Genomic DNA, 72,089 nt, shown 5'->3' with positions numbered 1-72,089 from the left:
TTGTGTAGCATTTATAATAAAAATGATGAGCGCAGCATTGCTCTAATTATAGGATATCAAGGATATCAAGTATCTTGTTTAACTCATTCCAGTGAATTCCAGTCAGTCCAAGCTGATTAAAGCACATAGTACACATAATGCATATGCATTCACTGGCCACCAGTACCAGGTCAACCTTCTGTCATAATTCTCACAGCAGCAAACTGTTGGAAACATTTCCAGAATGTTTTGTTTCACACTGACATCATAGAATCATGCAGATGCTGCATATTTGTTGGCTAAACGTTTGTGATGAGATGTGTAGCCTCCACCACATGTTGGATTGAGGTCTGGTTACTGTGGAGCCCATCAACAAGTCATTCTTATCTATTGGTAGAGATCTATCGCTCACGAGATATATATTTTAGTGTTCAAACCATTCTCTGTAAACTCTAGAGATAGTTGTGTGGGAAAATCCCAGTCGTTTTTAAAAACATCAGCAACAACCATTCTGACTCTTTCTTCTAGCAAGTCAACTTGACCATGTCTGCATGCCTAAATGCAGTGAATTGGTTGCATGTGATTAGCTGATTACATATTTGGATTAAACAAGTACACCTAATATAGCAGCAGTATGGTAGTAAATAAGGGGAATTAACTTATTGTACTGCCTGTGAACTTATTCCAACAGTATAAATGTCAGATGTTTGTTTTAAAAAAGTGTTTAAAAAATGTTTCCTCCATGGCTTACATCCTAAAATGTTTCAATTTCTGTCATGTCAAAACATTACGTGTTAGGAATACGAGCCAAAAGGAAGCTTTCCGCTCATCACCATCATCCTTCAAGCTTTTGTGCATTTCTGAGTGTCTCCAGTGTTTGTCAGAAATGGCTAAGGCTGTACTCCTATTCATGAGGCGTTTCTCCCATGTCTCAACAACAAAGCAGAGCATAAAAAAGGGAAAATAAACCACAGGAGCTGCCAAAGCGGAGAGTGAAAGGTGGTGAGAAGTGTCTTGGCAAGCTCAAGCTCCAGCTCAAGAATTTGTTTAGTCGTTCTAAACTGAGGGTCTCTTGGACATGGCGAGAAAAAAGAAAAAGTTGCATATACAATTTTTCATTTATGTTTGTCTTTGGTTTCTGTTTCCTCCTCCTCCTCCTCTATCGCCCTCCCACACCCTATGTGCTGTGGTCCATTAGGCTGTCTGTCCACAGCCAGAAGTGACTTTGACATTTGCTGAAACACCCAGTGGAGTGTTCAGGCTTGAAAGGATATCCAATGCTTTGACCCAAAACCACTCGTTTCTTTTTCTTCTCCCTTTCCTTTCCATCAAAAACTCCTTTGTGACATTGTACACTGGCATGTTGGCACTCAGACCAAAGCCTGAATATATTTAAACTTCCACCAATAAAAGACACCCCTCCCACCGTTATCCTTGCTCCCGCACATACACGTGTAGCCAGGACACACTTGCAAACATTTTCATGGACACACATCATACTGAGATGCGAAACACACAGATACACAAAATACACACAAAAACTGGCTCAGTGTGAAGCCACAATAACTGCAGTGCTTCACTTTCAGTGATACTTCAATAATTTATGAGCCCAAAGACAGGATAGCTAAGGGGAATCCTCTAGCGGTGAATTCTTATTGGTAACATGAAAACAATCGTGGCACCTATCCTCTATGAAAGACACCAAATAATGATTCAAAGTAAGACAAAATAGACTCTTGTTCACACCAGTTTGTCCCAAAAATGTGGCAGTAGTCCAAAAAATTACATTAAGTAAAAAAGCAACAAAGGAGATTTTGTCAAACTCATCAAGTTTGTCTATGTAACAAAGCCACTTTCATTTGAGAAATGATGGCTGATTAATTCAAGTAAGAAAGTGTTAAAATTACATTTTAAAAACAAAGCAGGTCCTTCAAATTTAACTAGGCTAACTGCCAAAGAGGGAAGAAATAAATAAACAGAAAATTGCTGACGCACTTCTAAGAACCAGCCGGTGGTAAGAGTTAATTCTCCACTCAAGCAAAATCCAGCAGAGCAGCCTGAACCAAAGAAATGACCAAGTATGATGCCCCCACACACATATAAGTGTCCAGAGTTCCTGTCAAAGCAAACATGTGGCATACAAATGTACATATGAGGAGGAGCCCCCTTGAGACCATTCTTTACCCTCTATGAGACAAGCTGAGCCCTCTCTATCCATCCATTATAAATGGACTCCAACGTCAGCCGTATGCCTCATCCCTCTCTCTGGGCAGTCAGCGTGAAATATTCACCTGTTCCACTCCTTGAGGAGAATGGGCGATTAATGGAAACAGAGGAGCTGAAGGAGCTCCTCTGTCTCCAGCTCCCATGAATAAAGGGGCTGAAACGCTGACGCCAACTTGCATCAGCAAAGGTGCCCCTTTCTCACCAATCCACACACCCCTGGCTGTGAGAGAGAACCTTTTGAAGGTTGTGTCTTCCAGACAGCTCTCAGCACAAAATAAATAAATAAATAAATAATAATAATAATAATAATAATAATAATAATAATAATAATGCTCACAAATTACCTTTCATCATAGTCAAATACTATCTATCAAATACCTGGAGCAATGTCAATATGTCAACAGCTTGTAATCATAAGATTTTGACCTCTGCAATTTAAGACATCGTTATTGTTGATGTTAGTGTTACTAGTAATTTGGCAAGGAGGGCAGCCAAATTGCTAGTAACAAAAATAACCCAGATGTTATTATCATAATTACAATTATAATTTTTTTAATAAATTGTTTTTAGTAACCATAAATTTCCATATTTGGAACAGAGGGTGGAGCTAAGCTGTCTCCATAAGCAGACACATGTGTGCATTCATTAGTGACATATTACACTCAACCCCTGAAATTCCTAGGGCACCCCAATTGTGAAAATCTGTGAATTTCGGATATGATCAAAAAATGCCTAGAAATGCCTTTAATAGTTTTAACACTAAATATGAATTTGGACAGTATCTTAGGCCTTTAAGAAGAACAAAACATGAGAACATTTAGCGAAACTCTCGAGATAGCTACACACAGTAAACTGTTAAGATGCGTGAATGCTGGACTGCATCTGCTGGAGAAGCAATAAGGAGTTACTTTAACTTAAATGTAATAAAAATCCAAAAAGAAAATTTAAAATGACTAACTATCTAACTCAGGAGCCAAAATATTTAAGGTACTTAATTAGGTCAGCACAACAAAGCATCTGTCCATAAGAGTCTAATCCTAAGAGTAGCTGTGTGTGTATGTGTGCTGTGACACTTGGGCTCTTGTTTTCTTGTTTGCCTCATTAACTGTGCTTCCACTTCTTCCAAGAAATGTGTGGGTGGAACTGACCTGGTTAGACATGAAGCACACCTGAACAAGCTGGGCTCTGGAGACTATGAAACACCTCTGCAAAATAATTTCTTGGTCTTTCCTCAACTGGCTGATTGACAGTCCTGCTTGTTTCTGGACTTTTTGTTTGCTTGTTTCTTTCACTGTCTTTTGGAAGTGGGGGGCGGAGTGCACTTTGTTTTGTTTTAGGGGTTTTTTTGCACTTAACATTCATGCATTCACTCAGACACTTGTTCATTCATTGTCATGGTCCTGGGTCGGTGACCCAGCGCTTTTAGTTTGTTATCATTTTCTAGATGATGATTGTTTAAGTTCTGTGTTATTTTCGATCTGCCTCTGAGTCTGCGTCTGTATCTGTCTGTCTATGGTGTCTCCCCATCTGTTTGTGAATCTGTCTGTTTAGTTCAATGTCTTGTCTGGTTCCATGTATCTGAGTTTCCTGTTTTATTGTGAAGGTCCGTGTCGTATGTGAGTGTGATCAGTTTACGTTTCCCCTGTCCCGTCAGCCCAGATTCCTCCCAGCTGTGTTGCCCTCCTGTCTCTCATCCCCTGATTACTGGTGTGTGTATTTAAGCCCTGTGTGTTCTCCTGCCTGTTGCCGGTTCGTCTGTGTAACTCCGCGTCAGTCTGTGTTCCTCGGTGTCCTGCTCGTCTCTCTGCCTCTCTTCCCTTTTTTGTTTCATCTCAGGTTTGTCATTTAGCTTTCCCAGTTCAGGTCTTTAGTTTTGTCTTCCCTCTTGCCTGTTTTGCCTTCTCACCACTGTGTAAATAAACTCACCGGCATCTCATCCACTGCCTGCATCTTGGGTCCTTCTTCTAACTCCACACGGCTCGCCTCGGCAGCCGTGACATTCATTTTGAAATTGTATGAATTCAGCTTGTCCAGTACACATAACTGTGCATATAATCTGGTTTCTTGGCCTTTATTAGGCCTAAGGAGACAATGGCACTGGTATATGTTTACGTAATTCAGTTCAGTTTTATTTATATAGCAACAGTCACTTCAAGGTACCTTATATTGTCAGGTAAAGACCCTACACTTGGCAAGAGTGAGAAGGAAAAACTTCATTTTGAAAGGAAGAAACCTCTGCCAGAGCAAGGCCCAGGGAGGGGATGCCATGACTTGGTGGGGGTGAGGGAAACAGGACAAAAAAGCCACACACATTGTGGAGGAGATGCAGAGATAAATAATAACGAATGACTAAATAAAAAGTGGTGTCTAAATTCACAGGGAGTAAAAAGGGATGCGGTTACCGAGCCGTACTGGAGAGACTCCCTTTTATTTATGTAAACTCTTATATCCTTCAAAAAGCACCTATGTTTTGCAGCCCTCTCTGTAGAGTACTCAGGATTTTTCAGAACTCAATAGAATAAAATTTTATTATTTTGCACCTTGGTCATAGAATAACCTTCAGAGCACACTAAAGATGTATGCTTGTGTCTTCCTTTGAGAGTTCAGAGCTCTCTGAGAGACTTCTGTAAGTAAAGAGTGCAACTGTTATCCATAAGCCAGACCTTGTATTCATATAATGTTGACTATGACTTGTTTTGCTTTGTTTTATGAGTTTTGATCTGATATTTATTGTCAAGATGTGACTTTATAATATTGTGCCTTCTTTTCTTGAAAAACAAATGTTCATTTAAGGGTACCCCATAAAAAAAGGTTAAATAAGTAAAATGTTTGGTTTATATTCATAAAATACTTCCCATCATTGAAGACTATGTGTGGCCTCCTTTGTTTGTCACCTACACCTACCTCTATCTAGCTACCAACAGATGTATTGAATCAGCTGAAAGCTCTCTGCATTATTATTGTTATAAAAACTTTACCTACTTCAATTATCCCCTGTAAAGTGTGCTGCTGTGCACTGAACATCTGCTGCACAGTGTGGAAAGTGTGATACTCATACTTTTATTGGTTTGGTTCTCTAATGATTTAAGTGTTTTCACTCATTACATTGCACAATGCTTTAAATTAAAGTGCACATTTATTTTATTTTTTAATATTTTAATACACATACAGAGTGTCACATCATAGTGCTCGTTAGTCAGCTGAAGACATCTGCTTAACAAAAAAGATGTATTTGTCTCATTGCCAAATTACAAGAGAGCAAGTAACATATTGAGTAATATTAGAGAAGGACACTCAAAAAAAATAACTCTTTGAATGAACATAAAAAAAATCATGGAAAGAAATTCCATGTAATTAAATTGCTTTATTTTAGCATTATGCAATTCTGTTATTCCAACTTAATATACTTGAGTTGGACTAACTTGATTAATTAATGATGAATCAACTGTTTTACTACAGTTGAGCCCAACTTAATTTAATTGATTTGATCCAACCCATGCAAATTACGTTAGTGCAACAAAACATGCTTATTCGTAATAGAAATCCATTTATTAATCCATTAATTTTAAGTTAATTTAAAGAGTTGTTTTTTTGGAGTGTTCAACGAAGTCTAGAGTCTAGTTAACATAAAATGTTAATGGATTTATAATAACTTGCACTCCATCCATCCTCTTATCTTTACCAGGGTTGCAGTGAGGCTGGGACCTATCCCAGATGTGATAGGGTGGGAGTCAGAATACTGGACAGGTCACCAGTTTATCACAGAGAGACAGACAACCATTTGCCCTCATGTTCACAGATATTTTAGAAACACCAATTACTGCATGACTTTAACTGTGGCAGGAAACGAGAGTACCCAGAGTGTAAGAGCCAATTAAAGGTTAATTTTATTGGTACTGGTAAAATGATTAGAGGAGAAATATATATGTTTGATGTTAAGAATATAATTCTAGTTGATTTTAAAATACTGTTTGTTAAATGTATAGAATAGAGAAGTGCAACATTCTAAAGCGCTTTTTAGTATTTTGAGCTTCCGGCGCACTGTAGTTACGTAGTTGAGGAGTTGGATAAGCTGGAAGCGACACAGTTTTTTGACCGAGTCTTGCCATGTAAACTAAAAGTGTCAATAAACATATTGTTTGCAAGAAGGATACTTGGACTTGCTCGCGTTTCAATGCATGTTGCCGGACTGACTCCTAACGGCGGTACAGAAGAGTGAAATAGGGACGGAGTGCCGCCGCTACACAGAGAGAACCCACTGCAAACTTGGCCACATTGCAGATTTGAACCCAAGACCTTCTTGCTACGAGGCAACAGTGCTAACTGTGCCACCGAGCTGTCAATCTAGACTTCAAAAAAATAGGGAAACTATGATTACAAGGCTTTATATAGAATTTTAAAAACCACAATAAATAGCTGAGGCATATACGTAGTGTGTGCATGGTTGTCTGTCTCTTCTAACCTTTCCTGTGGTTTGAAATCTTGTGTGATCTTGTGAATTTCGTGAATCCAGGCAACTAACCACTCTTACTAGATTGTATCATATCATCTCAACAAGAATAAATTAAGTTGCTGGATTTCATGCAGATCCTACATGATTTAATTACATTCACCACAGAAACATGAAATTATTTTGTTCACATTACAAGTTTGAATTTTGTAAATTTAACAACCACCCAATTTCATTTTTTCGAGTGCAGGTGGATAGACTCCCACAGGGAACCAAATGTTCTTGTGCCCTTTGCTCCATGCAAATTATCAGATTCATGCATATCAATCAATCTATCATATATATATATATATATATATATATATATATATATATACATATATACATATATATATATTAGGGGTGCAACGATATTCGTATCGATATTGAACCGTTCGATACAGTGCTTTCGGTTCGGTACGCATATGTATCGAACAATACAATTTTTTTCAATTTTTTTTTTTTTTTTTTTTTTTTGTGGCACGTTTGGATCTATAGCCATCAGAATTGTTGTCTTGAGGCCAAGAAAGATGCCAAGAGGATTTATTTTAAGTGGATCATCATATTGGTCCATTTGATTGACCTTTATTATAATTATGAATTTATTTTATTTTCAGTTGCAAACGGGACAGACATGACTGTGGGATAGGACAGGGGGAAAGAATGAAAGAAAGAGGGGGAGAGAAAGAAAGAAAACCAAAGGGGAGAAAAAAAAAAGAACAATACAAAATTTGTAATTTATTTTATCAACTTTCCTTCTGACGATGCTGTCTGTGTTGAGCGCTCAGTGAATCTGCATTTGACATAAGTCAAAAAACTGAGCTTCACCGACATGTGGAGGATCGGCTGCACGGCGCTCGGACGGAAGGGAGCAACCTAATGGAAAGTAAGAGGCACTGCTTAAGGATGCTGGCAACGAACCGGATAATTCTTTGGATTATTCTGTAGAAGAAGGTAACAAACTCTCTTAGTACTTCGTGCAGTAAGAAGAAAAAGACGTTTTTTGGAGGCTTGTTAAGTCTGGTGGAAAACGAAAGTGAAACTTAACTGCGTGCTATCGTCAAACCCGATCTCTTTTTTCTTTCTTTGTCTGTGGGACTGCATGTTGTAAAACAAGATTTGATGCGGTCTATGCGGAGTTTTTGGCATGTTATGAAGATGGTTTACACTATGTCTATTAAAGATTCTAAGCAGAAGACAAATAGTGCATGCTAATTGAGCCAATAAACCCCCTGCAACTTATAAGATGGCGGAGGAAAGAGAGGTGGGAAGAACATGCAAGTTAACAGAGAAAGCTTTGGAAGAAAAATTACACAGATGGATTGCCTTAAGAAGACGAACATTAGGAACAATCACAGGCAAAATAAAGGAGATAAAGATAATGATGAGTGATGCTCAGAACCTTCAAAATGTGAAAGAAATAATGGAAAGTGACTTTGCATTGGCTCTGAATGAGTTTCACAGTCACAATAACCAGGTTATGAGCCTTTTGTCTGAAGAAGAAAAATTATTTGACCAGGACAATTGGTTTGAGCCCAAAATGGCATCTATAAGAGAGTTTATGCAAACAACAAAGAAATGGATCGCAGAGCATATGATTCCAAATGAAGCTGAGCAGCAGGAGCACATTACAGATGACTTGGAAGAAGCTGTTAACCCAGATGACAGCGCATCACAGGTTGGAGCTAGAAAGGATGCAGTTCATAGCTCGCGTGGGTCTCAAGTCAGCCGAGCATCTACAACATCTAGAGTTTCCTCCACTCGTGCTAAACAGGAGGCAGAACGCGCAGCCTTGCTGGAACGAGCCGCAGCATTGAAGAAAAGGCAAGAACTTGAGTTGGAGTTGGCCAGGATTAGGCAACATCTTGAGCTGGAAACAGCAAGAGTCAAAGCGGAAAAGGAAGAGTTAGAGTTGGAGACTGCACTAGTGGAAAGTCAAGCAAAATTAAAGGTGCTCAAAGAATATGAAAGATCTGAAGATGGTCTGAGCAGTTATGTGTCAATACAAAGATCGCAAGGTCGAGAAGTTAAAAAGGAAAGAGTTGGCATAATGCTCCCACAACAAGCTGATGTGAGTAGTCACGCTAATTCACAAGTGCAAAACTCACAGGTACCACAACTGTCTCATCCAGTCTCCACTCATGGGCTTAATGCTCACGTTGACAGAAGTGATGATCTATTGTCAGTCATGCAGAAACAGAATGTAATCACTGAGTTACTTGTGAAACAGCAGCAGTTGGCTCAGTTGCCATCAAAGGACATTCCGGTTTTTAAAGGTGATGCACTACAGTATAAGGCCTTCATAAGAGCCTTCGAACATGCAGTAGAGCAAAAGACTGATAACGAGCAAGATAAGCTGTATTTTTTGGAACAGTTCACTGCTGGCGAACCACAGGAGCTAATTCGCAGTTGTGTACACATGACTCCTAGCAAAGGTTACCGTGAGGCCAGACGGTTGCTACATAAGCACTATGGAGATGAGCTAAGGATCGCAAGCGCATTCATTGAGAAAGCACTCAAATGGCCGCAAGTGAAAAATGACGATGCAAAGGCATTAAATGCCTATGCTATGTTCCTGACTGGCTGTCGCAACACCATGGAGGATGTTGAATTTTTGGAAGAGATGGATAATCCAACCAATCTACGCACAGTGATATCCAAGCTGCCCTACAAAACCAGAGAACGTTGGCGCGTAGAAGCATTTGAACTCCAAGAAAAGAGGGGCAAAAGAGCAAGATTTGCAGATTTGGTGAACTTTATAGACCGCCAGGCTAAAATAGCTATGGATCCACTCTTTGGTAATATCCCAGACAACCGTGCAGCGACAAGTGGAAAGACTGACCAAAAGGAAAAATATCCAGCAAAGAAGGAGTTTCGAGGAAGCAGTTTTGCCACCAACATTTCCGCCGAGAACAAAAGACTGCAAAAAACAAACGTTAAAACTGAAAATTCAATCAAGACAGCAAGTGCCTTTGAGAAGCCATGTTTGTATTGTCAGCAGCCTCACACTCTTGCTTCTTGTGGAAAGATTAAGAATCAACCACACAAAGAACGTGTGGATTTCTTGAAGTCAAAGGGACTCTGTTTTGGATGTTTGGTTTCTGGGCATCTCAGCAAGTTCTGCAAGCGCAGAATGGAATGTAAAGAGTGTTCACTAAAGCACCCAGACATTCTGCACATGGGGAAAAAAGAAAGTTCTGTGGAAACAGAAAGGGAGGATGTTACTGATGGTAATGAGGCACCTTGTGCTCAAGTTCCTGTCAGTCAAGAGACTTGTGGGCTTACAGGGGCCGGAGAAGAGGAGTGTGTGCTCTCTATAGTACCAGTCAGGATCAAATCTAAAATGAGTGATAAATATATAGAGACATATGCCTTTATGGACCCGGGAAGCACGGCAACATTCTGCACGGAAGATCTACAAAGGAAACTGAATGTTAAAGGAAAGCCTACACGGATACTTCTAAGTACCATGAGTCAAGAAAAACCAGGAGAACAGAAACTCATGAACAGTTTTGTTATATCAGACCTGGAAGTGTGTGGGTTGGAAGATTCCAAGTTCGTTGACTTACCCAAGGTGTTCACTCACACTAGTATACCTGTGAGTAGTGGAAACATACCCAAGCAGTCAGACATCCAGAAGTGGCCTTATCTACATGAAGTGAGGCTACCAGAGATAGAGGCTAATGTAGACCTGCTTATAGGAGCCAACTGTGCAAAAGCAATGGAGCCATGGCGTGTCATTAATGGACAAAATGGAGGTCCTTATGCAGTGAAGACCACCATTGGTTGGGTTGTGAATGGACCCATAAGAAAAGAACTAAATGACTCAGAAAACAAAGAACCGCATTTCTCAGTGAGCCGAATCTCCTTAGTGGAAGTTGAGAAGCTACTGGTCCAACAGTATAACATCGATTTTTCAGAACGTAATTATGATGACAAAGAGGAAATGTCACAAGAAGACAAACAGTTTCTACGAGCGGTAGAAAAGACAACGACCTTCGAAAATGGACACTATAACATTGGATTGCCACTTAAGAATGAGAATCTTCAAATGCCAAACAACCATTGTGTTGCGGAGCAGCGGATAGCATGTTTGTTCAGAAAGTTTAAGAAGAATCCTCAGTTTTTTGAAGATTATAAGTGCTTCATGGAAAACATCATCACCGAGGGCTATGCAGTTCCAGTGCCAGACCACCAGTTGAGCCGTGACGACAACAGAGTGTTCTATATACCACACCATGGGGTGTATCACCCGAAGAAGAGAAAGTTACGGGTCGTGTTCGACTGTACGGCTTCATACCAGGATATGTCTCTAAACAAGGAGTTACTGCAGGGACCGGATCTGACTAACACACTGGTGGGTGTTCTTTTAAGATTCCGTGAAGAGCCAGTAGCGCTGATGGCAGACATTGAATCAATGTTTTACCAAGTCAACGTACCAGAAAGAGATGCTGATCTTCTTCGTTTTCTCTGGTGGCCAGATGGCAAGCTGGATGAGCCCATGAAGGAATATAGGATGATGGTGCACCTCTTTGGAGCTACTTCCTCACCAAGTGTCGCCTCATATGCGCTAAGAAGAACGGCAGAAGATCACAAGGAAGAAGCATCGCCAGAAGCTGTTCAGACAGTCCTGTGCAACTTCTACGTAGATGACTGTCTTAAAAGTGTAGCTACAGAAGAGGCTGCAGTGAAATTAGTCAGTGATCTTTGTGCTCTGTGTACCAGTGGAGGGTTTACATTAACAAAATGGACAAGTAACAGTAGGAAAGTGTTGATGTCAATTCCTGAAGAACACAGAGCCAACGAGGTGAAAGATCTGGATCTTAGGCATGACACTTTGCCAGTTGAGAGAACTCTAGGTGTACAGTGGAACACAGAAACAGATAACTTCACTTACACTATAAGGTTGCAAGACAAGCCAATGACACGAAGAGGCATTTTGTCAGTCATTAATTCAATTTATGACCCTCTTGGCTTTCTAGCACCAGTCATCTTGCCTGCAAAGCTTTTGTTGAAAGATCTCTGTAAAGAGCAGCATGGTTGGGACAAAGAGATCAATGAAAAGCATGCAAAAATTTGGAAAAAATGGAAAGAAGACATTGTACTCCTCTCCAACGTCCATGTGAGTAGATGCCTAAAGCCTACAGGTTTCGGATGCACTGTTGTTGCGCAGTTGCACCATTTTTCCGATGCTTCAGATTACGCATATGGAACTGTCTCTTACCTGTTGATGGAAAATAGACAAGGCAAGAGACATTGTGCCTTTCTCATTGGGAAATCCAGAGTTTCTCCGCTCAAGCAAGTCACAATTCCTAGGCTTGAGCTGACTGCAGCAGTGATTTCAGTGAGGATGGACAGATTACTGCGACAAGAACTTCAAGTTCCTCTGCAACAATCAGTCTTTTGGACGGACAGCACAACTGTGCTTAGATACATTGATAGCGAAACATCTCGCTTCAAAACATTTGTTGCAAATAGAGTTTCACTGATTCGAGAAGCAACCAAGCCATCGCAATGGAAGTATGTGACATCGGCAGAAAATCCTGCAGATCAAGCAAGCAGAGGCTTAAAGGCAAAAGATCTGTTGGAAGGAGGTTCATGGATTCACGGGCCGAACTATCTTCTAGATGAAAACGAATGGCCAGAACAGCCAGTGAGAAAGAAGGAAAACCTTCAAAATGATCCAGAAGTCAAGACTTCAGCAACGGTTAATATACTGACAGTTGAGGAAGGCATGGAACCAATGAAACGTGTGATAGACTACTATTCAGACTGGAATAAACTGAAAAGAGCAGTAGCCTGGATAATGAAGCTAAGGAAGGTGCTGTGGATGTTAAAAGAAGAAAGAAAACAGTACTCAAAAATAGTACAGAAAAATGAAAATGATTCTGAAAAGCAAAAGTTAAAGTTGCAAGTGCACATGAGGACATTTAAATCTGCAATGGGAAAGAAAGCGCTTGCTTTGGAGGATCTTGAGGCTGCCGAATCACTAATCGTTCGTTTCAGCCAGAAACAGCATCATGGAGAGGAGATCAAAATCCTACAGGAGGGAGGACAGCTCAGTTGTAGCAGCCAGCTGTTCAAATTAGACCCAGTTCTTCGGGATGGGATGCTGAGAGTTGGCGGCAGACTCAATAAATCAGGCTTGCCAGAAAATGCTAAACAACCAGCAATTCTTTCTAAACACAGCAAAATCTCTGAAATCATTTTGAGAGACATCCATCAACGAACTGGTCACTGCGGTCGCAATTATGTGCTGGCGCAATTGCGATGCAGATATTGGATTCCTCAAGCCAATTCGGCAATTAGAAAGATAATCAACAAATGTCAAACTTGCCGTAGGATTTCTGGAAGGGTTGGTGAGCAGAAGATGGCAGACTTACCTGAAGACCGTCTTCTACCAGACAAACCTCCGTTTACAAACACTGGTGTCGACTACTTTGGCCCATTTGATGTCAAGCGGGGCCGGGGTACTGTCAAAAGATATGGTGTCATGTTTACCTGCCTCATTCTCAGAGCTGTGCATATTGAAGTTGCAGACAGTCTTGACACAGACTCCTGTATCAACGCGATTCGACGTTTCATCTGCAGAAGAGGTCAAGTTACCATCATGAGGTCAGATAATGGCACAAACTTTGTGGCAGCGGAAAGGGAGTTGAGGGAAGCCATTCAAAGACTGGATAACGACAAAATAGAAAGAGTCCTACAACCAAAAGGTATAAAGTGGATTTTTAACAGCCCGGCTGCTTCACATCAAGGTGGAGTTTGGGAGAGACAAATTCGAACAGTGCGTCGAATTCTCAAGAGAGCCTTGAAGGAACAAGTGCCAAATGAAGATTGTCTTCATACAATAATGTGTGAGATTGAAAGCATCATTAATGGCAGACCTCTCACAAGCGTCTCAGATGACATAAATGACGTTGAAGCTTTAACGCCGAGCCATCTGTTGCTGCTTAAGTCACAGCCCCTCATGCCTCCAGGTGTCTTCAACAAAAATGATGCATACACCAGAAAAAGATGGAGACAGGTTCAATATCTAGCAGATTTGTTTTGGACCAGATGGACTCGTGAATATCTTCCACTTCTGCAAGAGCGCCAGAAGTGGCTGAAACTAAGGAGAAACTTCGTGGTCGGAGATCTTGTGCTGCTGGTGGACAGTTCTTCTCCACGCAACTCCTGGCTCATGGGGAGAGTGGTTGAGACGTTGCCAGACTCAAGTGGAACAGTCCGAAGATTGAAAGTAAAAACTAAAAGCAACATCCTGGAAAGACCTGTTAACAAGTTGTGTCTTCTGGAGGAGGCTTCATCTGAGCGATGAAGAGAAGGAATGTTTGTTCATGGACATTACGATTAGGTTGGCTCTTAATGATTGATGTGTAAGTTAGTAATTGTTTAGTTCTCTCGCCTAACCAATTAGGGGCCGGATGATGTAAGAGCCAATTAAAGGTTAATTTTATTGGTACTGGTAAAATGATTAGAGGAGAAATATATATGTTTGATGTTAAGAATATAATTCTAGTTGATTTTAAAATACTGTTTGTTAAATGTATAGAATAGAGAAGTGCAACATTCTAAAGCGCTTTTTAGTATTTTGAGCTTCCGGCGCACTGTAGTTACGTAGTTGAGGAGTTGGATAAGCTGGAAGCGACACAGTTTTTTGACCGAGTCTTGCCATGTAAACTAAAAGTGTCAATAAACATATTGTTTGCAAGAAGGATACTTGGACTTGCTCGCGTTTCAATGCATGTTGCCGGACTGACTCCTAACGGCGGTACAGAAGAGTGAAATAGGGACGGAGTGCCGCCGCTACACAGAGAGAACCCACTGCAAACTTGGCCACATTGCAGATTTGAACCCAAGACCTTCTTGCTACGAGGCAACAGTGCTAACTGTGCCACCGAGCTGTCAATCTAGACTTCAAAAAAATAGGGAAACTATGATTACAAGGCTTTATATAGAATTTTAAAAACCACAATAAATAGCTGAGGCATATACGTAGTGTGTGCATGGTTGTCTGTCTCTTCTAACCTTTCCTGTGGTTTGAAATCTTGTGTGATCTTGTGAATTTCGTGAATCCAGGCAACTAACCACTCTTACTAGATTGTATCATATCATCTCAACAAGAATAAATTAAGTTGCTGGATTTCATGCAGATCCTACATGATTTAATTACATTCACCACAGAAACATGAAATTATTTTGTTCACATTACAAGTTTGAATTTTGTAAATTTAACAACCACCCAATTTCATTTTTTCGAGTGCAGGTGGATAGACTCCCACAGGGAACCAAATGTTCTTATGCCCTTTGCTCCATGCAAATTATCAGATTCATGCATATTAGGGGTGCAACGATATTCGTATCGATATTGAACCGTTCGATACAGTGCTTTCGGTTCGGTACGCATATGTATCGAACAATACAATTTTTTTCAATTTTTTTTTTTTTTTTTTTTTTTTTTTTTTTTTTGTGGCCCGTTTGGATCTATAGCCATCAGAATTGTTGTCTTGAGGCCAAGAAAGATGCCAAGAGGATTTATTTTAAGTGGATCATCATATTGGTCCATTTGATTGACCTTTATTATAATTATGAATTTATTTTATTTTCAGTTGCAAACGGGACAGACATGACTGTGGGATAGGACAGGGGGAAAGAATGAAAGAAAGAGGGGGAGAGAAAGAAAGAAAACCAAAGGGGAGAAAAAAAAAAGAACAATACAAAATTTGTAATTTATTTTATCAACTTTCCTTCTGACGATGCTGTCTGTGTTGAGCGCTCAGTGAATCTGCATTTGACTACTCCGCCTAGGCTCGAGAGTGCAGCCTAGGCGGAGTAGTCGAACGCAGATTCACTGAGCACTCAACACAGACAGCATGGTCAGAAGGAAGAGCGCAGGGCAAGCTAGCGAGACAGAAGTGGACCTCCCCACCCTCATTCAGATCTGGCGTTTGGAATTATTTTGGTTTTCATGTGACGTATGACCCTGAAGGTAAGCGAGTCATGGACTAAAGTAAAACAGTATGTTGGATGTGCCATGCAATGCTCAATTACATGGGTGGGAGCTAGTGTGTTAGCGCAGTTAGCTCGTTAACGTGTTGGCCGTCTAGCCCCTCTGTATAGGGTAGCTCGTTAACGGAGATTTGCCGTGTTGTGGCATTAAGGTTATTTCAACGAGATTAACCTGAAAGCACTAGTGGGAACACAACGAATATGACTGCACATTTACACCGACATCATCCTAGTGCAAAGACAAAAACAACAAGCATGCATGCTACAAACTTTAGCCGAGTCATTTAGACAGCTGTTAGCACAGGATTCTCCTTATGGAGACCTGATATGTTTAATATGCTGCTGAGAATATAGCCCAGAAGAAGCGGATAGTATAGCTTTTATTTTGGAAAGAGACATTTCTCTGTAATAAACTCTCTTTTCCAAAGATGAGTGATTCCTCAATCAGATACAGGGCTCGCAATATCGCTAGCCCGACGTCCCGGGGCTATCTCTGCCCTGCCTGTCGGGCTATTGTAGGAAGGAAAAATATATGTCAATGCTTTTGCATTCTTTCAGAAATGTAGCTGAGTAATTATGTCATTGGGTGAGCCACTGTCAATATGTGACATATTGAAATCGTGTTTGAATTTGCGCTTGTTTTTTTGCTTTCACTTTGCAATCGCGCGAACTGTGTATAGAGAGCGACAGCACTGATCTGTGAGTGATGATAATTTGTGCACCAATTCCTCTGACATCGTCTTATTAATTGTTAGCTTACTATGCAAACATGACAAGTGTAATCTCCCGCAGCTTAAACATGTGAGAGGTTGATCGCGGCTAGAGGATCTGAGGGCAGACCACAGAGACCTCCCTGAACAGGGTCCAGTAACCATCACAGTGGCAGATATCCAAGAAAGGGTCTCCAGTATGAAGAGTTGGACAGCACCAGGGCCCGACATGGTTCACGCCTACTGGCTGAAGAAGCTGAGCGTCTGGCAGCACAAATGAACGAGCTGCTAGTTAACGAGAGACACCCGGAATGGCTAACTGAAGGCCGGACGGTCCTGATCCCCAAGGACCCCAAGAAGGGACCGGTCCCCTCCAACTACCGACCAATAACCTGCCTCAGTACTACATGGAAGCTCCTGTCAGGCATCATATCGGCTAAGATGAACAGGCACATGGGTCAATACATGAGCGGGACACAGAAAGGAATTGGCAAGAATACCAGAGGCGCAAAACACCAGCTACTGGTAGACAGAACAATCAGCCGAGACTGCAAGACCAGACTGACCAACCTGTGCACTGCCTGGATTGATTACAAGAAGGCCTATGACTCAATGCCCCACAGCTGGATACTGGAATGCCTAGAATTGTACAAGATCAATGGGACCCTAAGAGCCTTCATCAGGAACTCAATGGGGATGTGGCGTACAACACTAGAGGCCAACTCCAAGCCCATAGCACAAGTCACCATCAAGTGCGGGATCTACCAAGGAGATGCTCTGTCCCCACTGCTGTTCTGCATAGGCCTGAACCCCCTCAGTGAGATCATTAACAAGACTGGCTACGGATACCGACTACGGAACTGAGCAGTTGTCAGCCACCTCCTGTACATGGATGACATCAAGCTGTATGCCAAGAGTGAACGAGACATCGATTCACTGATCCACACTACCAGGCTATACAGCAATGACACTGGAATGTCGTTCGGACTGGAGAAGTGTAGTCGGATGGTATCAAAGAGAGGGAAGGTAGTCAGAACTGAGGGGATTGAACTACCAGAAGGCAACATTGCAGACATAGAGGACAGTTACAAGTACCTGGGGATCCCGCAGGCAAATGGGAACCATGAAGAGGCCGCTAGAAAGGCTGCAACCACCAAGTACCTGCAGAGGGTCAGGCAAGTCCTGAGGAGTCAGCTGAATGGTAAGAACAAGATCCGAGCCATCAACACGTACGCCCTGCCCGTGATCAGGTACCCTGCTGGGGTAATAGGCTGGCCAAAGGAGGAGATAGAAGCCACTGACATAAAGACAAGAAAGCTCCTTACCATGCATGGAGGGTTTCACCCCAAGTCCAGCACCCTGAGGCTGTACGCTAAGCGGAAGGAAGGGGGCCGGGGACTGGTGAGTGTCAGCACCACAGTCCAGGATGAGACAAGGAACATCCAAGAATACATTGGGAAGATGGCCCCAACTGACCGAGTGCTCAGTAAATACCTCAGGCAGCAGAAACCCAAGAAAGAGGAGGGAGACGAGGAACCATCATGGAAGGACAGGCCCCTGCACGGTATGTACCACCGGCAGATAGAGGAGGTGGCTGATATCCAGAAATCCTACCAGTGGCTGGACAAAGCTGGACTGAAAGACAGCACAGAGGCACTAATCATGGCAGCACAAGAACAAGCTCTGAGCACAAGATCCATAGAGTCTGGGGTCTACCACACCAGGCAAGACCCCAGGTGCAGGCTGTGTAAAGATGCCCCAGAGACAATCCAGCACATAACAGCAGGGTGCAAGATGCTAGCAGGCAAGGCATACATGGAACGCCATAACCAAGTGGCCGGCATAGTGTACAGGAACATCTGTGCCGAGTATAACCTGGAAGTCCCGAGGTCAAAATGGGAGATGCCCCCAAGGGTGGTGGAGAATGACCGAGCTAAGATCCTGTGGGACTTCCAGATACAGACGGACAAAATGGTGGTGGCTAACCAACCGGACATAGTGGTGGTAGACAAACAGAAGAAGACGGCCGTAGTGATCGATGTAGCGGTTCCGAATGACAGCAATATCAGGAAGAAGGAACACGAGAAGCTGGAGAAATACCAAGGGCTCAGAGAAGAGCTCGAGAGGATGTGGAGGGTGAAGGTAATGGTGGTCCCCGTGGTAATCGGAGCACTAGGTGCGGTGACTCCCAAGCTAGGCGAGTGGCTCCAGCAGATCCCGGGAATAACATCGGAGATCTCTGTCCAGAAGAGCGCAGTCCTGGGAACAGCTAAGATACTGCGCAGGACCCTCAAGCTCCCAGGCCTCTGGTAGAGGACCCGAGCTTGAAGGATAAACCGCCCGCAGGGGCGTGCTGGGTGTTTTTTATGTATATAGGGTGGGCCATTTATATGGATACACCGTAATAAAATGGGAATGGTTGGAGATATTAAAGTCGTGTTTGTGGCACATTAGTATATGTGAGGGGGCAAACTCCTCATGATGGGTGGTGACCATGGAGGCCATTTAGAAGTCGGCCATCTTGGATACAACTTTTGGTTTTTCAATAGGAAGAGGGCCATGTGACACATCAAACCTATTTGTAATGTCACAAGAAAAACAATGGTGTGCTTGGTTTCAAAATAACTTTATTCTTTATATCCAAGATGGCCGACTTCTAAATGGCCACCATGGTCACCACCCATCTTGAGAAGGTTGCCCCCTCACATATACTCACTCACTTTTTTTTTTTTTTTTTTTTTACCTGTCCCCGTTTGGCTCTTTTGCCATTAGAATTATTGTCTAAAGGCGAAGAAAGATGCCCAACGGATTTACTTTACCAAATGGACCATCCCAGCCTTGCCGTAATGGTCTATCTGATTCACCTTTTATTGTTTATTTTATTTTTTATTTTCACTTGTTAGATACGGGACAGACTTGAATGAGGAAAAGAAAAGGGAGAAAGAAAGAGGGGGAAAAACAGCAGAGAAGAGGGACGGGGATAAAGGGCAAAAAACAAAAACCAACAAAATAAGCAGACAAAAAAAAATACATATATCAATCACCTGGATCACCTGTTGAGAAAGAAAGCAGAAGAAAACGAGAGCAATAGAATAAACAACATCACTGTCATGGATCGCTGTGTGGCAAGCAGGAGGAGGACCCAAATGCAAAACTCACAGACACGGGGATGAACTCGAGAAACACAGCTTTAATGCTGGCACGGCAGAACACAGGAAATACAAAACTAAACTGGGAAAAGTAAACTAACACTCGCAGGTAGACACAGGAAGATCCACACAACCCTTCATTCTAATTTGTGTTGTACAGTTATTTCATTTTTAACCTTAATTTATATTTTATTCCTTCCTAGTTAAATTTACCCTTTTTAATTTTTCATATTTATTTCCTATCTTATTCATAGCCTTTTCCTTTTTTGTTTTCTTTAGGTCACGAGCAGTTGTCCAAGCATTTCACTACATATCGTACTGTGTATGACTGTGTACGTGACAAATAAAAATTTGAATTTGAATTTGAATTTGAACGCGACACAGCACTGAGGGAGACGCAGACATAAATACACCAAGGGTTAACGAGCGGAGTGGGAGCACATGGGGAACACAGGTGACACTGATAATAATCACGAGACATGGCAGGAGTGAACACAACACTGGCGGGGAGACGGGCGAGGCGAAACAGGAAGTACAGAGGTTCAGACAGGAGGAGAGAGAGCACGAGTAGAACACCAACATAACGGGCAGGGGAGACACGGAATAAACACGAAAGGGGACGAGGGCTCATGAATACACAGAGGGGCACACAGGGGGTGAGAGTCATAAAGGGAAAGCACTCAGGAAACAACACAACAGGGCAACTCAGGAAACAGAGCCTAAACAGGGAACTGAATACAAAGATACATGAGAACTAAGAATACTGGGCCAACATGGCCCAGGACCGTGACAATCACGATGATATATGGGAATATAACAGTAAATACTAAATATTAAACATTATTGTGCAGCATGCAAGATCGACAGCGCACAGTGTGCTTTGGGGTAGGAGCCAAAAAGGGTGTCATTTGTGTGTGTGAGCACCCATGTGTACAAGCATGAACGTGCTTGTTTTTAAAAGGTTCCTTCATGTAATGATCTGCTAGAGGGTGTGGGGAGCCACTGCCCCGTCCACCAGGGCATGAAGCAGGTATGGAGGAGATCAAAACTCCAGACATCAACAGGTCCTCAGAACACAAGAGACCAAGGAAGACCAACAGAGGGGGCAGCCGCGCCACTATCCCAGAAAGAGCTGAGGAGAGTCCCAGATGAGGGCTCACTCAGCAGCCGCGTAGCAGAAGCCGTGGGGGGCTGCAGTGACGCCCCCGTGAGCTCCGCCGGCAGCCAGCTGTGCCAGAGTGACCGAGCCCCAGGCCAAGAGGCCGAGGGCACCCCACCCATATACTAATGTGCCACAAACAGGACTTTAATGTCACTAACCATTCCCATTTTACTACGGTGTATCCATATAAAGGGCCCCACCCTATATATATATATATATATATATATACATATATACAGTGGGGCAAAAAAGTATTTAGTCAGCCACCGATTGTGCAAGTTCCCCCACTTAAAATGATGACAGAGGTCAGTAATTTGCACCAGAGGTACACTTCAACTGTGAGAGACAGAATGTGGAAAAAAAATCCATGAATTCACATGGTAGGATTTGTGAAGAATTTATTCGTAAATCAGGGTGGAAAATAAGTATTTGGTCACCTCAAACAAGGAAAATCTCTGGCTCTCACAGACCTGTAACGTCTTCTGTAAGAAGCTTTTCTGTCCCCCACTCGTTACCTGTATGAATGGCACCTGTTTGAACTCATCATCTGTATAAAAGACACCTGTCCACAGCCTCAAACAGTCAGACTCCAAACTCCGCCATGGCCAAGACCAAAGAGCTTTCGAAGGACACCAGGAAAAGTATTGTAGACCTGCACCAGACTGGGAAGAGTGAATCTACAATAGGCAAGCAGCTTGGTGTGAAAAAATCAACTGTGGGAGCAATCATCAGAAAATGGAAGACATACAAGACCACTGATAATCTCCCTCGATCTGGGGCTCCACGCAAGATCTCATCCCGTGGGGTCAAAATGATCATGAGAACGGTGAGCAAAGATCCCAGAACCACACGGGGGGACCTGGTGAATGACCTGCAGAGAGCTGGGACTAAAGTAACAAAGGTCACCATCAGTAACACACTACAACGGCAGGGAATCAAATCCCGCAGTGCCAGACGTGTTCCGCTGCTGAAGCCAGTGCATGTCCAGGCCCGTCTGAAGTTTGCCAGAGAGCACATGGATGATACAGCAGAGGATTGGGAGAATGTCATGTGGTCAGATGAAACCAAAGTAGAACTTTTTGGTATAAACTCAACTCGTCGTGTTTGGAGGAAGAAGAATACTGAGTTGCATCCCAAGAACACCATACCTACTGTGAAGCATGGGGGTGGAAACATCATGCTATGGGGCTGCTTTTCTGCCAAGGGGACAGGACGACTGATCCGTGTTAAGGACAGAATGAATGGGGCCATGTATCGTGAGATTTTGAGCCAAAACCTCCTTCCATCAGTGAGAACTTTGAAGATGAAACGAGGCTGGGTCTTCCAACATGACAATGATCCAAAACACACCGCCCGGGCAACAAAGGAGTGGCTCCGTAAGAAGCATTTGAAAGTCCTGGAGTGGCCTAGCCAGTCTCCAGACCTCAACCTCATAGAAAACCTGTGGCGGGAGTTGAAAGTCCGTGTTGCTCGGCGACAGCCCCAAAACATCACTGCTCTCGAGAAGATCTGCATGGAGGAATGGGCCAAAATACCAGCTACTGTGTGTGCAAACCTGGTAAAGACCTATAGTAAACGTTTGACCTCTGTTATTGCCAACAAAGGTTATGTTACAAAGTATTGAGTTGCATTTTTGTTATTGACCAAATACTTATTTTCCACCCTGATTTACGAATAAATTCTTTACAAATCCTACCATGTGGATTCATGGATTTTTTTTTTCACATTCTGTCTCTCACAGTTGAAGTGTACCTCTGGTGCAAATTACTGACCTCTGTCATCATTTTAGGTGGGGGAACTTGCACAATCGGTGGCTGACTAAATACTTTTTTGCCCCACTGTGTATATATATATATATATATATATATATATATATATATATATATATATATATATATATATATACATACATATGACACTGATGACTGAAGCACAGATCTCCACTTCTGTTCTGAAACTATCAATAACTGTAGGGAACACTAGCTAAGACTCACTCATTGATTTCAAGCAGTAACCTATTCCATATATCACTGAATAGTTAACCAAACTGAAGGCTCAGTGAAGCTGCCTCATGCAGCAAACCTCATTAAATCTCAAAAGACCCAGAACAGGAAAACCAGGAATGGCTAAGTGTATAGAAGAACCGTATCACTTAAATGAAATGAGGCAAAGAAAAAGTCATGTAAAGTACAGCTAACCATTAACATTCCTACTTGAAAGTCAGGGATTGCAGCCAGACGCTAACCCTAAGAGACACAGTAAGCTTTAACTGTGATCAAACCTTTCATCAAATAGAAAACTGCAAAGAACAAGCGGTACATATATGCATTATTGTCTAGAGGTCATTTAGAGGTCCAGACGTATCTCTACTTGTTCTAATTTTAAACTCTACTGTCCTTTAGCCATTACTTTCAGTACTTACACTGAATGACTCACATTCCCACATTCACATAACTCTTCTACACCTATACTCTCATGCACATCCTTATGAATAATCATCATGGCTCTCCACAGATGCCTGTTGCACAAAGAAAGACAGATATGTCACTGTTTGTTAATTACAGAAATATCTCAAGAAAAGTAAGTGCACAAGAAAGACCAAGACTAAGAACGATTGTACGATCTTAGTAGCGCTTGCCTTGTGTAAGAATTTATGGAGCTTTTGTTTAATGCCCATTTGTCACTGAACCAGAGCGTTATTTTAGAAGTGTACGAGAGCCAGTTTTTTCACCTCTACCCTTCCTCTGTCAGTTCATTGACCACTTTACTAACAAGAAGCATTTTTCTTTAAAGCGCACGCTGCGAGTCAAGCACACCTCCTACATTTCGGTTTGTTCACCCGAGGGGATGTGCAGTTGGAGAAGTGGGTAGCTTGCCTGCTATCGCATATGAGAGAGATTACACTGTGAAGAAGAAGCCGTCTGCTCTCTCCAGAGGCTTGGTTTTTCAATGGCACATGTAGAGAGGATGAATTAGATGCCCGTGATTTTTAGTCGGCCCCCGGTTTCTTCACACTGCAATGTTAATGGAAACTCAAATGGTGAGCTTAGTCCATGCTGGATAGGAGTGTCATGGAGGGTGTCACCCAGCTGAAGAAGCTGAGATGGGACGGGTGTTTAGTGATAATTCGAAGCCCAAACCTAACACATTTGCATTTGCCTGAGAGAGGCAGCAGAGTGAATGTACAAATGAAGAACAAAGTGGCTTTTTTGGAAAGATTAGAAGAAAACACATCAATCGTTGAATTTGCAAAAGTACTCCTTAAAACACTGTCAGTGTTTTAACTTGATCTTGTGATCTTCTAAATTCATATTTTTCTTTTTTAATTGCAGCATCCTGTGTCCTTAATTTGATTCCTCTTTTGAATGCTCACATAACATATTTTGCATATCCACAATGGAAATTTAATTTTTTCATCCACAACTCCCATTACATATGAAGACTAACATTTACTGAGCAACAAATGATGTCACATCTGCTATTTTTATGCATGAAGCTTCTCATAACAGGTATCTGCAATTCATCTGCATATGTTTACACTTCACATTGCAGGTATCTCTTACTGAATTATGGCAAGTGGCAGCTGAAGTTACGGCTGTTTAAGGTTTTGTGTGGAATCTCTATAATTCCAGTTCAAGAGACATTTAATTTATAATGTATCTGTAAAGTTAATTCTAGATAGTAGAAACTCAGCTAATAAATATTAGAATGCCTTGCCATATCCTGACAGTTGTTACGGATATTTGTATGTTAAGGAGTGACCTACTTTTTTTGAACAGTTGAACAGCGCAGCTAAGTTTGGGGCTTCTGGGGAGCAGTGCAAAGTTACTCACACAGCTCTTAGTAAATCTCTTGAAATTGGAGGGCTGCCTGCTTTATTAACCAGAGTGTCTGGCTTTTTACTTAAATATATGAGACAGCACGAGAGATTTGTATGAAGGATTTAAGTGTTTAATCACACACTTGATAATGCTGGGCTTAGTTGCAAAATGAAATAACAAGTAATTACTAACTACAAATTTTGTTTTCCAAGAAATGATGTCTTTACTGTGTCAGTTTGTGAGCACAGTAGTAGCGAGAATGCATATACCCCAACAGTTCTACTTCTTTTCCATATTGTTTAGGCTTAACAGAATCACCTTTTTGGGTACTTAGAAAACTGTGTTTTGAACTCATGTTAAATTCAGCTGCGGTGACAATATCATTCCACCACGTGACTGATCGTATGCTGTCATCTGTATCTATCTGTATCTATGCATCAGCAAATTCTAGCATGTTGGTTGCCACTTGTTAGAAAAGGTGAGTCATATTTTGTCTGTGTTTACTATGAATGTAGTTGATTAACAAACTGCTTGGGCATTGGTTTTATCTGCTTATATTGCACATACAGTAATTAGAGATGGTGAAGATTTGTTGTTGAATGATCTTCTGGGAGTATGTTCAGATGCATAATTGTGTTTACTGGCTGAGGGAAAACAAGTCTTTCATCTCAGAGATAAGAGGGTGATTTGTAGTCCACTTGGTGGCCTTTCCTGTGTATTCTCAGGTCTGATTTCTTTGTTGCTTTGTCGTCTCCCACCCTCCTTCTCTCTCTGATTAATGTTGATGCTTGCCTAAGCATCGTAGTTAAGATGAAGAAAGGGTGGTGATAATAGCTCTTTACCCTGCTTGGTGGGTCTTTCAGTCTTTTAGGGAGAAAAGATGTCAGAGAGAGGAGGGCTAAGAAAAAGGAAGCATGTGACACACATTTTTTTTTCCTTCCAGTGTATTGTCCATGAACATATGAGGTATGATCAAAAACAGTATGGAGCGTGTTCTCTAGAAGCACAGCTGCTGTTTCCAGACCACTCCCTGGAAGATGCTTTCTGATTGCTTGTGCTGTGAGCTCTGCAATTTCATCATGGACCCCAGACTTGTGCAGGAAGGAAATTTGGTTCCAAACTGACTTGAAATGAATGTGAATATGAGTATGGGTTGTGCAACATGGATACAGTAGGTCTGAATAAGGGGAGAATGTCTACTCTAAAGTCCTGAGAGATTGGGGGAGAAAACATTCAGAGCAAGTGAGTCGAAGTCTGCTGCCTGCCAGAGTGCCATGATGCACAGGCTCAAAGCACATTGAAAATACTTTTTTTTTTTTGGCTGTGCTAAAAAAGTACTCATCCTGCTCGACGGATTTTCCTTCCTGAAACTTTGTCCACTTCCCAAAAATGAAATGAAATGAAAATCAAGTAGAAGATCAGCTTTTTTCACTGGAGGAGATCCAACACCAGCTGCAAAGGCACTTCTACTGAGAGACCTTAGAAGAGATGCTGTACTAAATACTGTCTAGAAGTACTTGAAAGGTTATTTGATCACCTGGTATATTCAAACATGTGGACTGAGGTCTTTCATTATTAATCAACTCGGAATTTGAGCCACCCAACTGAAATTATGTTGTTATACATCATCTATAAATTTCTTCATGTGTAAATATTAGATAAAACACAATACCAAAACACATTATGTAAAAATCCCTTAAGTATGATCCCAGCATTTCCAACCTAATGGCAGAGTAAGACATTGAAAGGCTGAAGGTTATTTATTACATGTGGTCCATACATTGCATCATACTGCATTTACTACAAATACAAATTCATTTGCCAAGTACCAAGTAAAAGGGTAGGATTAGCACAACTCAGCATTACTGACAAACAAGGCTGTGTGTTGCACTTGAATAGGGACCTTTATTTGCTAAGTTCTTTGACAAGTGTGTGCCATGTTTATGTACAAATCTGAGTGCTACGGCAGAGGAGCTACAACATTCATTCTTAAAATTACTGGATAATACTCAGACACGTCATCATGGAAGCACATTATTTCTGAATTTGCTGTTTTTCAGCAAACAGTGTTAAGATAAGCACAGGTCTATTTTTACATTTGCAGAGCTAATCATAGCAGCAATTCATATGCATCGCTTACACTCTGCTTTCATCCCTGGTGTGGCCAGTTTCATTGATTATGTTGGAAATGTGTTGATCAAGCATCTGCTCTGAATCCTCTGCATATATGTAGTGCTGGATGGTATACTGGTTCTATTTTCATATATATGAATATTACAATGGAGCAATCCCCAGAGTTGCAAAATGAAGCCAACATGGAACTGCAGTTCGTCAAGGTGCCATTTGAGGCAGGCTACAAACAGAAATGATTATTTGGTTTGGATATTTCTCCCCCTCATAAGAACTTTATTTTATAAGACTAGTCTTCAGTCTTTGACCCATCTTTTTTAGTTTTCAGATGTTTTGAGTTTTCTGTGACCTCAGTAATTGTCCTTTTGGATTTTTAAAATGTGGTTTATGTTCTGTAAATAGTCCTTTTAGCATATTGTTTCCTTAGCCTCTCTCAGTTTCCAATCTGTGTTCCTCATTAGGTTACATAATTTTTAGTTATCTGTTGTGATCCCTTTCTGTCTCCACAGTCAGTCATATCTCCATGTTTGTTTATCGCCTATCCCTGTGTCAAGTTCACATATCTTAGTCTTGGTCAAAGTGTTTGTTACTTTCTGTTTTATTTTGCAATAAAGTACCCTCACCCCCAAGTACTGCCTTTGGGTCCCACAGCCAACCTAAAGTCGGGGATGTACCTCTGGAGACGATCATAGTCTACTGGTGCTGATACTATTTGTAATTATTAAACTGGACATCTTCACTGTGGGTATACTTTTGGTGCTTGTTGGAGTATTTTTAATTGCCAGTGTGGTACAGACCTGGTTTTGGAGAGTCAAATTTTAGTATTTTTAGTCTGTTACTTGGCATTTAATTACTGAAACGTGTGCCTGTGCTTTGATCCTAAAGAGTTTATAAATGTAGCTCACTAAGGAAACTTGCTACCATAGCACTTCACCCTTTCATCCATTTTAGCTCCAAAAACCAAACTTATCTATGGCCAAATTGCAAACAACAACATTTTAAAATGCCTAGCCCACATTAATTGAGCAACACTTCAATCACAGTTCTAATCATATGAGTGATATATATTCACATAAGACAGCATCTACTAATCCACAACTACTCCGGTCAGCATCATGGCACCCAATAATTATGAAGCACAAAATATCCCTAATACTAATACCCACAGTTTTCTTTAATCACACCACATAATGGCATTTGGGTAATCCTACTGAACAGCTAGGAGAGATCCATTGCTTGACAGTTACTATCTGTAACTGTAAAAACAGATGGCGGATGAAAAAAAGAAAACAGAGGTGCGCTAAAGTAACTTACGGCAAGCAGAGGAGCTATGACGGCTGTTTCAAAAGATTCTCATTTTGTTGTCTTTTCTAAATGAGCTGCTTCAAACAGTACTCTTTTCCATTGGGACATATACTGCAGGAGGGTCTCAGTCAGCTCCTCCACTAGCAGTAGTAGGAAAACAGGTGAAGCAAAGATAGCTTAAGGCTAACAACTGTTTTTTTCGTTTTTTTCTGATGACTAATTAAGTTGTGCAACAAAGTTTGGCAGAATGACTCCAAATGAATTTGTTTCAAAGCTGTACTTCACAAAAAACTAATGAGTCAAAATGTTCTCTTTAGAAAAATGGGATCACTGCCTGGTCCATCTTATTCCAGTTTATAGGCAAAAACTCAAACGTGCCAAGCCTGTAGTCAAAACTGTGAAGAAGTGGACTAACGCAGCAAAGCAGGAACTGCAGGACTGTTTCGACTGCACTGATTGGACTGTTTTTGAAGCTGCATCTGAGAATCTGGATGAGCTCACGGACACTGTGACATCATACATCAGTTTTTGTGAAGACATGTGTGTGCCAACAAAGACCTTTTGCACATACAACAATAAACCATGGTTCACTCCTAAACTCCAACATCTTCATAAGGCCAAGGAGGACGCCTACAGAAGTGGTGACAGGGCCCTGTACAAGCAAGCCAGGAACACACTGACCAAGGAGATCAAAGCAGCTAAAAGGATCTAATCCCAGAAGCTGGAAGAACGGCTCTCAGCCAACGACCCTGCGTCAGTGTGGAGTGGCCTGCAGGAAATCACCAGCTACAGACGCCCCCCACCCACTGTTGAAGCAAACAAAGACCTGGCCAATGTTTAACTCATTCTACTGCAGGTTTAAGACGGACAGACTCCCACGCCTCACCCTCCCCTCCCCAGAGACATTGCTTCAGACATTGACCCCAATACACCTTCCACCTCTCCCCCCTTCAACCTCACCCTCCCCAATCCAGTCTCAACGACCACCCCCACCCTCCCCAATCCAGACCCAATGACCACCACCACCACCATCACCCTCCTGCCTCAAAACCTGTGCTGAACAGCTGGCTCACATCTTTACTCGCATCTTCAACAGATCCCTGGAGCTGTGTGAAGTTCCCTCCTGCTTCAAACGCTCCACCATCATCCCTGTTCCCAAGAAACCCACCATCACAGGACTGAATGACTACAGACCTGTCGCCCTGACGTCTGTGGTCATGAAATCCTTCGAACGACTGGTGTTAGCCCATCTGAAGGACATTACAGGCCACCAGCTGGACCCTCTGCAGTTTGCCTACCGGGCAAACAGGTCGGTGGATGATGCAGTAAACATGGGGCTGCATTACATCCTGCAACACCTTGACCGCTCGGGAACTTATGGCAGGGTCCTGTTTGTGGACTTTAGTTCAGCTTTTAACACCATCGTGCCTGAATTTCTCTCTTCCAAACTCTCCCAGCTCAGCGTGTCACCAGCTACATGTCAATGGATCACCAGCTTCCTGACAGACAGAAAGCAACAAGTGAGGCTGGGGGAGATCACCTCTGAAACTCGGTCCCTCAGTATTGGTGCCCCTCAAGGATGTGTCCTCTCACCACTACTGTTCTCCCTCTACACTAATGACTGCACCTCCAAGAACTCGGCTGTTAAACTCCTAAAGTTTGCAGATGACACCACCGTCATTGGCCTCATTCAGGATGGTGATGAGTCTGCATACCGGCAGGAAGTTGAGCGGCTGGTACTCTGGTGCAGTCAGCACAATCTGGAGCTGAACACTCTTAAAACTGTAGAGATGACAGTGGACTTCAGGAGACATCCCTCAACTCTGCCCCCCCTTACAATATCAGACAGCCCTGTGTCGACTGTGAAGATCTTCAAGTTCTTGGGGTGGCTGTAGCTCAGGTGGCACAGCAGGTCAGCCACTAATCAGAAGGTCGGTGGTTCGATCCCAGGCTGCCTCCTGGCTGCATGCCAAATATCCTTGGACAAGATACTAACCCCATGTTTGCCTACTGGTGGTGGTCAGAGGGCCCGGTGGCGCCAGTGTCCGGCAGCCTCGTCTGTCAGTGCGCCCCTGTGGCTAGAACGTAGCTTGCCATTGCCAGTGTGTGAATGTGTGTGTGAATGGGTGAAAGACTGAATCAAAAAGTGTAAAGCGCTTTGGGGTCCTATAGCGCTTATGGACTAAGTAAAGCGCTATACATTTACCATTACCACCATCTCCCAGGACCTGAAGTGGGAGACCAACATCTCCTCCATCTTCAAAAAGACCCAGTCTTCCACAGGAGCTGCTAATCCAGTTCTACACTGCGGTCATTGAGTCTGTCCTGTCCCTCCATCACAGTCTGGTATGGTGCAGCCACTAAACAGGACAGGAGCAGACTGTAGCGGACTGTACGGGCAGCAGAAAGGATCATCGCCGCCCCCTGCCCTCCATCCAGGATCTGTACCTCTCAAGAACCAGGAAACTGAAAATCATCACAGACCCCTCACACCCTGGACACAGACTTTCTCTAACTGCTGCCCTTTGGCAGATGGAACAGAAGCCTGCAGACCAGGACAACCCGACATAGGAACAGTTTCTTTCCCCTCGCCATCTCCCTTCTAAACAGTTGACATGTCACACTGCTCCCACTGCCAGACTGCAACTGCCCCTTGTGTACATTCTGTAGTATTTATTCCACCTCATTCATTTCTGTATTTTATGTATATAAGTTTAGATTAGTTATTTATAGTTGGTTTACACAACTTTGTGTATGTATGTGTATGCATGTGTAATGTATATATAGACACATATATGTGTGTGTGTGTGTGTGTGTGTGTGTGTGTGTGTGTGTGTGTGTGTGTGTGTGATTTACATTGCTGTGCTTGAGAGCCACCGTCTACGGGAACCAAATTCCTTGTATGTGTCTGCACATATACTTGGCCAATAAACACGATTCAGATTCTGATTCTGATCAGCAAGCACTTTGGCGACAGTGGGAAGGAAAAACTCCCTTTTAACAGGAAGAAACCTCTGGCAGAACCAGGCTCAGGGAGGGGCGGAGCCATCTGCTGCGACCGGTTGGGGTGTCAGAAAGAAAACAGGATGAAAGACATGCTGTGGAAGAGAGAAAGAGATTAATAACAGATATGTTTCAATGTCTCTAAACACATAGTGAGTGAGAAAGGTGATTGGAAAGGAAAAACTCAATGCATCATGGGAATCCCCTGGTGCATTGAGTTTTGCAGCATAACTAAGGGAGGATTCAGGGTCACCTGATTTAGCCCTAACTATATGCTTTAGCAAAAAAAGGAAAGTTTGAAGCCTAATCTTAAAAGTAGAGATAGTGTCTGTCTCCCGAATCCAAACTAGCTGGTTCCACAGAAGAGGGGCCTGAAAACTGAAGGCTCTCCCTCCCATTCTATTTTTAAATACTCTAGGAACAACAAGTAGGCCTGCAGAGCGAGAGCGAAGTGCTCTAATAGGGTGATATGGTACTACAAGGTCATTAAGATAAGATGGGGCCTGATTATTTAAGACCTTGTATGTGAGGAGCAGGATTTTGAATTCAATTCTGGATTTAACAGGAAGCCAATGAAGGGAAGCCAAAATAGGAGAAATATGCTCTCTCTTTCTAGTCCCTGTCAGCAATGTTCCCTCTAAGCTGCGTTTAGATTGCGCACTGCTGGCACAGTCTCTGCGCACAGAAAATCTGCGTTGCGCACAAAAAAAATCTAACCTGAGTTGAAATTAAAATTAATACTTTAACAATTCTGTTTTGCAGTGTTAGTCAGTGAGTGACTGGCGGCTCCTGTATGGGATTAGAATGATGCTACCTTATCTCATAGTCCAGCCAATAATGCAATTCACATTCGTATATACGCAGCTAATCAACGTGGTTGAAAGGCTATGACAGCGTCCTTATGTGCCGACACCGGTGTTTTAGCTAGCACAGCTGCGTGGCTGATGTGGAGTGAAGTCACGTTAATGACAACGTGTACAACCATTGGAAATGTGAGCAGGACAGACGGAACAATTGACGGAAAAAGTGTGGACTTTATACCAGTTTTTAAATTGTGTTGGTAGGCCAGGGTTATGATAAAAATATATGCAATGTTTGTTTTTCTCCCTGAATACTATCGTTGTTTATATTTACTGTGGGAAGAAACGGTAACAACTGCGTTTTATAAGGAAAACGCTCAAAAGCACTCTCCACCGGTGAGCAAAAACAAAACCAAAACAAACCCACACTTTCCTATTGGTGGAAAAATGTACCATGTCGACCAATCAAAAAATGATATGGCAACAAGGCATTTAGTTGTTTAGGAAGGGGGGAAGGAAGGAAGGAAGTTTTAGGAGTGACGGCGGTGTTTTGAGATGTGAGAGATTTGCGACGTTTAGTGCAAATCTTGTGTAGTTAGTGTGTAGTGTAATCAATAGTTTTGTTGTGTGTCAGAACACTGATGTGACTGCTGAATGTTACAGGTGTTACAGGAGTGATACATCTCCTGTTGTCAGGCCTGCAGGTATCAGGTTGTTGTTCTCCTTTATCCCATAGTGGCCAGAAATTATTTTTGGGATCAGATTTGATGCAGAACACCTGATTGTTCTGTAAATGTCATGGTCCTGGGCCGTGTTGGCCCAGTATTCTTAGTTTCCATGTATTTTTGTATATTCGTTCCTTATTTAGACCATGTTTTCTGAGTTGCCCTGTTGTGTTGTTCCCTAAGTGTTTTCCCTTCATGGCTTTTACCCCCTGTGTGCCCCTCTGTGTATCTGTGAGCCCTCGTCTCTCCTTATGTTTTATTCCATGTTTCCCCTGCCCGTTATGTCTGTGTTTTCCCCGTGCTCTCTCTCCTCCTGTCTGAACCTCTGTGCACTTCCTGTTTACCTTGTGACTCTCACGCCTGTACATGTCATGTTCAGTTCACCCCGCCCTGTCTCGTTATGATTATCAGTGTCACCTGTGTTCCCCGTGTGTTCCCACTCCCCTCGTTAACCCTCTGTGTATTTCTGTCTGCGTCTCCCTCTGTTCAGTGTGACGTCGTCCCTCATGTTGTGTGGATCTCCCTGTGTCTCTCTGCGTATGTTAGTTTACTTTTCCCAGTTTAGTTTTGTATTTCCTATGTTCTGCCATTCCAGCATTAAAGCTGTGATTTTGAGTTCATCCCCGTGTCTGTGAGTTTTGCGTTTGGGTCCTCCTCCTGCCTGCCACACAGCCGCGCCTTGACAGTACGACGTCACCAGATATGGACCCAGCAGCACTCAACCCACCAGAAGAACTGCGTCTGGACATAATCTACTCCGTGGAGAGACTCCTGCATCTGTGGCTAGAACATGAGGGGAAGGAATTTCGCCGTGCTGTGGAAACCAGACTACAGCGCTTGTTCTGTGGTCTTCCCTGGCTACTCAGTGCGCTCCACCCACTCGAACAGGATTTAATCCGCAACGAGCTCCACCTTCATCCCCCAGCTGCTACTACCCACCTGCCTGAAGGGCCGGATGTGGAGCCGCTCGGCCCGTCAGAGCCATCATCAAAAAAGAAACGGCATTCACGCCGCCGACGCGCCACCCCACAGCCGGACATTCGGCCTTCTAATTCACCTTCTGTGCTGCCAGAAGCTCCGTCGGCTCCCTCGCTGCTACTTCCAGCTCCGTTAGCTCCCTCGCAGCCCTTCGCAGCTCCGTTAGCTCCCTCGCCGCCACCCGCAGCTCAGTTAGCTCCCTCGCCGCCACCCGCAGCTCAGTTAGCTCCCTCGCCGCCACCCGCAGCTCAGTTAGCTCCCTCGCCGCCACCCGCAGCTCAGTTAGCTCCCTCGCCGCCACCCGCAGCTCAGTCTCCTGTGTCCCCGCTAGCTCAGCCGTTAACTCCACCACAAGCTCCATTTTCACCTCTACCATCGCTTCAGTCATCAGTTCGGTCTGCCACTCAGTCGCCCTTAGCTCCATCATCCACACTACCACCTGTTTCTCTTCCACCACAACCGTCACTACACCCAGCCACTCAGGCTGCTACTCAGTCCGTCATTCAACCCATAGCCCTGCCGTTACCATACCCTGTAGCTGAGCCACTAGCCGTCCGACCCACAGCCACTTCAGCCACTCCTTCACCCGTTACACCTCCACTACAACCATCACTGCAGTCTCCAGTGTCCCCAGTGCAGTCTCCAGTGTCCCCAGTGCAGTCTCCAGTGTCCCCAGTGCAGTCTCCAGTGTCCCCAGTGCAGTCTCCTTTAGCACAGTCACCCACTCAACCACCAGCACCACAACCGTCACTACCTCTAGTTCATTCCCCTGTGAAGTCATTAACTCCACCACCTACTCCACTCTCACCACCACCGTTACTACAGACATCAGTTCAGTCCCCTGTGCAGTCATTTACTTCTCCACCGTTAGCAGCTCAGGTCCCCGTGTGTCCAGCAGCTCAGGTCCCCGTGTGTCCAGCAGCTCAGGTCCCCGTGTGTCCAGCAGCTCAGGTCCCCGTGTGTCCAGCAGCTCAGGTCCCCGTGTGTCCAGCAGCTCAGCTCCCGCTCTCACCCGTGTCTCCAGTAACTCAGTTAGCTGCCCAGCAGCCACTCTCCGCTCAGTCTCCTGTGTCGCCAGTTTTGCTCATTCACTCCATGCAGAGAGGTAACTGGATTTCTACTCAGGGTACTTTCCATGGTTTAGCCGCCGTTGGCACAGTTTGCCACTCCAGGGCTTCCCCAGAGGCTAGGTCTCAGTCACCGGCTGATTCTGGACCCCTGAAGTTTAAGCAGCCCCCTAAGAACTGCACCATGTTCGTATTGCCTGGGCAGAGTCAGTGCTCAGTGCAGCGCCAGTTGTCCTCATGTCGGCCGAAGGACTTCATGCCTGTTGGCGTTGTTTTGGTCTCCGCTGGAGGGTCCGAGGGGCCCGTTCAGCCTCCCGTCTCCGCTGGAGGGTCCGAGGGGCCCGTTCAGCCTCCCGTCTCCGCTGGAGGGTCCGAGGGGCCCGTTCAGCCTCCCGTCTCCGCTGGAGGGTCCGAGGGGCCCGTTCAGCCTCCCGTCTCCGCTGGAGGGTCCGAGGGGCCCGTTCAGCCTCCTGTCTCCGCTGGAGGGTCCGAGGGGCCCGTTCAGCCTCCTGTCTCCGCTGGAGGGTCCGAGGGGCCCGTTCAGCCTCCTGTCTCCGCTGGAGGGTCCGAGGGGCCCGTTCAGCCTCACGCCGCATCAGCTGGAGGGCCCGAGGAGCCTGTCCAGCCGCCATCTGCGACCGCCTCGTCATTGCCTGGCCCGGCCTCAGCCTCTGCAACCTCGCCTGGCCCGGCCTCAGAGCCTTCGTCCTCGCCTGGCCCGGCCTCAGAGCCTTCGTCCTCGCCTGGTCCGGCCTCAGAGCCTTCGTCCTCGCCTGGTCCGGCCTCAGAGTCTTCGTCTGCTGCAGCCTCCTCAGAGCCTTCGTCTGCTGCAGCCTCCTCAGAGCCTTCGTCTGCTGCAGCCTCAGCCTGTGCTTCACCTGGTCCCGCCTTGACTGGTCCCGTCTCGACTGGTCCTGTGCCCACCGGGCCTCGGCCAGTACGCCTGACACTGGAGAGCCGCCGCCGCTGCCTTCCGTGCGGCCGGCCCCCTGAACTGCACCGTCATCGCCTGAGTGGCCGCCGTCGCCTTCCGCACGGCCGGCCCCCGGACCGCCTTCGCCTGGGTGGCCGCCGTCGCCTTCCGCACGGTCGGCCCCCGGACCAGCGCTGTCATCGTCGCCGCCGCCTCCCGCGCGGTCGGCCTCCTGAACTGCTCCGTCGTCTCCTTCACCGCCGCCGTTGCCTTGCGCACGGCCGGCCTCCTGAACTGTTTCCGCGTCGCCGCCGTTGCCTTGCGCACGGCCGGCCTCCTGCACTGTTTCCGCGTCGCCGCCGTTGCCTTGCGCACGGTCGGCCCCCTGAACTGCTCTGTGTTTGGGTTATTTTCTTGGGCTCCGGTGTTTGCTATGCTCCTTTGTTTTCTGTTCCGAGCCCTCCGTCCTGGGCCCCCGCCGCCCGCCCTGGGTTGTTTTCTGTTTGGTTTTGTTTTTCTGTGTTTGGGCTGTCTGGAGCCAGCCCTTGAGGGGGGGGTACTGTCATGGTCCTGGGCCGTGTTGGCCCAGTATTCTTAGTTTCCATGTATTTTTGTATATTCGTTCCTTATTTAGACCATGTTTTCTGAGTTGCCCTGTTGTGTTGTTCCCTAAGTGTTTTCCCTTCATGGCTTTTACCCCCTGTGTGCCCCTCTGTGTATCTGTGAGCCCTCGTCTCTCCTTATGTTTTATTCCATGTTTCCCCTGCCCGTTATGTCTGTGTTTTCCCCGTGCTCTCTCTCCTCCTGTCTGAACCTCTGTGCACTTCCTGTTTACCTTGTGACTCTCACGCCTGTACATGTCATGTTCAGTTCACCCCGCCCTGTCTCGTTATGATTATCAGTGTCACCTGTGTTCCCCGTGTGTTCCCACTCCCCTCGTTAACCCTCTGTGTATTTCTGTCTGCGTCTCCCTCTGTTCAGTGTGACGTCGTCCCTCATGTTGTGTGGATCTCCCTGTGTCTCTCTGCGTATGTTAGTTTACTTTTCCCAGTTTAGTTTTGTATTTCCTATGTTCTGCCATTCCAGCATTAAAGCTGTGATTTTGAGTTCATCCCCGTGTCTGTGAGTTTTGCGTTTGGGTCCTCCTCCTGCCTGCCACACAGCCGCGCCTTGACAGTAAATAGTTTGAAATGTTTATTTAAAAAAAATAAACATTTCAGCTGCAAAGAACTTTGTTGTTTGCATAACTAATTTACTTTTTTGAAGAAGTAACTATATAATTAATTGCCCAACATTGGTCATTATATACTGTATTTTGCAGACAGAGAGTTACAGGACTCTCTCCCAGACCACAGACTCATAATACAAGTCAGCGCAAAAAATAAATAAATTAATAACAAAATAAAGTTATGTTTTCAAAATTGGAGTTCAAGTTATTTTTACTTCCAACAGTGTTAACATACTACACAGGTCATGAACAAGATTTTTTTTTAAATTTTCATTGTAAGTGGGCTAAAGCAGTTAATTAAAAGTGGTCTAACATAAATGTAAATGCTGTAATTTGATTATTTTAATAAACCGTGTAACTTGGATGGATTCGATGCTGGCGTGACCACAGTGCACACATCTGCTATTGCTCACAGTGGTCCAAGGGACCGCTCAGGGAGTTTGTGTGTTCGCTCAGACACATGAAAAATTAGAGGGAACATTGCCTGTCAGTACTCTTGCTGCAGCATTTTGGATTAACTGAATGCTTGTCAGGGAGTTTTTAAAACTTCCTGATAATAATGAATTACAGTAGTTGATAGGTTTGTAGCTTGAACCTATTCGCTGGAACATTGAAGACAATATAATAACTCACTCCCATGAGTCAACTCATCAAACCTGGATTCCTGGTGTCTTAAAGAAAAAGGTTAGCTAGATCATGCCCCAGGCAACATCAGGGTGTCTCCTCCGGAGTAGCTCCGTAACCTTGCAATAAAAGATGTTAGTGTGTTTTGCATATTAAGTTTGCTTAACACCTGGCTCTGCCAGGAGCCTGCATACACACCATCATGGCCTGGAAAACAAGATCTGGAAGTGAAATCAAACTTCACACTTGTAAACAATTGTATCATAAGAGTAATAAGCATTCAACATCAGCAAGACAAGTGTCATGTGCAGGTTTTCTCAAATCAGTAAACTACAATTATTACCATAATTTGCCTCAGACATGGATCATCCCATGTACTCAGCCAACATTAATGCAATCGGTGACTTCCCTTAAGCAAAGTCACTCCACTCATATATTACTATGGGCTCAAAAGTGGCCAGCTAATGAGCACCATATTAAACTATTCCATAAACACTGCATCTCTTATTTGTTTTTCTCATGTCACTTGTCCGCTTCTGCTGAATCCTCTACATGCACTCTTAGAAAAACAAACATTAGCAAATACACATTGACCGTGGTCAGACGGTGGTCAGACACAGGTCGACAGGCTCCAGGGGTGCCATAAAAACACCATAAAGTCAACCATCCATAGCTGCGGAAAGAAGTGACACTAGTTTTCAACACAGGAAATTTCTCACATGTTATTCACATTGTCAAAGTAACCTTCACATTTTCCCAAAAACACAGTGTAACAGCATCACCAACTCATAACCTGTAAACACAGTTTCTTCACACACAAACCCAGAAATCCTGTAGTAGAAAAACAATAACTAGTTGTCCTGTTATAAATCACATGAAGAACTGTAATGCTGTAGAAAAGAAAATGCAAATGTTAGCGCTGCGCAGATGTATACACACTTTCTCACAGTTTCCTCTGTGAGCAACACAAGGTAGTGAATAACACCCCTGGTAGATGCACAGACACAGAAAGTGGCATTTAACAGGTTAAATCGTCATGCAACCTCGAATGTTGCTGTCATCTTTCTGCTCCTGTAAAAAGAAACACACATAAATTCATCTGCACCTTTGTCAGGTGGGGGTTAACTTCGCACAGTAGTGTTACATCAGTAAAGTCTTGTCAGCTTTTGTCAGGTTTTACCAATCAGTTTTTTTCTTTCACTCATTCATTCATACATTCATTCTTTCTTTCTTTCTTTGCTGATAGTGGAATCGATCGTCGCATTTAGTTTCCACTCTCAGCAAAATGACGTCATTTCAAAAAGAAAAAGAAAAACTTTAGATAGGATTACCTCGCTGAATCCTTTTGGACAGGAACTTACTTTCTAATTGTCCCAAATAAGTGGCTTTCTCCTGAGCCCATTTTAATGTGGAGAAACTCACTTGTAACAATTTGCTCGACGACGTGTCGTACAGCGCTTTCTGTTCTAATCGTGCAGATCTGCTCAAACGAGATTATCGAACAAAACTTTCAGTGCACTGTGAAAGTATCAAAATAAAAAGGCCTTGTTAAGTCATGACACAAGCTCCTCATATCAGGAGGATAAATCATACCATTAGCATGGTTTATCATACCATCATACTAATTGGCAGGCTCAACTTCACAACAAAAGAAAAATCATCAGCTAGATTCACTCCAAACCAACCATCAGCTGCACAACACACAACATAAGCCTAATGTCTTATTAGCTATGAGTTTAATCCCCAGGTCTGTGCTTTTCACTCATTCTGACGTATTCAGAGTTGTGTATCTAGGTACAGGATTCACTCGCACATCAAAACAGGAAACTCAGTGTTTTAGAGTCTCCACTCAACACACAACAAACTCCAAACATCCCATTCACTCGTGCTAGAATTCAGTCACCTTTCATTAATCTAAGAACAATCAACCAATTTGCATATCAGCTATTAACCCACTAAGATGACAGGACAACAGAAATGCATGTTCAAAATGTTATCACAAAAATAGAATTTCCCTCATACAGTAAATCACTTGTGCTGCATCAATCAAGCAGCAAGCATCTCCCAATTTACTATATCAACAACTAAATTTATTGTCTGATCACTGGTTGGTCAAACCAGAATCTTTTTTCCCACAAAAGTTAAACTGTTGTCCTGCAACCTAGAGAGTCAATTGTCAGCACTGGATAAATTCAGCATTTGATAACAAGTGTCTGCTAAATTGACACTATTTTAACACTGATGAGAGATAACAAGCTGATTTTCATTGCATGTGTGTTTGTGTTATTAGGCAGGTTTAATCAATGTCTGTGGAGCTGCATCTCCAGCAGAGCATGTTCTTAAAGTTGCCTTTCTTACACACTTCTCTGCTATTATTTGATCATTTCTTAACTAATGTGCTATGAGTCCACTGGTCTTTGCATCACACTGAGTGACTTGGACAAGATGATAAACAGACTCACATGCTTAAGATGTTGTCTAATCTTCATAAGCTCTCTTGTGTTTGGAAGTGTTAGTAGGGTTAATGCATGTTCTGCTTGTGTGTGTGATTTTATTTTGTATATGTTTCTTTTTTGCAGTGTTTCAGACTCCTTCTCAATTTTCCAACTTAAACAGTCAGTTTTCTTTTCCCCTGGTTTGCTAACCCAAATTTTGATTTCCCACATTAAATAACAAAATTCCTATGTGTTCTCACCACTCCTCTCACTCTGTTGTCCTCTCACTCTGTTGTCCTCTCCCACTTCAACAGTCCAATAGCAGGCAGTTCTCCTTTAGCTTTGTCCTGTGTTCCACTGTCTCTTCTTGCCATTTTACTCCAAAGGTGGCAAATGTCAAACTCCAACAGTCTCCTCAGTTCTCCTCAAACGTTCTTGTCACATGCACAGTGAAGTTGCAGCTTGTTGGAAACACAGTGCCATTCATCCAATCAGGCAGGATGATGGGTTTGCTCTTCTTCTCTGATGCTGTTTGTCCACACTGCTGCTGCTTGCTGGGACTCTTTGCTCAGAACTTTGCTGCTGTCTCTTTATCTGCCATGTTATTGCTCTTTGGAGCTGCATTCCTTGTCTTCAGGGAGGAGTGAGAGCTTGCTTGTGAGGTTGAGAGACACATGGTGCTGTAAATAAGTTAGCCAGAAACTTGGCCTGCATGTTTCCAATGATGTTAAACTATAACTTTCTTCCGACATGTGGAAAATTGATTCAGGTCTGCTTTTCACCTGAAAGTGACAAACTACGACATGTTCATTATTATTATCACTGCTTAATCAACACACATCTCTCTCTGTTTGTGTGCACAGTCCTTTCTTAAAAGCAGAAAATGAGATTGTAGTTGTTCTTGGCTGATCAACACAAAACCTTTTTCCTATGATTATTTTTCATCTACAATGTAAATTGTAAATTCTCACTCTTTTGTTGCTTTTTTTTTCTTTACAATAGCTGGTGACCTGCAGAATCACCGCTCTCGCAATCAGAGGCAATTACTTTTACACAGCGCACAAAAACACTGATGTCAGACACATTCACACTCACTTTTTCATCTGCATAAATAAATCATATGGCTGATGATATGTGCCATAGTGATCCATAGGCATGATCACAAGTTTATTTAATTATTTTCAACCCAACAAAACAAATAAACAAAAACATGATGCTGATGCTATGAACACCCTACACACATGAGTCAAGATGCAGAAAAACTGCTCACGGAAACTCTGCACACTCCAGTTATCGCAGTTATCATAGTTCTGTTTCCCTCTCTTTGAGGAGTTCTTAGACAGCTCTCGATCTGATAATGTGTAGCTTGCTCATCAGCTCAGAAGAGACCGCAACGCAACCTCACACAGTGGTTGCGTGCTTTGCCCACAGTGGCAAAGACTTGCACTTTCATATTCAACACAGCTTCTCCATCATGTACTTTTAGATGTTTCATACAGGGTTCAGCATATTAGTTGTTTTCACAGGTGTGCTCTATATCTCAACAATGGCTCATAATAAGACGACAGTCTTTCAAACCGGTCAAGTGCCTCTATGGATGTCATTAGTTAAAATATTTACCTATTTTACTTCAGCTCATATGTCATTGTACTGAATTTGAGCAACCCTAAGCTTAATGCAGATTACTTTTAACAATTATCCACTTCAATTAAATCTATGGTCTGGCACACAGGCTGTTGTCGATCAGGGCAAGCTAAAGAATAAACATTTTATGTCAGCAAGGGGTGGGAGAAAGCCATTCACCAGAGCATATCTTAAGTGCTGCTGATGTGGACTGGCCCTCTCCACACGCTCTTCAAGGCTGGTGTGTTTCCTGAAAACTTCTAACATTTGAATCTCTTCCATTTATAAGCCTGCGATTAACCGCACGGCTCAGGTCCGCGTGAAACCCGCGCGACCATGCTCGCGTGAACCCGCGCAGCTAAGGAGCCGTCGCTCTCTTTTATTTAAATACTTTGCGCTGCCAGGAGCAAAGTCCAGCATAAACGTCTGTCACCCTCTGACTCACTCTTGGTTGCTTAGGAACCCATGATAACAACAGATAACAACAACAGACGGTGTCACAGACCACGTGTTCTGCTCCACACCCACTCACACAAACACACTCAAACACAAAAACAACAACACAAAATAGGCCTATTGTCCAGCACAATCTGGACCCCGCGGAACTTCTCAAAACCCCACAAAGCGGCGGATCCCACAAAGCGGTCTACATTTCGTTCCACTAAGACGGCGAACCAAAAAAGTTCGAACTGCGCAACTCTGCGACTTAATGCTTCTGTACAAAAAAACCCCACTGAGCGGCTTTGTACATCGCCCCACTAAGACGGCGAATTTTATCCCCACTAAGCGGGCACGGACAACGCCCCACTGAGCGGCGAAGACGTACAGTTATAGAGTTGGACTCTAAACTTACTCGGTGTTGCTTAGCGTGTAGTATAGCCTCGGATCCCGCCGATCGTCATTCATCAAGGAGAGAAAACAGACAGCTAATCCACTGGCCCGATGACAAATTCTCATGTCTCGGGATTTTACTACAGGAACTTCCTAGCTGACGTCAGTCTTTCAGCGTGTCTCTTCTCCCCTCGGTGAATGTAGGGCTCCGGCTCTCGAAGGACCAATTAATGATAGGTTTGTAGCTTGAACCTATTCGCTGGAACGTTGAAGACAATATAATTACACAGCAAGCAAGACACAAAGTAGGCAAAGTTCTTCATGTTTCTCGTGCATGGGAGAGAACCGGACAAACGCCGTTCCTTCGCTTGACCCCAGTTGCTCTCGTCCGCTCCCCCGTAACACTGTTCTTTTATTGAGGTTACATGAATATGCATAGGTTCATTAACATACAACGTCTACATACACACAAAGAGTACCTTGCCTGTGCGTTGTGTAAGTGTGTGTGTGTGTGTGTGTGTGTGTGTGTGTGTGTGTGTGTGTGTGTGAGTGCGTCTATGTGGTATGGATTGACATTTGACCTGCGCTGTACCTGGGCTCCGGGGACATTTCGACTTTTTGCTGTGTATTCATGTGTCCCCCTAAAACATGACTTGTAAATGCATTTTTAAGTGTCTAAATAATAATTTTTTCTACTTCTTATGAGGTCATTATTTATCTTTTGACCTGTATTTGCTTAAACTGTAGTGTAAATTCATTTATTAAACTATAATTAAAAGATTTTCTGATTTTCTTAAAAGTCCACCTATACCCCCTCACCTGATTTTTGTGTATTCCAGTGTATTGCACAGCGACGTTTCGAGTTAGAGTGGATGTGTGTAGGTACTGCAATTTAATACACATTTTCAATACACACGGCCGGAAGTCATTGTGATTGGTAGGCTATATATATAGGCGGTACCTACAGGAAACGGCGCCACAACTTTCGCGCGCGTGCCCTTTAACAAGTGTATGTCGACGGCAATACGAAGACGGATTAAAAACACAAAGGTAAGCCTTTTTTAATGTAAAATGCACCATGACTTTAATACTATATGAAATTATAGGTGCACAGGCCTATATTAAACTGGTTTAATTTATGCTTTATGGACTGTTAGTGAGTCTTTGAAGAAGTAAAACGGCCCCAGCGTTTGTCATTGAGTAAATAAAATAGGGCTGACGACTAACCGCGTCAACGCGATAAAGCGGGCTAACCCGTGTTAGGATTTACTCGGTGTTAAAGCATTATTGTGGCTTAAACGTGTTAATGCCGACATCGCGACTAACGCGATTAACAATTAAACCAGCGCAGTCTGAGTCAAAATCCCTGATGTCGCTGTTAGCTAATTTCGGGCAGTTTGTCCAATGTCTGTCCATTCTGCTGACAGCCCTAAAATAAAAGCAAGGGTATAAGTGTATTTAGTCGTGTATTTATTTATATGCCTGAAGAAAAAACTTCTTACAGTTTTGATGCCTAAGCTTTCTCAGTACTTGTATCACTCTCTGCAGTCGCCATTACAGAAATGTCACATGTCGCCATTTTGAGTACTAGGCCTTTAACATTTTAAAAGAAGGCATAAATTAGCACTATGAATAAGTCAGCTGTGTTTATGCTGTAAACTACACTACTGCTAGTTCTGCTACTACTGATGATGATGACAATGATGACGATAATCGTAATACTTTATATGCTTTGGTAATACAGCCAATCGTACAGGAGAACATGCGAAGGAGACGCATTCCTCCACGGGAGGATGCAGTCTGTCATGTTTCTGCTGGAAGGGACAAACTGGGACTTGATATCCACTACATAAATGCCTTCAAAGGTAAGTTGGTCTTTAGTTTGGATTAGATTTGGAGTTTGTCACTTTGTCTTTTGTCACTCACTTGGTATGCCTCTGCAATTCAGGTCGGGGCATTTTCACGACTGTTCCATTCCAAAAAGGAGACTTTCTTTTGGAATACAGAGGTAAACTCATAACAAAAGAAGAATGTGAGCGGAGACACAGAGTTTATCATGACAGCCTGAAGGTGTTCATGTTTGAATTCAAGTTTGATGGAAAACTCTGGTGGTGCGTATTATATCAGTGTAGTTTGATTAAGATTAAATTACACATTGCTTTTGATTTATGAAAAAAAGCTTCCTAACTAGTTAAGCTAATACTTTTTTGCCTAACCCCACAGTGTGGATGCATCTCAAGAAGATGGGTCATTAGGCAGACTTGTCAACGACAACCACATCAGTCCAAGTGCTAAGATGAAAATATTAAATATCAATGGAAAGCCCCATCTATGCTTATTTGCAAGCAGAGACATAAGTCCAGGTGAAGAAATAGACTATAATTATGGTGACTCGGATTGGCTCTGGAGATGCAAGGTATTTCTACAATTGTACTTTTTGGAACTGATAAATTGCATACCCTAAGCCATTTTTACATTTGTACCTACTCAAATTGGCTTAACGTGACTTACGGCATCTAGTTTTTCACTGAAATTGAGTATCACCTACTGTGCCTGGGGTAACTATAGCAATGCAGCCGAGCATCCAGTGATATAAATGCCACAGCAAGCATGGACGTCAAGGTGACAAAATGCCTGCTGCTCAGTCTATACTTTAGTGTTCAATTCAGGGATCACGCTGTTAATTTTGGTCGCTATTTCAAACATTTCAGAGTTTCAAAAATGATGGCTTGGATTTTCACGAAGGAGGCGCACTCATAACTTATCGAGTGACACCATTGACCAGCCACCTGGTGGCATTCAGGCTATGTCAAATTTTCTGATCACTTTGGATCACTTGGAACCTTGGTGCAGTAGTTACTGAAAAACTACATGGTACTATAACCTACTGGAAAAACAGGGGTAGGTACTAATGGAAAACAGGCAATTGTGATGGCTGCCACATCAAAGCCCTCTAAAAGCACTAAAAAAATATCAGCAGGTATGCAGAAATAAAAAATGGCTTTCGGTTTCTAAATTTTAACAGTGATTGATGTTTAATGTGATTCTACACAGCAAAATCTCCAGTGTTAAATTAACACTGGAGAGTGTCTATAAGGGTCCACACCTCTGAGTGTTAAATACAACACTGTTGAGTGTTAAATTAACACTTTTGACAGTGTTATATGTTTAAAAGTAACCTAGTCAGTTTTGAAGATTAACAATGGCTAACACTGAGCAGTGCTGATTTTCTAACACTGGAAAATAACTCAAAATGTTAGAAATATTCCAGTGTTAGAAAATCAGCACTGCTCAGTGTTAGTCTTTGTTAATCTTCAAAACTGACTAGGTTACTTTTAAACATATAACACTGTCAAAAGTGTTAATTCAACACTCAACAGTGTTGTGTGGACCCATATAGACACTCTCTAGTGTTAATTTAACACTGGAGATTTTGCTGTGTAGCCTCTTTAGTTAGATTCATTTTAAATTTTGTCCCTCGAAGATAAATGGGCCCTAGTGACAGTTCGTTGCTGCTACAGGTGATTGTTTTACTCCTTTAGCAATGGCTTAAAAAATGAAGAAATCACACTGACTATTTGTCTCTTAATCATAGGGCCTTAAATTCTCTATACATGACAGTGAATATTTTAAAGACAATAGCTTGAAACTTATCTTTCTCATACAGTTTATTTAATGTTTCAAAATCCTCTTCAAAAATGCACTGTATATTCATTTTCTATCTGTTACACACGAAGACGGAGACCAGCCAGATTCAGAAGACTGTGAGCTGCCTAAAGCCGCAACCAAACAGCTTTCCAAACAATGATCTGGACCTGAAACATCCAGAGCCTGAAAGGGTAAATATAATCCAGTGTACCACTTAATGAACTAATAATTTAATCTATCATCATTCTTTATGGATGCTGTGTGTGTGTGTGTTTGGCAGTCACCTGGGTGTGATGTGATTTACATGGACCGTGGCTTGTAGGTCCTTTTCATTGTTTCAAAGTGCAAGTCTGGATAACATCTGAGTGTGTGTGTGTGTGTGTGTGTGTGTGTGTGTTAACCACCCAAATGTGACTTAGGAGGACCACACTGTTATTGGGGGACTCCGTCAAAGTTTGCTTCATGGTGACATCACTCTGGTTTTAGGAGGGGTCTTCTCGTATGTCTTGACAGTTTGACCTACAGCATGCAGAACTGACTGCATGTGCTTTGTTTCTATGTTGAAATTTTTTGAAACTCAGGCTTGAACATTAAGATAGATAGTACTATACAACTTCTTAACTTGTTTTAGGCACTTTTTACTGCTTTAGTGCGTGGGCTCTCTCTGGCTGTGTACTCTGGCTTCTTCCCACAGTCCAAAGATGTAGCTTATGGGGTTAGGTTAACTGGTGATTCAAAACTGCCCTTTGGTGTGAATGCAAATGCTTGTCCTTCCATGTTAGACTGGTGATCTGTCCAGGTTGTACTGCCCTATGGTAGCTGGTATAGGCCCCAAAACTGCTACCCCACAATCCTGATATGGATAAGTGGAAGAGGATGGATGATTGCAAAGGAATCAGTTGTTAATTATTGTAGCCAGTATTTTTTTTCAGAAGAAAACATTTCTTGAGTGGAAAGCCCCCCCCCCCCCCCCCCCCCCCACACACACACACACACACACATGCAAATTAAAAACAGAAGCACAGGCCTGCCCAGTACAGTTGCAAGAAGAGCACTTGGTCTAATCTTTGTGCCATCTTTTCTTTGTTGCAGGATCTTGATGAAGAAATGCCTCAGCAAGGCTCAGAAGCCATGCATTCTTCTTCAGTGCAAGATTTTGAAGAGGTAACATTGACCTAGGACAGATTTTAATGAATGTTTCTCATGCACGATGTGTACCTTACGCTATTTGCCGATAGTGAAATGGTTTATTCATCCTCTTGAGTGATGCATTTTTAGTAACTGTCAGATTACTGTTCTTTTGTCTTCATTCTCTATCTGTTACACACGAAGACTGAGACCAGCCAGATTCAGAAGACTGTGAGCTGCCTAAAGCCGCAACCAAACAGCTTTCCAAACAATGATCTGGACCTGAAACATCCAGAGCCTGAAAGGGTAAATATAATCCAGTGTACCACTTAATGAACTAATAATTTAATCTATCATCATTCTTTATGGATGCTGTGTGTGTGTGTGTTTGGCTGTCACCTGGGTGTGATGTGATTTACATGGACCGTGGCTTGTAGGTCCTTTTCATTGTTTCAAAGTGCAAGTCTGGATAACATCTGAGTGTGTGTGTGTGTGTGTGTGTTAACCACCCAAATGTGACTTAGGAGGACCACACTGTTATTGGGGGACTCCGTCAAAGTTTGCTTCATGGTGACATCACTCTGGTTTTAGGAGGGGTCTTCTCGTATGTCTTGACAGTTTGACCTACAGCATGCAGAACTGACTGCATGTGCTTTGTTTCTATGTTGAAATTTTTTGAAACTCAGGCTTGAACATTAAGATAGATAGTACTATACAACTTCTTAACTTGTTTTAGGCACTTTTTACTGCTTTAGTGCATGGGCTCTCTCTGGCTGTGTACTCTGGCTTCTTCCCACAGTCCAAAGATGTAGCTTATGGGGTTAGGTTAACTGGTGATTCAAAACTGCCCTTTGGTGTGAATGCAAATGCTTGTCCTTCCATGTTAGACTGGTGATCTGTCCAGGTTGTACTGCCCTATGGTAGCTGGTATAGGCCCCAAAACTGCTACCCCACACTCCTGATAAGGATAAGTGGAAGAGGATGGATGATTGCAAAGGAATCAGTTGTTAATTATTGTAGCCAGTATTTTTTTCAGAAGAAAACATTTCTTGAGTGGAAAGCCCCCCCCCCCCCCCCCCCCCCCCCACACACACACACACACACACACACATGCAAATTAAAAACAGAAGCACAGGCCTGCCCAGTACAGTTGCAAGAAGAGCACTTGGTCTAATCTTTGTGCCATCTTTTCTTTGTTGCAGGATCTTGATGAAGAAATGCCTCAGCAAGGCTCAGAAGCCATGCATTCTTCTTCAGTGCAAGATTTTGAAGAGGTAACATTGACCTAGGACAGATTTTAATGAATGTTTCTCATGCACGATGTGTACCTTACGCTATTTGCCGATAGTGAAATGGTCTATTCATCCTCTTGAGTGATGCATTTTTAGTAACTGTCAGATTACTGTTCTTTTGTCTTCATTCTCTATCTGTTACACACGAAGACTGAGACCAGCCAGATTCAGAAGACTGTGAGCTGCCTAAAGCCGCAACCAAACAGCTTTCCAAACAATGATCTGGACCTGAAACATCCAGAGCCTGAAAGGGTAAATATAATCCAGTGTACCACTTAATGAACTAATAATTTAATCTATCATCATTCTTTATGGATGCTGTGTGTGTGTGTGTGTTTGGCTGTCACCTGGGTGTGATGTGATTTACATGGACCGTGGCTTGTAGGTCCTTTTCATTGTTTCAAAGTGCAAGTCTGGATAACATCTGAGTGTGTGTGTTAACCACCCAAATGTGACTTAGGAGGACCACACTGTTATTGGGGGACTCCGTCAAAGTTTGCTTCATGGTGACATCACTCTGGTTTTAGGAGGGGTCTTCTCGTATGTCTTGACAGTTTGACCTACAGCATGCAGAACTGACTGCATGTGCTTTGTTTCTATGTTGAAATTTTTTGAAACTCAGGCTTGAACATTAAGATAGATAGTACTATACAACTTCTTAACTTGTTTTAGGCACTTTTTACTGCTTTAGTGCGTGGGCTCTCTCTGGCTGTGTACTCTGGCTTCTTCCCACAGTCCAAAGATGTAGCTTATGGGGTTAGGTTAACTGGTGATTCAAAACTGCCCTTTGGTGTGAATGCAAATGCTTGTCCTTCCATGTTAGACTGGTGATCTGTCCAGGTTGTACTGCCCTATGGTAGCTGGTATAGGCCCCAAAACTGCTACCCCACACTCCTGATAAGGATAAGTGGAAGAGGATGGATGATTGCAAAGGAATCAGTTGTTAATTATTGTAGCCAGTATTTTTTTCAGAAGAAAACATTTCTTGAGTGGAAAGCCCCCCCCCCCCCCCCCCCCACACACACACACACACACACACACACATGCAAATTAAAAACAGAAGCACAGGCCTGCCCAGTACAGTTGCAAGAAGAGCACTTGGTCTAATCTTTGTGCCATCTTTTCTTTGTTGCAGGATCTTGATGAAGAAATGCCTCAGCAAGGCTCAGAAGCCATGCATTCTTCTTCAGTGCAAGATTTTGAAGAGGTAACATTGACCTAGGACAGATTTTAATGAATGTTTCTCATGCACGATGTGTACCTTACGCTATTTGCCGATAGTGAAATGGTTTATTCATCCTCTTGAGTGATGCATTTTTAGTAACTGTCAGATTACTGTTCTTTTGTCTTCATTCTCTATCTGTTACACACGAAGACTGAGACCAGCCAGATTCAGAAGACTGTGAGCTGCCTAAAGCTGCAACCAAACAGCTTTCCAAACAATGATCTGGACCTGAAACATCCAGAGCCTGAAAGGGTAAATATAATCCAGTGTACCACTTAATGAACTAATAATTTAATCTATCATCATTCTTTATGGATGCTGTGTGTGTGTGTGTGTTTGGCTGTCACCTGGGTGTGATGTGATTTACATGGACCGTGGCTTGTAGGTCCTTTTCATTGTTTCAAAGTGCAAGTCTGGATAACATCTGAGTGTGTGTGTGTGTGTTAACCACCCAAATGTGACTTAGGAGGACCACACTGTTATTGGGGGACTCCGTCAAAGTTTGCTTCATGGTGACATCACTCTGGTTTTAGGAGGGGTCTTCTCGTATGTCTTGACAGTTTGACCTACAGCATGCAGAACTGACTGCATGTGCTTTGTTTCTATGTTGAAATTTTTTGAAACTCAGGCTTGAACATTAAGATAGATAGTACTATACAACTTCTTAACTTGTTTTAGGCACTTTTTACTGCTTTAGTGCGTGGGCTCTCTCTGGCTGTGTACTCTGGCTTCTTCCCACAGTCCAAAGATGTAGCTTATGGGGTTAGGTTAACTGGTGATTCAAAACTGCCCTTTGGTGTGAATGCAAATGCTTGTCCTTCCATGTTAGACTGGTGATCTGTCCAGGTTGTACTGCCCTATGGTAGCTGGTATAGGCCCCAAAACTGCTACCCCACAATCCTGATAAGGATAAGTGGAAGAGGATGGATGATTGCAAAGGAATCAGTTGTTAATTATTGTAGCCAGTATTTTTTTCAGAAGAAAACATTTCTTGAGTGGAAAGCCCCCCCCCCCCCCCCACACACACACACACACACATGCAAATTAAAAACAGAAGCACAGGCCTGCCCAGTACAGTTGCAAGAAGAGCACTTGGTCTAATCTTTGTGCCATCTTTTCTTTGTTGCAGGATCTTGATGAAGAAATGCCTCAGCAAGGCTCAGAAGCCATGCATTCTTCTTCAGTGCAAGATTTTGAAGAGGTAACATTGACCTAGGACAGATTTTAATGAATGTTTCTCATGCACGATGTGTACCTTACGCTATTTGCCGATAGTGAAATGGTTTATTCATCCTCTTGAGTGATGCATTTTTAGTAACTGTCAGATTACTGTTCTTTTGTCTTCATTCTCTATCTGTTACACACGAAGACTGAGACCAGCCAGATTCAGAAGACTGTGAGCTGCCTAAAGCCGCAACCAAACAGCTTTCCAAACAATGATCTGGACCTGAAACATCCAGAGCCTGAAAGGGTAAATATAATCCAGTGTACCACTTAATGAACTAATAATTTAATCTATCATCATTCTTTATGGATGCTGTGTGTGTGTGTGTTTGGCAGTCACCTGGGTGTGATGTGATTTACATGGACGAAGTTTATTAGTTGATATCTGCAACTGAATTGAAAACACCTCACCTTTCCAACTGTCCAAAACAAATAAATGTTGCAATATTTTGCTAACAGTGTCACAATCATCGTCTGGTGTGCACAACAATATCATCTTTGGACAAGTGCATTCAGTGTGTGGGACTGGTTTCCTCCCTCAAGTGGCTTGGCTATAAGTGCAAAGGTGAGACATTTAGTGAATAAGTACATTATATAGTAAAAAGCATTAATGGAGTTCAACAAGTTAAGACTAGCTGAAATGAACACTGCTCCCTTTTTAATTAATGGGTGGTCACGTCTAATTAAAGAAATGTAGTATTACCTCATTGGTGCAGGATCTTGTAAAAATGGTATACTTGGGATTGTCCTCAATTCCCCATTCCATAACATAAACTGCTCAAAATAATAAAGGGAACACTTAAACAATGCGATGTTACTCCAAGTCAGTCACACTTCTGTTATATCAAACTGTTCACTTAGGAAGTAACACTGACAACCAGTTTCACATGCTGTTTTGCAAATAGAGTAGACAACAAGTGGAAATTATAGTCAATTCACCATAATAAAGGACTGGTTCTGCAGGTGGTGACCACAGACCACTTCTCAGCACTTATTCTTTCTGGCTGATGTTATGGTCACTTTTGAATGCTGGCGGTGATTTCATTTTAGTGGTAGCATGAGACAGTCTACAACCCACACAAGTGGCTCAGGTAGTGCAGCTCATCTAGCGTAGCACATCAATGTGAGCTGTGGCAAGAAGGTTTGCTGTGTCTGTTAGTGTAGTGTCCAGAGCATGGAGGTGCTACCTGGATGTGGAGTAGGCCATAGGAGGGCAACAACCCAGCAGCAGGCCTTAAATAGTAAAACTATGTACTATAATTTCCAGTATTTGCTCTGTTTTTTGTCATATCTCGTTGTTAATGTGAGGTTTTTGGGGGGGTTGTATGTGTTTGGTTTTTTGGTTTTTTTCCCCCACAATTTCTCAGATGAAATTGCATTAAGTGATGCTGAAACAAAGGACAGTGAGAGTGAATCAGATGATGATGACACATCACTCACAATGTCGGCGTGTGGCACCAGTGAGCCTGTACATGCAGTAGCTGATTCCACAAACACAGCGCAGCCCCAAGACACTGTAGATTGTGGTAAGTTACCACTAGCTTGGTTTCTGTGGATAAAATGTTTGTTACAAATATTAAAACTTAATCAAATTGTGTAATCAGCAGATGAAGGACTACTCACAATGCCTGCAGCAAGTGAGACTGCTGCTCCCTCTGAAGGTAAGGGGTGCAGTTGGTTCTCGAAGCTTATTATTGTTTCATCACTTTGCAACATATGGCAAACTGCAGAGTGGTGGCAAAAAGTCACTTGGATGAGTGACAAAATGTTTCTCCCACTGAAAACGCTACGTCCAGATTAACAGAATCAACGTTTTGGGATTTACTTACCTGGATGATTGAGCATGCATCAAGAGACTTTTATTCAACTTTTTATTCAGTCTTTTATTCACAGCGGAACACTAAATGTCTCATTTTAGAAATTTGATAAATTTTCAAACAGAATTTTAGCTCGTTTTGATATTGATGGTAGCAACACATTTCAGAAGTTAGTACAGGGTAGCATCCATTCTTTTAACAAGCAAATGTTTTTTGTTTTTTTTGTTTGGTTTTTTGTTTGTTTTAACTACTACTACTTTATATATCTTCCAGAGAAAAATGCTGCTCAATCCCACAATTCCCGAAGAGCTCCCAAAAACATGTGGTCCAAGGCTGAGGTTGCTGCAGTGATGAGGCATTTGAAAGACCACATAAACGAAGGGAAACTAGCCACCAAAAATGAATGCAGTCATTGCAAATTGGTAGAAGATCCGGTGTTGGCAGGAAGAACAGTTCAAAACATAAGAGATTTTGTAAGAAACAGAGGATTAACTGCAAAAAGGCAGAAAAAAATGAACTAAAATAACTGTTTAGAGAGCTGTGGTTTTACATCTTGGTCAGATTGCCAATTGTTGTTAACACTGATGTTCTGTTTAAAGAAAAAAAAGTTCTTGTTAAATACAGAAGTAGTTTGTATTTCATAATTTTTACATTTAATTTATTTAGGGTTTTTTTTGACGGGTTATATTTAAAATAAAAAATTATAAATGCATATTTTCTCCCCTTAATATTTACCTTTAAACTATTAAAATTCATTTTAAATGTTTTTAATTTTTCTGTTTTCTATATTTTTATATTTCTGTGGGAAGCGTGGGCATTTTTGTCCATAGATTTCTTTTTTTATTTATGGTTAAAATTAATGTTCAGATCCAAGAACACTAATAAAATGATGTTCCAGTAATCCTGTGTCCTGTCAGATGTGTATTCATGGTAATGATGAGCTATTTAAATATTACATCATTGTCCCTTTAAAGACCCAATATTGCTTTTTTTGGACCTCATAAAACACATTGTTGTCAAGTGGACAATGTCTCCAGAAAACACAATAGAGTCTGGTTGGTGTGTATCAGTGTATCTAGACTTCTATAGGGAGTGTATGAGGTCTGAAGTGACCCAAATTTTTTTCAGATTTTTTCGAACACTTTAACCTCGCTCCCTTGGCTCTAAGTCCTTTCAAAAGGGTAGTCCACTTAAACCACCACCGGGCGGATTGACGTAGTATAGTCCCGCCATACCACATAGACCCGTATGTGTGTGTGTGTGTGTGTGTGTGTGTGTGGTCAGAGTGTGACCCCATAAATGACTTCCCTAAACCTGCTGGTCTGGAAGTCCAACAGTTCATCTAAACAAAAGGCACTTAGCCTAAAACAGATATAGCCACGTTTATCCTACCATAAAACAATAAGACAAGGTACGACCTCTCCCCATGCTCCCAGGATGTAGGTGTGCATTCCAGTGTGGAATACACACCAAGCCTTTGCAGCCTGCTAAAGATCACACATCCTATCACTACACAATTGATTATACACCTCTAAGCATATATGGTTAAATATTTCTAAGCATAAATGACAATCAACAATACAAAACCTAACATTAGTCCAGCCTGGAAGTAATACATGCGTGAACTAGTTTTTCAGCATCACTCTGGGACAGGATATTTCTAATTTTAGAGATGTTGCACAAATGGAAGAACGCAGTCTTACATATTTGTTTTATATGTGCATTGAAGAACAGGTCTTGGTCAAAAATGACTCCAAGGTTCCTCACAGTGTTACTGGAGGCCAAGGTAATGCCATCCAGAGTAAGAATCTGGTTAGATACCATATTTCTAAGATTTTCAGGGCCGAGTAAAATAACCTCAGTTTTATCTGAATTAAGAAGCAGAAAGTTAGCGGCCATCCAGGTCTTTATGTCTTTAAGACATTCCTGCAGTTTAACTAATTAGTGTGTGTTATCTGACAGATAGAGCTGGGTGTCATCTGCATAGCAGTGAAAATGTATACTATGCCTTCTGATGATACTGCCTAGGGGAAGCATGTATAATGTAAACAGAATTGGTCCTAGCACTGAACCCTGTGGAACACCATAATTGACCTTAGTGTGTGAAGAGGACTCTCCATTTACATGCAAAAATTGGAGTCTATTAGATAGATATGATACAAACCACTGCAGCGCAGTACCTGTAATACCTAAAGCAGGTTCTAATCGCTCTAATAGGATATTATGGTCAACAGTATCGAACGCTACACTAAGGACATTGCACTAGCAGGACAAGCACAGAGATGAGTCCACTGTCAGAGGCCATAAGAAGATAATTTGTAACCTTCACTAAAGCTGTTTCTGTGCTGTGATGAGCTCTGAAACCTGACTGAAACTCTTCAAATAAGCCATTCCTCTGCAGATGATCTGTTAACTGTTTGACAACTACTCTTTCAAGGATTTTTGAAATGAAAGGAAGGTTGGAGATCCTATAGATCTAATTATAGAGCCTATAATTAGCTAAGACAGTTGGGTCTAGGGATGGCTTTTTAAGTAAAGGTTTAACTACTGCCAGCTTGAAGGCCTGTGGTACATAACCGATTATTAGAGATAGGTTGATCATATTTAAGATTGAAGCATTAATTAATGGCAGGACTTCTTTGAGCAGTTTGTAGGAATGGGGTCTAAAAGACATGTTGATGGTTTGAAGGAAGTCATTACTGAAGTTAACTCAGAAAGATCAATTGGAGAAAAAGAGTCTAAATGAATATCATTGATACTGTAGAAAAAAAGAGTCTAAATGAATATCATTGATACTGTAAGTAGCTGTAGATAATATCACATCTGTGTAATAAATATAAGCCTGTCTCTCTGAAAATAAATAGATAAATAACTAAAGCGCTTACATTCTGTTGTAGATGCAGATGTTGCAGATGATACGGTATTATTGCCATAGTAACATCATTATTTATGCAATGAAGGCTCCTCCAGTGTACCGTACAATGTTATATGTATCTTCTTATTCGTGTTTGATCCAAGAGAAGACGAGCAGACAGTCAAAAGAAGAGAAAGGAAGGAAATTTGAATTGAAAGATGAAAGACAAAAAACAATTCTCTCTGGAAAAGCTGTATGTGGAGGAAACACTGGAGAGTGTGGCAGCTTTGATCATCCTGCCATAAAGTCTGAGGTTTCTAGTCTGGAGGTGGTAAATTGGCACAGTTGGGCAATTACCTCACAGCGCTGTGATTTCTCAAAGGCCACAACATGGTCACGGTTTTCAGAATCTTTTCAGGAGTTATTTTAGATTCGTAAGCAATTTTTATGGATTGAGCTCATTGAAAAAGTGCGCTTCAATTAGATATAAATGTCTTTTTTTCTTTCTTTTTTTAAATGAAAACCTCCATAATATAGTGTACATTCATCTTATATACTCTATTGCAGACATGTTAAACATAATGCCTGGAGCCCAGAATTACCCCGGCAAAGAATCCCATCCGACTTGCTAAACAGCTTTGGAAAATCTGATAGAGTGCATACATTTTTAGGCTTAATTGTATTTGTATAGTTTTTACAGTTTTTCCTGTGCTTTTTTTCACCGTCTACTATAGAAACTTGCTAAAGAGTGTCCTGTATTTTATAAATATGGGAAACTCTGGGGAGTGAGCTACCAGAACCTTTTACACAATGTGAGATGTGAGATGTGATGTTGAAATTGCACTTCGTTAACTTATATTAAGATATATCAAAATGTGTAGTTTTATGTGTATTGTAGTCTTTACACCCACAGAAAGTGGCGTTTCACTTAACCAGCCCACTCAAGTTCTAAGCGGGCTGTAGCTTTTGACATCCCTGCTGTATAGTGTTGTCATTTTGACTTTGGACTCACAAAAAAAAAAAAAAAACACAAAAAAAGCCAGTCTTTATTTACAAGTAATCAGCTAGTTGTCAACATTTTCTGTTGAGCAAGAATTTTGCCTTCATTTCATAGCAACATATTGGCAATTTATTTTCATCAAACCATAAAGTATGGGTTCAGCATTAAAGACATGCTAACTACAACATGTGCAATTAGGATTCCAGTCAATCGCTAATGAAATCTGGCACCCCGGCTCTCTGTGCCAGAATAAAAACCTGCTCTGCTGCTCCAAAGCTGAGCTCTGCGTGTTTATTCTTCATGAAAGAAGGACTATTTATTTTCTTCTGAACAGGTTGTCATGACCAATAGAGAGAAAGTACACTTCAAAAACCATTGACTGAGGTACATCTGCGTGTTAGTTCTTTGTGGTTTGCCGTGCTGTTGGTTGAGGTGACCAGGCATGGAATCCCATTGACACCGTCTAAAAGGCCAAGTGGCACCGCTGCTGCTCGGAGATTAAGTTTGGAATAAATATGTCGATACCACCTAATGCAGATGACACCACGGTGATTGGCCTCATCAGTGACAACGATGAGGCCGCCTACAGGGAGGAGGTGGATCGTCTGGCTGAGTGGTGCGACAGAAACAACCTGCTGCTTAACACCGAGAAGACCAAGGAGCTCATCGTGGACTACAGGAGGAATGCTGACCCACATCCACCCATCCACATTAAGGGGACGGCTGTGGAGCGTGTGAGCAGCTTCAAGTTCCTGGGAGTCCACATCTCCGAGGATCTTACCTGGACGACCAACTGCTCCAAGCTGGTCAAGAAGGCTCACCAGCGCCTCTTCTTCTTGAGGACTCTGAGGAAGAACCACCTGTCCTCAGACATCCTGGTGAACTTCTATCGCTGCACCATCGAGAGCATCCTGACCAACTGTATAACAGTCTGGTACGGGAACTGCTCTGCCTCGGACCGGAAGGCGTTGCAGAGGGTCGTGAAAACTGCCCAGCGCATCGCCGGAGCACCACTTCCTGCCATAAAAGACATCTACAGGAAGCGGTGTCTGAAAAGGGCTGGGAAAATCATCAAAGACCCCAGTCACCCATCACATGGACTCTTCACCCTCCTGCCCTCTGGGAGGCGCCACAGGAGCCTCCGGACTAAGACCACCAGGTACCGGAACAGCTTCTTCCCCACAGCTGTCAGACTCCTGAACTCTGCCTCCTGACATCTGACCCACGTTAAACTCATGGACTGAACATACACACACCCACAATGGACAACTGTACCCTCAAACACAATAATAACATGGACTGAACCACCACTCACAACCACTAGCACTTTATATAGCCTCTGTAGAAACTATCTACACCCTCACTTATCTTAACTGCACTACTGTATAGCTCTGTGTAAATAATCATTCTGTACATTCGATAATTTTTAATCCTACAACTGTTTACAACTTGCATAGTTCCCATTTCTGTATAGCTGTATATCCCAGATTCTGTAAAGTTATTTATTTCATATTCTGTATAGTTTTTCATATTTATATTCATATCCTGTACATAGCTTGTACTCACTACAGCCTGTACATACTTATAGTTATAGAATATTCACAACATACTTCATACCGTGTACATTATAACATACCATAATAGACCCATTTCTGTAATATACTCACATATCTATATTATTGCTAATATATATTTTAATATATCTATATCACTAAAGCACTTCTGGATGGATGGAAACTGCATTTCGTTGCCCTGTACCTGTGCATGTGCAATGACAATAAAGTTGAATTCTATTCTATTCTATTCTATTCTATTCTATTCTATTCTATTCTAATGAAGTTGAATGGTCACTGTCATCAGGAGTACTGCTCTGAGAGGCCGCTCTGTTCCTGCTCATTTAATTCTCTCATTACCTAGTGCTGTTGTATCAATGGATTTAAATTTTCAGGCTGGAAAATTTTCTGTTACACATCTATCTGGTATTAGTGTCAGTCGATTTAGTTACACCTTGGCAAACAATTCAGCTGTAGCTAAATTAAGATCATTCTTTGGTTCCAACATCAATGAAATTGATGAGTTCTGTTTTGTTATTGCTTCACTGCAAAATGTGAGGAATTGATCCTTCGATTCACTGATTATATCTTAGCTTTTATTTGTGAAGATACCATGGAAAATAGGTAAAGACTCGACATATAGATTTAGTCTCAACTTTCACGTATTTTTTCAATCAGATGGGTGGAGTTAGACCACAGATTAATTCCTATGTTTGTGTTTAAATCCCACATTGATTGCATCCTTTTAAAACATTTTGAAGAGCCAAGTATTTATTAGTTTGTGATCTAATGTAGATACCGCATAGACTGTAAAATGATTCAACAAAAGAGGAGAGTACTACAGCTATTTGTGTTGTGGGGCCTACTATGTTTTTGTTTTTTTTTAAAATGATGAAACACTGAAATAAATTAAAGGACAAATAAAAAAAATATTAAAAGAATAATGTGAAAAGGGGGTAAGTGGTATAATCAGAATTTACAGTATAACTTACCATTTCACCTGTATTTTATTTATGTCCTTTGTTTACATTTATATAATTTACTTTTTGAATTCTCTGAAAAACTTTTTGACAAACTATCAATATACCACGTCAGGGACCAAGTAGTAAGGCATAGAGGACACCGGTGTTTAATTCAAAAATGGTGTTTTATTGATCCCAAAATATGAAAGATAACTAACAAAGCCAAAAATTTAAACATGCAGACCAATAAAAGAGGTCATCTCAATAAACTAAACTCAAAATAACAACTAACAGCACCTCAAACAGACATAAGCCAAACTGACCTGCTGAAATGATACATGATTGCCCCTTGGGCATAAATAAAGTCTTACTGATTCTGATGAGGAAATTTAAATACCGGCTTACCTAAACCATATGACACTCAAGGGGAAAACAAAACGGTTGCCATATAACCAACTAACACAAAACAATTAAACAAACTCCCAAACACCCCACAGACCAGCATGTGGTTTACTCCAATGAAGCTGTCAGCAGTACTTCAGCTTTGCCACACCTTTTGCCAACCAGGAAGGAGAAGCCAAACCCCCAGGTAACTCAAAGAAAGATGCATTGTTAGAACATAAAACAAAACTTTGACCTTGCAGTGTTGATATGTGTGCACACATATAGACATTGGAAGGTGTGATGTAAAAAAAAAAAATTAATAAAGAAATAATATATTGGACAATAAGTAAAAGATATTTCAAGTAGTGAGTGCAAAGTAAACTAAGGTGAAGCAAACTAGTGGTGTGGTCTTACCATGTGTGGCTTGTCATCAGACATACCATGATTTAGTCTGTCTTAGTAATAAAACTAAAACCAGCTTTAGTTAATCTGCCTTGATTGTCCACACATGATTGTCCACACACTTACTTACTTAGACTTAGTTCCTCCTACGCCGGGCGGCGCATCGGGCAGCTAGTGATCTCCATCGATGTCGGTCAGCAGCGACTGTTTCAGCTTCGTCCCAGGCAATGTCGACAGTTCTCAGATCGTCCATAAATGTTCGACGCCATGTGGTCTTTGGTCGGCCTTGCTTTCGCTTGCCAGTGCGTGGACGCCATGTCATGGCAATCTTAGCTGGGCGATGAGGGGGTAGGGGTAAAATATGGCCCGCAAAGCGGAAGCGCCTTTCTGCAACAACATCGGCTAATGGGCGGGTGCCTGCTCTTCACAGGACCTCCTCGTTTGTTATTCGGTCCCGGTAGGAAATTCTCAGGATTCGCCGCAAGCCACGTTGTTGAAGCACGTTCAGGTGTTGAATAATTGCACTTGTTGAGCGCCAGGTTTCACTAGCGTAAAGTGCAGTAGGGAAGACGATAGAGTTCAGTAGTCTGATCTTAACCCTTACATTCAGGGAGGTCGAGTTCCAAATAGGTTGGAGACGTCGCAGGACACCAACTGCCTTCCCTACTCTGGCTTCGACATCCCGATCAGAAACCCCGTCATTCGAGATGATGCTGCCAAGATATGTAAAATTCTCCACCTCTTCAGCACGTTGTTGGTTGATCATGACAGGAATGCCATTGCCGGTCCAACTCTGCCATTGCCGGTTAACTCTGCCATTGCCGGTCCCAAGCCCGGATGAGAAAGGAGGAGGGTTGGGCGTGGGGCTAGCAACCCCACCCTGTAAAAACTCCAAATGCTACGGAAACAGCAAGTGAATCTCAGTATCGACTGTCCACACACATGACAGCTAAACAAAAAGCAATAAAAGCAATCGGTAAAGGCATTGCTTTCCCATTCTGAGAACATCTGAATGTTAGTGTATGCGAGGCACAAGTAGAATACAGATGGTTCTGTTTTCTCGTTGTAGTTTTATCGAGTAAACCATATTCAGCTGGTACAATGATCCATGATCCTGGAGGATCAACCATGCAGCACATACTAAATACTGCAGGTATAATACAGTCAGTCAGCCATGTCAATATTAATTAAGAGGAGATAAGCTACACAGATCTAAGAATTCAGCCCCATTCATCTGAAATATCCCACTGTAAGTAGTCTAATGATAAAAAGTGACACAGGAGGGGGAGTGTGCATGTGTGCGTGTTTGGGGACATATTGTTGGACAACTCCACAAAAGTAAATCCACTATTTGCTCTGAGTCAATTATGTACCGTGTATTAATGTTCAATCAATATGGAAATAATTGTGAACAACATTAGTTTTGGTTTAAATGTAAACATGTAATGGAAGAATAGATGATGGAAACAGACCGTGCTTGCCTTGTCAGTGATAAATTATACACAGATGTACCATCTGTGTTAACGAGTGCATGTTATGTTTACAATTATGGGATTTGAAGGCACAAATCAAACCCATGGTTTCCTGTATGTTTGCAGCAAAGTGTAAGCAAAGAACAAAAATATGGCAAATGCAGTGTGTTAGATTTCATATAACTTCAGCATAATTAAAATCTAATTATTTACATGTTTGGACATTCCGTGAATATTTACAATAATGTGATGACTTATTTCACATTTTCATTATTGTGCTTTGATTTATGAAAATGTTAAAACAAATGAGATAAATGCATTGTAACTGATTATATTATGCACAGATGCAGTAGTGTCAGTGTTTACTGTGTGTTGGCAAAGATTGCCAGGGTAACTGCAGTTGGCAACAGTTCTATTCTCGTCATGCTGCAGAAAGGAAGTATCTCAGGGTAGCATAGTGTGGTCAAAAGGGCACATTCTACCTGCATGAGTTAATTGGGTGTGAAAAGACATGAACAAGATTTAGATCCTTCACTTCAGCAGTTGAGAAAAGAGGAGCTGGAAGGTGTGATAATAAAAGGAACCTCAACAGTGACAGGTGGGATTAGCAAGCATCAGTGTGGTATAGAACTGCACTGCATCATGTGGCAAACTCTTATCTGGATCTACAAGACTATATTGTGGCAGCTTAAGAGTCAGTATCAGCATCTATTCAGTCGTGAAATGAAATGACGCTGCTGTTTCACAGCCAGTCATCCTATAAAAATACCTCTGAGATGAGTGAGGCACTTCTGATGCCATACTTAGGGATGCCACAAAAGAACTGAATGAATATATAAAAGGCCCATCTTAGAACTGAAAAGTTTCTAGTTTCATTTCAAACTTAACAAGGCCAGTGTATGTCATCTTTTGTTTTAAACTCTAAATGCTCGTGCCTAAGACAAATGTAGAATGGAGAAATATGGATGATTAGAATAAGATTATTAGCAGGACATGTCGTTTTTAAAAAGGATTTTTTAAGACTCTGGATTTAAAGTATATGAAAACCCAGCTACACATCAATAATAATAAGACATAAATATTAGTCATGTTGTCAATGTCATGTTGAATCAGTTGGCTTTTTTACTTTAGTGGAGCTTTGTTTCTACTTACAAGCTAGCAAATATTGGTGATGCACAACAAAAACATATTAATGAGTTATATGCAAGAAATCAAGGTCAAAAATACTCATTAGATATACAATACTGGACCACGCCTACTTATTTATATGTTAGTAGAAAAAAGATAAATGGGACCAGCAGTTTATTGAAACATAACTTCACTGGGATCTCAGACCCAAATAAATGAAGCCAAAACTAAAACTCATGTCAACTTGAAGTTACTGAGCAGTTTGCAGAACTTTCCATCTCAAAACAGCCGTGTGTTGTTTTTTTCCCTTTGTCAGAGGTCTTTTCAGTCAAAGAAAGTGACTGCTTTGAAGGAACATGTGATGGGTCGCCTCCAGCTGAATGCTCCAGGCTGCACGCCGTCATTTTGCTTTCACAATGCTGGGAGGTCAATTTCTAGTCTCTTTATAAATGCAGGGAGGGCAAATCATTTCAAAGGAAGGGATTTACATGCACATCGGGTTGAACCAGCTACCGAGTCATACAGCAGTGGAACTTGGATTGCAGCACATACAGTGGGAGTGGGACTTCAGTCTCAGCAAGGGAAAGCAGTACCCATTACAGTACTATATCTTTACACAGCAAAAGCATGTTTGCTCTTATCAATTTTCTAAATGTTCAAAAACATTATCAAGCACATTCTAGCGGTTTCATTCTCTCAATAACACAATATTGCTCGCTGGTGCAGTCCTCTACTGCTGGCCACTAAACAGCTCTAGTGAAGCAGATGCTCTGCTTTAGGGCATCTCCATTATTTATTTTTGTGTTTTTATTTTTTGGTCAAGACAGAATTGACTGTGTGACTGTTACTGATATCTTCTCCTCCCAATTTTCCCTAGTTGAATTGTTGAACCAACCTTTAGACCTTCCAGTCACTTGTGTTTGTCCCAACACTAAGACAGCCACAACCCTCTCACATTAATCATTACATTGTCAGTTACCAAGGAGAGCTGCAAGCCCGATCCTCTCTGCCAGTACTGATTTAAATCGCTTTAATGGCCATCCCATGCGGTGGAAATGCTCCTCAGCGGAAACAGCGGTGGCAGAAGCGATTGACCTGCCGTCTCTGCTGTGAAAGCTGTGCGTGAGAGAGGTCAGCACCATGAAGGGCGGCAGGCATTTGATTAAAGCTTCAACCCTGTATGTGGAAAACATGAATAATCCCAGATGAGAGGGCTTACGCTGACTTGTGAGGGTCAGACACAGAAGGATCCGGGGGCTTGGACTCTTGGTCTAGTGAGGCAGCCACGTACATATATCGGCCTGTGTTTTTCTACACAATGCAGCACAAGGAGCCACTTTCACTTCATGTGACATGGACATTTATCAAAAGTCACCACACTGATACAACTTTGCTATGTTAGTAAGGGATAAAAGTGTGGATGGCCCACACTTTTATACATTATTTAAGATAAAACAGATCCGCTCAAACGGTGCCTGAACTGGTATCGCTCTTATGAAGATCAGTACTTCATATAGTTTTGTGCTTAGGTAGATAGGTAGTTCAAAACAACATTAAAAAAGCAATCAAACTCAAAAAGCCTATGACGTATGCATCATTTTCTTTTCTTTTTTTTCAGTTGAGTTTGAGGGAAGAAAAGTGTGAAAAAAATAGAAACTAGGTAAATATTTGTTGATGCATGGGCAGCATTGAGGCACCAGCCTAATCACTAATGGGCCCTTTACACTTTATGTTTCTTCTTTGAAGCGAACACTGTGAATACATATTTAACTGAGTGAAAAAAAAGGTGATGCAGACGCGCGTTACACCCGAGTCTTAATACAAAGGTTTGTTTGTGAAAAGAAGAAATTGCTTCAAAATAACGCCAGTAGGATTTACCGGGCCCACAAGAAATAAATTCATTTTTTTTTATTTTGAGTGAAATAGAAGTAAAAGTGCAATGCTGTGAAGACAGGGTACACTATGACTGCAGTTATTAATGGAGGAAACTAAGTATGTTAGCTTTTCATCTACAATTCACACGTTTTTACATCTATTTGACTTTTAAAACCTTTTATTCCAATAATTGATCTTCTTTGGTGTTCTGTGTTTCATTTAACATCTGAACCATGGGGACTGCTGCAAAACTTTTCTTTTTTAAATGTGGTACTTTTTTTTGAGATGGTGTGTAATCATTTATTTCTTGATCACACTGATCTCTCATTTCACCCTATCACCACTTCCCATATCTCATTAAAGTAAAAGTCTTTGCGTTGGTTCATTGGCATTTATCTGCTTTCCTCTGACTCAGCTGAATTTCCATTTATTCTTGTCCCTCACCCTTTTGTCTGCCCACATTAGAATAATGTAATCTTGTTTCATAATTTTTCTCCTGTCAGCCCCACTTCATATTAGCTCCTGGTTACATTTGTTTGACTCTGCCCTTGCTTTGTTTCAGACCACAGACTAAGTCACCTAACATCAGAGAAATGGTAATGCTGCTGCACCTGTAACAATGTGTCATTATTCCTGTGTCAAATGACATGATCAAGGAAGAGCCTTTTTCTTTCCAGTCAGTTATTCACAGAGGAGATGTGGAACATTGTGAATGCCTTGGCTAGTAAGAAGACTGCTGGTGCAATATAAAATAAAAATTACAATTGTTGTTGTTTTTATTCTCCACTCCTGCCTTTCACTGAAGTTGCCAACAAGCCTTAGCTCAACATGATGCCCAGCATAAGTTTCCATCCCCACTTTCTCATTTCGAAAACTATCAATATGTAAATCAAATTGCTCTACTTCCTGTTTGTGTCTCCCCAACATGGGACGCCTCTGTGGTTACTCACCCTCTCATTGATAATCCCGCCCACTCCCTTTAACTGCATCTGACATATTGAATAGCTCAAATGTTGCTAGTTTGGCCTCAGTGGTAATTTTACGTGTTGACAGGCAGACACAATCCACAACCTGATCTCTGCTATCTGGTATACAGCTCATCCTCCCCAGAGTATTTAGATCGATGGAGTAAAGTGAGAGGACCTTTTTTTAGATCAGGAGCCAATCAGAGAGAAAGTGAATAAAGGGAGGTGGGGGTTCTTCCCTACTGGAAGCAATCATTAAAGAGCTGAAGCCATATGGGAATATTGGATAACTTACCACTGCACTATCCAGAGAGGGATTAGGAAATGCAGATCCACCCAAACATGAAACGTATCAATCGATCACTAGGACCCCTATATCCAACAGGTCGACTTTATTCCACACTGGCAAAAGAAATGATCATCAGAAAAGTTTCTCAGTCTTCATAGTCATGGACAACAAGACTGAAAAGACACACATTTGCATGAAAAATCTCCCTTGTTGTTGAAGCCTGTGCTCAGATATTCCCTTAAAGGCAAACTGAGTTTCTAGTGAAAATCATGACACTAATTAAAAGCACAAGGAAATCATATTAAGCCTGATACAGTGTACAGAGATATGCATTAAATCTGATATTATATATATATATATATATATATATATATATATATATATATATATATATATATAGATATATATATATATATATATACAGGTGTGTGTGTGTGTGTGTGTGTGTGTGTGTGTGTGTATATATATATATATATATAAAAGAGAGGTGAATGAAGAGCACATTGGTCCGCCAGTGCAGCTCTAAGTGGATATGAGTTCAGAGACGTATAGACCTGGTGCCAGCCATGAAAGGATCCTAAGCCAATTATCTTAAAATCAATTTCACTGACAGTGAGACAGTCGAGTAGAGGGGAAATACTGGGTTTGTCTTCTAGTTGTCTTCCAGTAAGTAGTCTTGTGGTAGCATTATGAACCAACTGATATCGGTGCATGTCAGAAGTTAATTCCTTGAATCTAAAGCAACAGATCTAAAAGAAAAAAATATATATCCATCAAGACTTCCACTGGAAAAAGAGACAGAGAAGATTACCTACTAGGTCCCTAAAATCTACCACTGCCTTTCAAGTCCACTGTGAATTTGTCTATAAGAGTCTTGACATTCTCCATTGACCTGTGGGGCCACAAACAATATGTGGACTGTCCCACCAGGGGAGAGAAAACTTTAGACTTACTGTATGCTAACGTCAAGGATGCATACAGCTCCTCCTCCCTCCCCCCACTTGGTAGGTCAGATCATAACCTGATTCACCTCACCCCCCGCTATGTGCCAATTGTGAGGAGGGAACCTGTGACCACCAGGACTGTTAGGAGGTGGTCAGAGGAGGCAATAGCGGAACTACAGGGCTGTTTCGAGGTGACCGACTGGGAAACACTCTGTGAGCCTCACGCCGAGGACATCAATGGGCTTACTGAGTGTATCACAGACTACATAACTTTCTGCACCGACTCCATTGTTCCAGCTCAGACTGTTCATTGTTACCCAAATAACAAGCCGTGGGTGACTAAGGACATCAAAGCCCTCCTCAACAACAAGAAGAGGGCTTTCAGAGGGGGCAACAAAGAGGAGGTGAGGAAGGTCCAGGTGTTACTAAAGGACAAGATCAGAGAGGCTAAGGACAATTACAGGAGGAAGCTGGAGTGGAAACTCCAGCAGAACAGCATGAGAGAGGTGTGGAGGGGCATGAAGACCATCACTGGATTCAGGCCAACCAACAGCAGGGGAGCTGAGGGAGGTGAGAATAGAGCCGACGAGTTGAATCTGTTTTTCAATAGATTCGACACCACAGTGTCTGCTCCCACCCCCACAACCTCACCTGCAGTCAGCCTGGAATCCAGAGCCACACCACTGTGCCAGCCTCTCTCTTCACATGTTGCCTCCTGTGAGATTCCTGACACCCCTCCCCCACCCATCACCTTCACTCAATACCAGGTTGAGATGCAAATGAGGAGACTTCACTCAGGCAAGTCTGCTGGACCAGACGGAGTGAGTCCCCTTGTCCTCAAGGCCTGTGCCCCCCAGCTGTGTGGAGTCTTTCATAAACTGTTTATGCTGAGTCTGAGTCTACAGAGGGTCCCGGTGATGTGGAAGACATCATGCCTCGTCCCTGTACCAAAGACGCCTCGTCCCAGTGGCCCCCAGGATTACAGGCCCGTGGCACTGACCTCCCACATCATGAAGACCCTGGAAAGGCTCATCCTGGACCAGCTGCGACCCATAGTAAGACCACATCTGGATCCCCTTCAGTTCGCTTATCAGCCTCGTCTCGGAACAGAGGACGCCATCATCTACCTGCTCAATCGTGTCTACACCCATCTGGACCAGCCGGCGAGCACTGTGAGGGTCATGTTTTTTGACTTTTCCAGTGCTTTCAACACCATCAGGCCGACCCTCCTGGGTGATAAGTTAGCAGCGATGCAGGTGGATGCTTCTCTGGTGTCCTGGATTGTTGATTACCTGACAGGAAGACCACAATATGTACGTCTCCCACAGTGTGTGTCTGACAAGGTGATTAGCAACACAGGGGCACCACAGGGGACTGTCCTCTCCCCCTTCCTCTTCACCCTCTACACCACAGACTTCAGCCACTGCACAGAGACCTGCCATCTTCAGAAGTTTTCTGATGACTCTGCGGTGGTTGGATGCATCAGCAGGGATGATGAGACAGAGTACCGGGCTGTGGTCGACTCCTTTGTCACGTGGTGTGAGCAGAATCATCTGCAGCTCAACGTGGCAAAGACCAAGGAACTGATCGTGGACTTCAGGAAGACCAGGAAACACTTGACCCCTGTTTCAATCCAGGGGGTCAGTGTTGACATTGTGGAGGACTATAAATACCTTGGAGTACACATTGACAATAAACTGGACTGGGCTAAAAACACCACAGCACTTTACAGGAAGGGCCAGAGTCGTCTCTATTTTTTGAGGCGACTGAGGTCCTTCAACATCTGCCAGAAAATGCTGAGGATTTTCTATGAGTCTGTGGTGGCCAGTGCGATCCTCTATGCTGTTGCATGCTGGGGGAGCAGGCTGAGGGTCGCAGATGCCAACAGACTTAATAAACTGATCCGTAAGGCCAGCAATGTTGTGGGGATGGAGCTGGACTCCCTCAAGGTGGTGTCGGAGAGGCGGATGCTGTCCAAGATAAAGACAATGTTGGATAACACCTCCCACCCACTCCATGACATGTTGGTCAGTCACAGGAGCTCGTTCAGTGAGAGACTGAGATTACCGAAAAGCACCACTGAACGACACAGGAAATCATTCCTGCCTGTGGCCATCTCCCTGTACAACGCATCCACTTAACACACTGTTTGCTGCTACAACTACACATGTTTCTTTTCCAAATATTTATTTATAAGTGACTTATGTATGTATGTATGTATATATATGTATATATTGTACTATTCTTAGTTAGCGTATTGTCTGTCTTGTCTTAATGTTGGTTTAAAATGGAGCACTGTAACAAAAAATAATTTCCCCCAGGGATCAATAAAGTATTCTGATTCTGATTCTGATTGACATTCTCCATTGACCTGTGGGGCCACAGGTCAATCAGAACATAACCAAAAAATAATAATAATGGGCATAAGAAAGATATCACCTCTGATTGAGTGGTAATTGCGTATTGATTGCAAACAAGAGGGTACTGTAGCATTTTTCCAAGAACAGATTTACCTTCGCTAATGGCTGTGGTTCGCATTGTAAAAATAAAGTATACTTGAACACAGTTTTTTCTGTACTTCTCTATCACTGCACTGTTGTAGAAGCCAAAATGTTTTCAGTTTCACATTCATGACTTACTTGATGACATTTACATCAATCAGACTAGTTTCTTACTTCAATTATTCCATTATCAACAATAAAAGGCAAAAAACTTGTCAAAATATTAAATTTATTAAAGTTATATTGTTAAAGAGTTTAGTCCTGGTAATTTCTGCAACACTGGTTGCTACCATGTTCAAAGCATGTGCAGCTAAACACAACCTGCAGAGTATTCAAACAATAACAACAGGATATAAAAAATAACCTGGATACTCCTGCTTTCCGACTCTAATATTCACCACAACTTAGCTCATAAAATCAATTCAATTAAACTTTTCTATTCAGTTTTATTTATATAGTTCAGAGAGGGGCAGCCATCTGTCACGACCGGTTGGGGTGAAGGGAGGAAGACAGGACAAAAGACATGCTGTGAAGGAAAACTGTGAGAAAAATGTTTATTATACATTTTTATACAAACCAAAATCTTTTGCATTTACAGAAACTTAGTGCTGTCTTCACATTTAAGATGCAGAAGTTACCCCTATTTTTCATCCATTGGTATAACTGGGTTTTTTTAATAGTTTCATAGTATTTCTCACAGTTATTATTGTTTTTTTGTAGTAGTAGTATTGACACCACATGCCTTTAGATGTTTGCACAAGTGTACAGGCATTAAATACTTCATTGATCTATATGAAGATTGAAAAAATTGTGTCACAAAAGAAGAAAAAACAGTAAAATGCAGAATAGAATAAAACCATAGAACTAAAAAAAATTAATCTACTCTTAAGCTCTTTTAGCAAATCTGATATTTGGCACGAGGCCCTAAAATCAGTCATAAACAGACTGCCTGTTCAGCTTTGATGTTAGATGTAATTCTACGTTTTGTTGCCCATGCTTTTTAAACAAAGTCAACATATGGCTCATTAGCATGTTTTCACAGCAGAGCTATTAAGTTTGGCATTGAAACCTCTGTTTGGACTTTTCTCGTCCAAACTTTGCAACACAAATGATTGTTTCCCCAAATAAAAAAACATCTGTTAGCCTTGAGTAACACCTTATCCTTCCTTCACCTGGGCTCCTGTTGCTGTGGAACACAGACTGATCCTGAATGAGCACAGTCAAAAATGAGAAACAGACAGCTCCTCTCTTCATCACATGTTAATTTGGTAAATCTTTGGTATTTTTTTTCTTCCATCTCTCTTTAATCTCCTTGAATGTCACCAGAGTCTTAAGCTACCTGCCTAGTTCGTGTTATCCACCATGCTGTTTGGTGGTACAATTTTGAATAGTTGTTTGTCAGTGTTTCACACATTTTTGCTGTCAGGATGTCTGCCCTGTTGTTGTTAAGTATTACATTTTGTCTTATATTATTTTTGTATCGGTGAATAAGAATGGTACACTGTGAATACAGGCGCCCTCTTAGTAAGCTTCACACGGCTACAGGTGGCTAATAATGTATTATATTTACCGTAATAACTTAGCATGCATGGCGATATCCAATATTATTTAAGACATACTGTTGGATATGTAACTCAGAGAGGGTGGTAAGCTGCAGTATCATTTATCTTAAATGCGATTGGTCAAAAGTCGACAATGTAGGAAACTTCAGTTTCTCATAAGATGTTTTGTCTTGTTACTTGTCAGGTGGTGTTTTCAGCTATTTTCATCCCATCTGAGGCATCAGACGCTATGCATGGACTAAGATGTTCAAGACCTCACAAAGGGTTCAGAGGCTGTTTACATCTTCTGGATTCATCTGTATGTGTGATGTTTTCCCACTTCATGTTTGAATCAGTCATCTATTATGATACCTCTTGAAGCCACACAATACTTTTTGTAAATAGTCAACAGTGCAATAGACTCAATACTTGAAATGTGCAATTCACTTGTATTTTTATTTTTTATTCCTATTTATTCTATTTATCCCCTTTGTATATTTTATTTATATTTGTCTCTGTATTTATATATGTGTGTGTGTGTGTGTGTATATATATATATATATATATATATATATATATATATATATATATATATATATATAACAATTCTGTAACTGTAACTTCGGTCGTTGCTGTGCTTTTTGGAAGTCGAATTTCCCAGAGGAACCCACCCGAGGGATTAATAAAGTTCTATCTTATCTTATCTTATCTTATCTTATCTTATCTTAAGAATGCTACTTTAACAACACAACCCGGCTCAATTTTTAAGTGAACACCACATAATTCCTGCAATTTCTTCACATCACTATATGATATATGCATGTATACCTGTGTGTAGTCAGGAAAGTGTAATTAAAGTCATTGTATCTGGTTGTGCATATTTAGGAAAATCAGGTATTCCCTGGTTCATAAGGTGCCTTAGCAAGGGAACATGATAGTAGACGTTATAAGTTCACATACAGTAAAAGAAATGAGACATTATTTGACAGAAATCTATGTATTTTCCCCGTATTTATCAACATTACATGAACAAAAAATGTCTTTTTTGCTAAAATAAATTGAATTCGATTCTTAAAAAATTATTTTCCTTTGGTTCTGGCGAGACCCTCTTTTTATTTTTGTGCCAAAATGGCTTCTAGAAAAGAAAAATAATCTCCATTAATTGCATTGATGATGATAGAATAAGAGTAAAGTTTACTTTATATGCTTTCAGTTGTTTTCTTTGTGTATTTTTAAAATGAGTAAAATGCAATGGACATTTTGGGACAGGAGTTTTATATTGTGGATATTGCGGACAAATCTACAACTAATGTTTGATGCTGTGATGTCAGCATAGACCAGTAAGGGATGTAAGATTAAATTAATGAATAATGTAGTCAGAGAGATGGAAGTCACTGATAATGAACAAACTGGGCATTAATATATATATATATATTTTTTTTTTTTTTCTTTTTTCTAAGTTTAGGTCTGCATCCATCACTACACCCAAAACGCCTGGTTTGTGGTTTTTAGGTGTATAGCTTGAAGTTCTCTGGTGACCTGTAATCGTTTTTCTTTAGCTCCAAAGACTATTACTTCAGTTTTGTTTTTGTTTAGCTGGAGAAAATTGTGGCACAACCAGTCATTGATTTCCTCAAAATTTACCAAGAGCCTGTACAGGGCCTCGGTCTCCTGGTGA

At 42.1% G+C, this 72,089-nt stretch overlaps 2 protein-coding genes across 3 annotated transcripts; both read left to right on the top strand.

The window, feature by feature from the left end:
* Positions 1 to 42,715: 42,715 nt before the first annotated feature.
* Positions 42,716 to 46,073, top strand: LOC146692898 (histone-lysine N-methyltransferase set-1-like). The gene is made up of 5 exons (XM_085433153.1): positions 42,716 to 43,257; positions 43,952 to 44,072; positions 44,156 to 44,318; positions 44,431 to 44,623; positions 45,945 to 46,073. The coding sequence occupies exons 1-5, from the start codon at positions 43,219 to 43,221 to the stop codon at positions 46,071 to 46,073; spliced, it is 645 nt and encodes a 214-aa protein (XP_085289279.1). The 5' UTR covers positions 42,716 to 43,218.
* Positions 46,074 to 50,636: 4,563 nt separating this feature from the next.
* On the top strand, positions 50,637 to 53,708 carry LOC146692897 (uncharacterized). Of its 2 annotated transcripts, none has more exons than XM_085433152.1 (6): positions 50,637 to 50,701; positions 50,870 to 50,971; positions 51,184 to 51,289; positions 52,092 to 52,250; positions 52,332 to 52,385; positions 52,815 to 53,708. In XM_085433152.1, exons 1-6 carry the CDS (start codon positions 50,645 to 50,647, stop codon positions 53,060 to 53,062), a joined length of 726 nt encoding a protein of 241 aa, XP_085289278.1. In that variant the 5' UTR covers positions 50,637 to 50,644; the 3' UTR covers positions 53,063 to 53,708. The 2 variants fall into 2 exon arrangements, with proteins under 2 accessions (XP_085289278.1, XP_085289277.1); XM_085433151.1 differs by having other exon boundaries at positions 52,329 to 52,385.
* The last annotated feature ends 18,381 nt before the right edge of the window (positions 53,709 to 72,089 follow it).

This window comes from Copadichromis virginalis, linkage group LG15 (genome assembly GCF_057382275.1).
Source record: "Copadichromis virginalis isolate Kocher_CV1m ecotype Utaka linkage group LG15, C_Virginalis_male_GT1.1, whole genome shotgun sequence".
In the NCBI taxonomy this organism is placed as follows: Eukaryota; Metazoa; Chordata; class Actinopteri; order Cichliformes; family Cichlidae; genus Copadichromis; species Copadichromis virginalis.
Note: the sequence above shows the minus strand (reverse complement) of the source record. Positions and strands in the feature narration are given on the sequence as shown.

What these genes read in the sequence shown, in the direction of transcription:
- LOC146692898 (XM_085433153.1), top strand. Translation starts at nt 43,219, where the DNA reads ATGTCGACGGCAATACGAAGACGGATTAAAAACACAAAG. An exon ending in GACGGATTAAAAACACAAAG is followed by an intron (nt 43,258 to 43,951) that starts GTAAGCCTTTTT and finishes TTGGTAATACAG; the next exon opens with CCAATCGTACAGGAGAACAT. An exon ending in ATTGGCTCTGGAGATGCAAG is followed by an intron (nt 44,624 to 45,944) that starts GTATTTCTACAA and finishes TTACACACGAAG; the next exon opens with ACGGAGACCAGCCAGATTCA.
- LOC146692897 (XM_085433151.1), top strand. Translation starts at nt 50,645, where the DNA reads ATGCCTCAGCAAGGCTCAGAAGCCATGCATTCTTCTTCAGTGCAAGAT. An exon ending in GCTTGGCTATAAGTGCAAAG is followed by an intron (nt 51,290 to 52,091) that starts GTGAGACATTTA and finishes ACAATTTCTCAG; the next exon opens with ATGAAATTGCATTAAGTGAT. An exon ending in GACTGCTGCTCCCTCTGAAG is followed by an intron (nt 52,386 to 52,814) that starts GTAAGGGGTGCA and finishes TATATCTTCCAG; the next exon opens with AGAAAAATGCTGCTCAATCC.